The sequence below is a fragment of the Mirounga angustirostris genome, unplaced genomic scaffold (genome assembly GCF_029215605.1).
Source record: "Mirounga angustirostris isolate CCGP_5_RB_7025 unplaced genomic scaffold, mMirAng1.0.hap1 SCAF_5, whole genome shotgun sequence".
Classification (NCBI taxonomy): domain Eukaryota; kingdom Metazoa; phylum Chordata; class Mammalia; order Carnivora; family Phocidae; genus Mirounga; species Mirounga angustirostris.
In genome coordinates, this window is record NW_026991713.1 from 9487709 (window position 1) to 9557060 (window position 69352).

The 69352-nt window shown below is 51.8% G+C and overlaps 3 protein-coding genes across 4 annotated transcripts; 1 reads left to right on the top strand and 2 right to left on the bottom strand.

The window, feature by feature from the left end:
* Positions 1-834: 834 nt before the first annotated feature.
* Positions 835-13000, bottom strand: LOC123843244 (DNA dC->dU-editing enzyme APOBEC-3H-like). 2 transcript variants are annotated; one of them, XM_045872506.3, is made up of 8 exons: positions 12845-13000; positions 11379-11532; positions 9627-9906; positions 9290-9401; positions 2964-3120; positions 2055-2322; positions 1713-1828; positions 835-1373 (listed from the first exon to the last, which is right to left on the bottom strand). In XM_045872506.3, exons 1-8 carry the CDS (start codon positions 12868-12870, stop codon positions 1326-1328), a joined length of 1161 nt encoding a protein of 386 aa, XP_045728462.1. In that variant the 5' UTR covers positions 12871-13000; the 3' UTR covers positions 835-1325. The 2 variants fall into 2 exon arrangements, with proteins under 2 accessions (XP_045728462.1, XP_045728461.1); XM_045872505.3 differs by having other exon boundaries at positions 836-1376.
* Positions 13001-24270: 11270 nt separating this feature from the next.
* On the bottom strand, positions 24271-28143 carry LOC123840659 (DNA dC->dU-editing enzyme APOBEC-3G-like). The gene is made up of 5 exons (XM_045870387.3): positions 28115-28143; positions 26985-27129; positions 25331-25610; positions 24735-24850; positions 24271-24452 (listed from the first exon to the last, which is right to left on the bottom strand). The coding sequence occupies exons 1-5, from the start codon at positions 28141-28143 to the stop codon at positions 24444-24446; spliced, it is 579 nt and encodes a 192-aa protein (XP_045726343.1). The 3' UTR covers positions 24271-24443.
* A 9141-nt stretch (positions 28144-37284) lies between these two features.
* Positions 37285-41161, top strand: LOC123840660 (DNA dC->dU-editing enzyme APOBEC-3G-like). The gene is made up of 5 exons (XM_045870389.3): positions 37285-37313; positions 38299-38443; positions 39818-40097; positions 40582-40697; positions 40980-41161. Exons 1-5 carry the CDS (start codon positions 37285-37287, stop codon positions 40986-40988), a joined length of 579 nt encoding a protein of 192 aa, XP_045726345.1. The 3' UTR covers positions 40989-41161.
* The last annotated feature ends 28191 nt before the right edge of the window (positions 41162-69352 follow it).

Consider the following 69352-nt stretch of genomic DNA (forward strand, 5'->3'; position numbering starts at 1 on the left):
GCACATACAAGTTTATGATTATTTTATTCTTTCATTGTTCCTTTGTGCCATTATGCTAAGTCCCTCTTTAACCTGTTTGATTCATTAAAGTGTACCTTGTGTGATAGTTTCACTGTCGCTTTCTCCTTAAATTTTGATTTGCCTGGTATCTTTGTTTAACCCTTTTATTTTCAATCTGTTTCCTTTGTTTTTTTTTTTAAGAGTGCTTCTTGGAAATAGCATGGAAGAATTTGTTCTGTTCATATTTAGTGTAATACCCTTGATTTTACTCTTTTCATCTTATACCATGTTCATTTTTTTTTTGAGAGAGAGTGTGTGCATGCGTGAGTGGGGTGGGGGGTGGCGGGGAGGGGCAGAGGGAGAGGGAGAGAGAGAGAATTTTAATCAGGCTCCACGCCCAGCGCAGAGCCTGTCTCGGGGCTTGATCTCATGGCCCTGAGATCATGACCTGAGTGGAAATCAAGAGTCTGACGCTCAACAGACTGAGCCATCCGTGCCCCTGCTGTGTTCATTATTTATTGTCACTCCTTTCTTATTCTCTTTTCTCCATTCTGGGTGGGGGTGTTGGCAATAGAGGCAGCCAAGGCAGGGGCTCCAGGTCAGCGTCCAGCTTCCAAGTGTGGCTGATATGCGGGGTGCACGCTGCCATGGGCAGCGCCACCTTCATCAGACCAGCTCTGCAGCATAGTTTGGGGGCTCCTTCCTGGCTTGGAAGCCTCCAAATCTAGCTCTCCCTCTTTCCTAGAGCTTCAAGGAGCCACCCAACATCTTTTTAACAAATTTTTTTTCTTGTTTTAATTGGCTGGAGTTGGTGCTTATTGCTTCAATGAAGAACACCGAATAACACTGTCCAACTGGTTTTATTTATCCCCCCAAGCAATTCAGTGAGCAACTGCATGCACTCAACAGTTTTATCTTATTTATTTGGACACACAGTAGATACTCAGAAGGAACAGAGAATATTGGGATGATAAAATGATCCAACTATTCTAGACTTTAGAGGGAATTCTCAAATACATTTTTTTCTTGGTGCAGTAGGATAAAAAGTCCTTTATACTCATTTTTTATGAGGGAAAGTCCTGATCTCCCTTTTAGAAAATAACCCAAGTTTTACAGACTTAAAAATTATTTTTATCTTTTCAGTTATAAAAATATATACCTACTTATTTAAGAAAAAAAAAGAAACAAAAGAATGAAGGAGGCAAGGAAGGTTTTCTGGACTCGGGGGAGGCTCAGGTATGCCTGTGGAACTCACAAGTTGCTCCTAAAAGTCAGCAGTTTATGAAGCATCAAGATGCTCCAGGAACGGGGTAGGGGGTTGATGGTCATTGAAGTTGCAAATTTCTGAATTCATTCTCTAAATCATTCTGTGGCTGCTGAGAGAGAAAGAGAATAATTAGAAGTGTTATTGGCAGCCAACGGTGCGGGGAACAAGCAAAGGAGAGGGGACATGAAGAGCCGGGTCAAAGAAGGCCAGGGAGGTCTTGAGGGAACCAGAAAACAGACAAGATCCTAAGAAAAGGGAGACAAGGAAGGAACTGGGAGCCCCTGTTGGGGTGACGGGAAGGGTGTTGGGAGAAAAGAGAAAGGTGTAGGGGGACAGTGGGGACAGAGAGCAAGGAGAGGAGGGACAGAGACAAGGGGGCGCTGGAGCTGGGATGAGGGGGCACAGGGGAGGGGGGGCAGCCGCCTGCGTCAGGACAGCTTCTCACCTCAAGGATCTTCCGGAGCCGACGGGTTATGCTTTCACTGTACTGTTCCAGCTTGTTCCAGGGCTGGAAAGGCTTGCCCTGGTTGTCCACAAACTCCTTCCAGCAGTCCTCAAACTCTGAGATGAAGAGGGAAGGCAGTCAGGCCCCAGTGGCAGCAAAGCCACAAGCGTGCACCCTGCAATTCCAAGGACCCCTCCTTCCTTTGCCCTTCCTGGTGGTGTCACAGCTTGGGCCTCAGCTGGGCCACCACCTTTTGGTCCAGGAACCCCCCCTCCCCCAGTGGCTTTTCTCTCTTGGAGCTGCAAACCCTCCCATCCCCTGACAGCTCTGCCCTCTCCCTACCCAGGGAGCTCATGACAGCCACTGGGATCCTGGATGCGTGCAGATGCTTCAGCCCCTTCTTATTCTCCCTGCGCCAGTGGAAATACAGGCGGGAGGCAAAGAGCCGCAGGCTGATGTGGCGGTGGTCTCTGACAAACGCAACCAGTTCCTTCGCACAGGTGGGGCAGGGGCTCCACGTGACATAGCAGGTGATTTCGAATCTCTGGGATGTGTCCAGTCGTAGTGCCTTGATATTGTCAATAAAGCGAATTTCTGCATGGCGCTTCTTCTAGGGAGGGTCCCAGACAGAAGAAAGGTCACATACTGAGGGCACCACTGGGGATAAGGGGCTCTGCCCTGTGAACTTGCGTAAGATGGGGAAAGAACCTTCCTTCCTTCTCCCACTCATCCATTGATTCAGCACCCCAAATCATCTGCAGCTTGATCTGAATCAGACCCAACCCCCTGGGAGGAGACGGGTTGGCAGACAGACACCCCCATGGCACCATTCCCAGATGTTCGACAGACCTTGCCTTTTGGACATCAGGAGATGTTAGAACGTGGGGTTCCCAAGGAGCAGGTCAGAATGGGAGGGAGGCAGGATGGGGCAGGTGGGAAGGGGGGGCAGAAAAGCAGAGGGTAGGTGTATGAGGGAGTTCTTGGAGGTGGGGTTGAGCGCTCAGTCCTTGGAAGACCACTTGGCTTCTCAGAAGCAGCGACTGAAGTGACATCCGGAGGACAAATAAATATTATATTCTCAAAGAGGGGCCGGAAGAGCGTTCTGCTGGAGGGAAGAGCTTCTGCAGAGGCCCAGGGACGAGAAAACCATGGAAAACCATGGAGAGTTCCCAGGAAGCAGGGCTAACAGACCCAGTTAAGCCTTGGTACTTCCCCCCCCCCGGCCCTATCTCCAGACAGCCCGCCTGGCACCTTGTTTTGAAGGCAGACTCTGGCAATTATGGGGCCTTCATGTGGCTTCAGCTGGTAGCACAAGTAGGTCGTCCTCCGGTGGTAGGGCTTTGGGGCCCGGGGTTGGTTGCCGAACTGATAGAAGAATATTTCTCGTTGTAGTGGATTCATTGTGGTTCTGCGCAAGGGGAAGAAAACCAAAGATGCAGAGAGCATCTTCTGGTGTTACCCCAGGCTCTGTCACCTTCTGAACCCAACTCCTTGGTCCACTTGGGCCCCTGGGGTGGGGGGGGAAGGGACATTCTCCTCTTTCCTTGTTGTCCAGGAGGGCTGGGAAGGGGGAAGGAAGAGGGTGAGCTCTCCCACCTGTACACAGCCCCACCTCCGGTCTGGTGGAGCACCCACCATACCCACACTGGAGGTCATTGCAGGAGGGGTTCCTTGGGCTGGCTGGGGGGCCCCACCCTGAGAACTTGACATCAGAACTTTTTGGCTCACCCATCTTTGTCCTGTGCCCCAGACCCCTCTGTTCAGGTCCCACGGACATCTCAACCCTGATGTCCCATGCCACAACCCTTCTCTTTGGGGATGGAGGGGCTGCACTAGTAATTCTTCTAACTCTCTGCTCTTTGCTTAGGCGTGGGCATCACAATCTTAACTGTCTGTACAAAGCACAGAGAGGCTGGTGAACAGGAAAAACTGTTGTCACCAAGGGAGCGTTGTGACAGAGACCTTGGCTAAAGGTCAAATAGCTTTTCCTCCCCCCAGTTGTGATTATACTCTAGAGAGTATTCCATCTTGTATCTTACTTGTTTTCCAGTTACAGAGTGACCTGGCTCATGTGGGCATGCGTGCATGGGATTCTTTTTGATAAACGCTGCCAGCTCTGCAAAGATACAAGTAGGTGGACAGAACTAGGAGCCCTCCTGCCTGCCCCAGAGAGGTGCATGAGAGCTCTAACCAGCAGAGCCCCACTGCGTGTGGACATTATTGACCAAGCAGATGCCAAACAGCCTGAACGAGCTGAGAAAGCTTGATGGGGCCCCAGCCCACTCTCCTTCTTTTTTTTTAAAGATTTTTTTTTTTATTTGACAGAGACAGAGATAGCGAGAGCAGGAACACAAGCAGCGGGAGTGGGAGAGGGAGAAGCAGCCTTCCCCCTGAGGAGGGAGCCCGATGTGGGACTCGATCCCAGGACCCTGGGATCATGACCTGAGCTGAAGGCAGACGCTTAACGACTGAGCCACCCAGGCGCCCCAGCCCACTCTCCTTCTGGACACTCCACCCAAAGCTAACGTGACCTGGCCGACCACTGAGTCTGGCTCAGGTGACCACAGACGCTTGGAACCGGACACGGGAATCAAGCCAAGGGTGTCATTCCTCAGGGCACAGACTACGGGATACCGTGTTCCTGCAAGGCCAGAAATACTTTCCCCATATTTCCAGCCAACTTGTTGAAACACCACGGATTCTATCAACAAAAGACCATTCCTGTCATCTGTTATGCTAATTAACAAAGCCACTAATTTCATCAATGGAAACCCATCTCTGATACCCCTTATGCTAATTAGTAAAGCTTCAGGTGCATTTTGATGACTGTCATTGAAAAAGCCATCTCTGGATGGTGGCCTTGGATTACCCGCCAGTGACCTCACCCGAAGCTGCTGGGCCCCTGGTTGCCCTCAGCATGAAGATTAGAACAGAAACATCCATTCACAGCACACTTAGGACAACCAACTGCCCCGTGGCTTCCCAATTTTAGCACTGAAGTTCCCACGTCCTGGGAAACTCCCCAGTCCCTGGTAAACCAGACACTCAAGGCTGAACTATTTCAAATCTTAGACAAGTGCACGGTCTTAGTAGCACAAATGTTAAAGCTTGACCTCGAATAGCTAAAATTGAGGGATGATAGAAACAACTCGTAAGGAGCATTTAAAGACTAATTTAATTTTTCACACTTGGTAGTGTCTTTGTGGGAAACAATGTATCTTTTTTTTTTTTTAAGATTTCATTTATTTATTTGACAGAGAGATAGACAGAAGAGCACAAGCAGAGGGAGAGGGAGAAGCAGGCTCTGCACTGAGCAGGGAGCCCGATGCGGGACTCGATCCCAGGACCCTGAGATCATGACCTGAGCCGAAGGCAGACGCTTAACCATCTGAGCCACCCAGGCGCCCCAGCAATGTATCTTCTTGTCTTGGAGAGGATTTTTCCCTCCACAGAACAGAAATGAAACCATCCACAGAACTAAGTCTGCAGAAAGCCGCCCGCAGTTAAAGATTGCTAGGAAAACGCCGGAGGGAACTTAGAGGATGCTTTGCTTAAGATGATGAACATTACCCAGGGAACACTGTCTATGTGGTCATCATAGCCACGAGGTGCTTGGCTTCTGCAAACAAAGCAGCATCACTGATGTGCACTGCTGAGCTGGTCTTCAGACCTGGACCAGGGAAGCAGTAGGACCACTGACCACAGTCTGGATGAAACCAGACCGGCTGGTACCAGAAAGACAAGTTAATCAATCTTGAAGTTTACCTAATCCCCAATCAATCAGAAGAACCCATGAGCCTGGACCCCTAACCCTGAATTTTTGCCCTTAAACACCCTTACTTGCAAACCATCGGGGAGTTTAGGACCTTTGAGCATCAGCTCCCAGTTCTCCTGGGTGGCACCACACCAGTAACTAGCCTGTCTCTTCAGCACAGAAACCCAGTGTCAGTTCTTTATTGGCTTCCTGAGCATCAGGCAGATGAACTCTTGCTCAGATCGGTTACAGAAATTAGAGCATTCTTTGCAAAATTGTGCAAGTCTTTAAAATAAAATGTATAAATATGCTTTTATAGCTGACTCCAACAATTGTCTCAATCATCCTTGAATCTAAAGTCTATAACTAAAGTCTACAACTAAGCTTAAATAAAGTGCTTTAGGAAGACCCAGGGGCCACGCCTAGGGGATGGGCCTAGGGGATAGGGCCACGGGGCAGAGACAGGATGTGGAGGCAGCAGGGGTTGGGGTGGGGGGTTGGGGGGATGGGCACCTGCCCCGGCGGGCCTGCAGGTCAGAGGCAGGAACAGACCCTGCGGATGGGATGATTAGGTGTCAGAGAGGGAGAGAAGTGGGGCTGGGAGGAGGAAGGAGGCAGAGAGCCAAGCGAGCAGTGGTACTTGGTCCCTGCAGCCCCATCCCACGCTCCTTGGCAGGCTCGTCCCATCCTGGCCTGGGCCCTGGGTCTCTAGCTCCACTTCCCTCTCACAAGGCTGCTCTTGGCCTTGGGAAAGCCCTGTATCTGTGAGTGTCCTCCCACAGTAGTCTGAGTGGTGGACCCACCCTCTTCCTGCCAGACAAAAGCTGGGGTGGGAGGCCCTAGCTTGATTGTGCTTCTGTGGACTCCCACCCACCTTCTTTCCTCCAGACTTACCTGACCTTGGGAGTTCCTATGCAGCTGCCTCTCCTCAGCTGGCTTGTCCTAGCCCTGCCCTTTGTCTGGGGCACCAGGGCTCTATTCTTCTCGCTGGCCTTGCTTTGGGAAAGCCCCAATCTGGAGTGACCTCCCCGGGCTGCTGGCTGCCTCCCTGGATGCCCCACCTCCTTCCTGCTTTGGCTTTAGGGGTGGGAGGGCCCTCGGGTGGTTGCACTTCCTTGGGCTCAGACTCACCTTCTCTCCTTCTCTGAGATGCCCCGCCCTGGGCAGAGCTGCCCCTGGGTGGGGCAGCAGGACCAAGTTATTGCAAAGAGAAAGAGAAAGTAGGATATGCCCGAGGGGGTTGGGAGAGCTTGGCTGGAGAGAGCTGGATGGAGGCTGGCTTCTGGGGAGGGCCAGGCTCTCGAGGAGTGGAGTAAGCCCTTTCCTCATTACCCCTGTGTTGCCCTTAGGAGTCATTCATATCCTGTCAGGGCTCTGGGCATCAGGAAAGTGAGGTCTACAGGTCAGATCTTCATCTCCAACCCTGGAGAAGGCAGGTGTGTTGAGCAGATCCTGTACTCCATCCTCTACCAGAGCCCCCAGTAGCTTTGGAAGGGGCCTATCATTATCCTGACACCTTCGATGAGGTCCCAGCACAGAGAGGTTAAGCTACTCTCTGGAGCCACACAGCAAACCAATGGCAGAGCTGGAATGCCTTCCAGGGGTACCGACCTGGCTCCTCCCACTTCCTTAGTGTTCCATGAGTAGGAGGGATCTTGCTGCCCCCACAAGGCCTCCCAGATCAGGGATCAGGGACCTGGACTTGAAGTGTGCGTCCTGAAAGCTATCCGCTTGCCTTGTCACATGTCCACCAAGACCCCCGGATGGAAAAACAACGAGCAACTGGGGAAAGTTGAATTCTACAGAGGAGGTCTTAGAGCAGCCGCCTGCCATCCCCAGTCCAGACCGCATGCATATACGAGTCCCCGAACTTCTCGCAGCTGGTGGCCCCCGCCATACACACCTCATTTTGCCCTACAGGCCCTGGGATGGCCCCAAGGGGGTAACAAGAGCACGGGCAAGAGTTGGAGGATCTGAGGGAATGGCGTCCCCTCCACACCCATCTATTCTCATATCCAGAGGCCCCTGAAGAAGAAGTTTCCAGAATGAGAACCTGGGCTCAGGCCCTTCCAAGAGAGTGATCAGATCTGCGTACTCAGGTGTTGACCAAATTGACAGCTAAGACGCCTCTGGCCAGAGAAGCAGGAAGGCTGAATTCTTGCTAGCCATCAGAGATGGGCAGAGAACGGGGATGTGCGAGAGCAGGATGGCGACTGTTTTAGGAGAAATGTCCTGAAGGCCCCCACGGATCTCTAAGACTGGCCTTCTGCATGGTTCTTTTCTCCAGAAGGAGGGGATATTTCGAGCAGGCCACTTTGCCCCGTTTCGACGACGCAGGCAGTCGAGAGGTGTGCCGTCCACACGTGCCTCTCTGTGCCTCCATGCGTGAGGCTGCGAGGGCAGAGAGAGCAGCAGGGCAGACTGGGCGGGGGGCAGCCCGAGCCCTTCTGCGTTCTTCCCTTGGCCCCCAGGCAGCAGGACAGACAGGGAGCCGCGGGGAGGGCCAGGGGTCTGTGGCCACCAACAATTCACACCGAGCCAGCCAAGATCAGAGGGAGAAATAGCTGGTCTGAATGGGACCTGGCACGTTCTCCACAATGATTTTAGGGATGTCTTCCAAACCGAACACCCGCCCTCTTGCTTCTCCTGCCTCTGCCTTTGCCTCTGCCTGCCTAGAATCCCACCGTCTAGGGCTGACCTCTTGCTCCTTTTCACCGTGCCCTGGTCCAGGCCACCCCATGGACCACTGCCGCCGACCTCCCCCCAGTATGTTCATGGGGTCGTCGGCTCTGTGGTCAAAGAACCAGATGGTCCCTGTTTTACCTCTACGGCTCGCGCTTCCCTGTCTCCCCGACTTGATTCTTGGCCACCTGCCACTTTTGATTCTGCTTTTTTGGAAAAGTTCTGATGATCTCAGTGCTCCCATAACCAATCCTACATTAAAAAAAAAACCCAAAACATATTTAAATGTAAACTCACTCTCCGTTGCTATCTCCAGGCTGCAACCTGCCCAGAGCTTCCCCTCTGGCAGCAATGTGGGAAGGGGATAAGGGACATGGGAGTGAGGGCAGGTGTGATGGTGACCGGGGTGGGAGGCGGTGGCGGTGGGGGGGAGGGGTCCAGGGCAGCAAGGATTGGAAGGGAAGCAGGTTGGGCGGGGGGGTGGGGGTGGGGGTGGGGACAGCTCAGGCATAACCCAGGAGACAGATACGCAGAATAAGGATCCTGGTTTTGCCCCGCGCCTTCAGCTCAAGAAGGCCCTGGGTCATTGTCTGGGCTGAACCGTGTGCCCCCCAAATCCATCTGCTAAAGTCTCAACCCTAGTGCCTCAGAATGTGACTATATTTTAGGTACAGACTTTAAAAAGATGGCTGTTAAAATGAGGCCCTTTAGGAGGGGCCCGAATCCAATCTGCCTGATGTTATGAGAAGGGGAGACCGGGACACGCAGAGGGACACCAGGGGCTCCCCGCAGCGAGCCCAGAGGACAGACCGCTGCATCCTGGAGTAGCAGTACAAGGACCCTGGTTCTCTGAGAAGTCACATCCTCGGGAAGGATGTTTCTCACACTTCTGGTTTGCACACTTAGACATATTCGTGCCCATATACCTTCAGTTTATTAACGAGATTTGGTTAATGTGGTGAGATGGAAGGAACCAGGTGGGGGCCCCTTCATGGGGGAGAGGGAAGTCTTGAGGAAGGAGGGAGGATGCGCAGGAGGAAAGTGGGGGGGCCTGAGGGACTGGGGTGGGCGGTGAAGGTGGCTGGAGCCCAGGAGGGGGCGCAGCAGCAGGGAGAGGCCAGGAGGCTGAGGATGCCCTCACCTAAGAATATTCTCAAGCTCTGTGGCCAGCAAATCATTATCTTTTAATAGATTCCGACTCTGGAAGCGCATCCCCCTGTGGTCCACAAAGTTGTCCCAACAGTATTCATAATCTAAGATAAAGAGGGAAGAGGGCAGTCAGATGGGCCCTGGGACGCCTTCTTCTCCTGACCCTCCCGTACCCTCCCTGCCAGGCGCCACCAGTCCTGCCTCAGTTTCCCAGGATCTCTTCCCACTCACTCTCCCTAGGGATAGTCTAGATCCTTCACCAACCCCGCCCCCCCCACCCCAGTCCTATTCCCTCCCACAGTCCTGTCCCCAGCTCCTTCTGCTCTCACCTTCAAAGGACATGATGTCCAGGTGGACTCCTGCAGACCATAGCTTGTGAAGCCCATCCTGATAATCTGGGAGCCAGAAGTAGTAGAGGCGGGCGGTGGAGATGCTCAGCGTCACATTCCTGTATTCCCTCAGGAATCTGACCACCTCCTCTGCACAGGTGGGGCAGGGGCTCCAGGATAAGAACCAGGTGACATGGTAATGCTCGTCAGGGGACAGATTCTGGTCATAGAACCAAGAGAGGAAGCAGAGTTCTGTGTGGCAGGGAGCCTCGGGATAGACCTGGGAGAGGTGGAGAAGAGAAGGGGATACTCTTGGCTGGCAGAGCAGGCAGTTTGGCAGGGCTGGGTGCCGTGGGGGGAGGGGGGAGGGCGCAGGAGTCACAGAGGTATGTTGTTCATTGATTTATCCCTCCTTTCCATCTCTCCCCACACTGTCTCTTCTGACTGAGCCATTCCTTCCCACAGTCATCAACATCAACTCCAACATCAACTCCATCCATCCATCCATCCTTTTATCCATCCATCCATCCACCCACCCACCCACCTGTCCATCCATCCATCCATCCATCCATCCATCCATCCATCCATCCACCTATCCATCCATCCATCCATCCATCCATCCATCCATCCATCCATCCATCCGTCCACCCGTCCATCCGTCCATCCATCCACCTATCCATCCATCCATCCTGCAGGCATCCTACTGGACTCGGGCCAGGCTCTCTGGGGTCCAGGCTGGTTCCGTGGGTGCTGTCTGCTGGGGAAGGCCACACAGCCATGCTGCCCCACAGGACAGCCACTAGCCCCACCTGTCTCCAGAGCACTTGACATGTGGCTTGTCTGAATTAAGAAGTGGGGCAAGTGTAAAATACACATCTCATTCCAACGACATAGTAAAAAAGATGAATGTAAATGACCTCATGAAGAATTTTTACATTAATTATAATTTGAAATAATCTCTTAGATATATTACCCAATACATTATCAATACTAAGTTCATCAGTTTATCTTAACTCTTTAAACACTGGGTACTAGAAAACATTAAATGACATACGTGACTCCCATGACGTTTCTGTGGGTTAGTACTGGGGTACCCTTGACCCAGCCCGTAACGGCTCTCTCCTGCAAAGAAGCTTTGAAAAGCCTGCAGTGTCAGGAGAGAGGAGATGGCAGGGGTGTGGTGTGGTGGAACATCTTTCAGGAGTGGCAGGTGGTTAGGGGGCAGGGCTGCAGGAGGGTGGTCTGGCTCCAGCAACCGCTGAAGCTGGTCATGGGTGCCATGGCAGCCTTCCAGGGACACCTGGGCTGTGGCTGGGAGCAGGCCGGGGGCGGGCATTTGAGGGGTGCGGGCTCTCTCCTGAGGGATCACAGGTCCTGGGTCCGGACGAGTCAGTGGTGCGGCCACGGCCGAGGACTCGACTGGCAGAACCATTACTAGGGCAGAAAAGGCTCTGGTGTCCAATCAGCCCTGACTTTCTAGACGTGCTCTTTTATCAAAGCCTGCTAGAGGCCAAGCTCCATGACAAGACTCAGCGATGAATGCAGGTGGACTCTCTGAACAAGGCCCACAGGCTACGTCAAACGGCATCCTGTATCTGGTTCCAGGAGGGCCAAGCAGGGAGCTCTTGGGCCAAAGACTTAGGACAATGTTGGGGAAGGAGCGTGCACTACGGAGAGCCCCCACCTGGCATCTTATTCCATTCTTTTCTGCCTTCCCAACTGACTCAGCTCCTGCCTGTAAACAGGCCTTACCTGGTTTCGAAAGACCCCCCAGTCATACGAGGGGTGCCCCTCCCCCTCTCTTTCCACTTGGAAGCAGAGGTAGCACAAGTTCCGCCTGGAAGCGTAGAGCAGACTTTGGAAGTGGAAGGAGAAGGTTTTAGGACTTATCCGCTCCATTGGGTCTCTGGGGGCGAAAAGACAGAAAACCGAAAATGCGGAGAGTACTCTCTGGAGTTGTCCCTGGCCTGTGGCCTCCCCTGGGCACAGGGGCTCCCTGCCCTGCCCCCACTCCAGGGCCCTGAGCATTGTCTGCCGCTTTTCCAGGCTGGACGGTTGGGGGGTGGGGTGTGCTGCTAGGGACAGCAGGGACGGGGGACCTCTCCTGCAGGGGCCCCTGCGGGCCTGCTTCTTCCAGCCATGCTGGTTTTCCTGCCCATTCATCCCCCAACCCATTAGAAAAATTGCAAAGAGAAATAGGAAGCCTCCATCCCCAGAGAACGGCTTTTCTAATACTGCACTTCAATTCGTTCCTGATTTTTTTAACCTATGCGTTAAAAAAAAAAAAAAAGTATCAGGTTAATGCATACCTTCAGAGGTTCAGGTTACTATTCTAAGTGCTTTAAATATCTGAACTCACAGAGTCCTCCCCAGATCCCATGAGAGCCAACCCCACCGTTGAGGGAAGGAATCGGGGGCAGGAGGTAGAGCAGCCTGGGCAAGCCCAGGGCTAGTGAGTGATGGGGCCCCGGCTCCCCAGGCTGGCTATTTCCCGCAGGGACCTCCCATGACTGCAGTGGCAGCAGCCTGCAGTCCTGCCTGGGCCTTTTTCTCAACTTCATTGTAAATATGTGCATTTCTCCCAACCATGGCATCTTTCCCCCAGCTGCAGGTCAGTGGTACAAACATGAAGCCTGAAGCTCGGTCACCAAGGTTAGGGGTAAGGTTGAGAACAGGCTGCATTTACGTGTCTGCCCGAGATTGGGAGAGCCCTGCAATAGGTGACTTCTCTTCTTGCCTCCGAGAGCTAGCCTCACACCGTGTTTATAATGGTGTAAAAATTATAGAAAATCAATCAATGTGCTTTAAACTAAATCCACCCACTTCTTCGCTCATGCTTTAGTTAAATTCTAAGCGCTAAGAGAGCACAGAAACTTCCAGAAGCCTCAGAGAGTGGCATCACCCGGCACAGGCTGGGAGGGGCAGGCTCGACAGACTTTCAGACCCAGAGGTTGGCCTGGAGGACCCAGGGGCTGGGTGGAGGTGCGGGAAGGGCGTGTTCAGAAGCAATAGTGCGAGCATCCCCGGAATAGGGTGAGGACCCAGGCAGGAGTGGGTCCTGCAGAGAAGGAGCCCAGAGAGGAAGAGAAAGGAAGGAGGACCACAGGGAGGAGGAAGAGGCCAAGGACAGAGGCACACAAGGGCAGGGCCACCAGGAGAGAGGGGCCGCGGAAGGGGGCCCAGTTGGGGGGGTGGCGCGGACAGAGGAGCAGGGGTACCTTGGGCGGTGGCGCCAGGGCTCCATTCTTCTCACCGGCTTTGCTTTAGGAAAGCCCCCCCGCGGGATCTGAGACCTCCCAGGCCGCCTCCACCGAGGCCCCACCTCCTTCCTGCTTTGGCTTCAGGGGTGGGAGGGCCCTCGGGTGGTTGCACTTCCTTAGGCTCAGACCCACCTTCTCTCCTTCTCTGAGCACCCCCACCCCCAACCACGCGGGCAGAGCTGCCCTCGGTGCAGCAGGACCCGAGTTACTGCAGAGAAAGAGAAAGTAGGATGCCAGAGGGGGTTGGGACAGCCTGGCTAAAGAGAGCAGGACGGAGGCAGGCGGGAGGCTGGCTCCAGGGAGAGGCAGGCTCTGCGAGGAGCAGAGTGAGCCTCTTCCTCATCACCCCTGTGCCCCCAAGTCTGGACCCAGGTGTTGCTCTACACCTGTCTGCTGGATGAGTGGAAGAGAAAAGGAAGTGTGGATCTCGTGTCAGGACTCTGGTGTTTCCTCCTGATTCCACAGCAGTGAGGGCACAGATGTGCTTTGAGCTCCTAATTCTGTGGTGGGTCCTCTGCCTAAGGCCCCTCAGCCTTATCTGACAGCCAGGGGGAGAGGGACAGATGGAGAAGGAGGAGGATGGAGAAGGAGGGGACAGCTTTAGTTTCTCTTCCTCTTCTTAGGACGCTAATCCCCTCATGGGGTCCCACTCTCATGATACCGTCTAAACCTAATCACCCCAAAGAAGCCCCCCTTTCCAAACACCATCACACTGGGGTTTAGGGCTTCAACATATGAATTTGGGGAACACAAACATTCAGCTCATAACAGTTGTGGCTGACAGGATTCCTTTCATTGACTCAGGGACAAGATGGCTGACCCTGTCACACTGCTGCATGAGGGGTGAGTGTTGCCTTATACCCGGAGCTGAATCTCCAGGCTCTGTGGCTGCCTTTCTGGAGGTCGGAGGTCAGAGGCTGTGTTCCCTGCTACCTCACGGGAGGCCCAGAATGTTAGTGCTGGTAGCTGGGCCAGTGCTGCCCCTAGCGGGATGGGGATTTCCTGGTGGGAATAAAAGAAGCAAAAACATGTTGGCTGAGAAGTAGATTCATAGTGATGCAAATTAGAAGAGCTGTCCCTGAAGCTGGTGTCTCAGGTGGAGACTGTGGGAAGTCCTCACCCTCTGCCCTGGGTTAGTAATCTTGACAGAGGAGTGATGGACCCTGGGTCCTTCCTGTTGCCTCCCCAACTTGGGCTCTTTGGCTGTGCAAATTCCCTTGGCTGCTTCCTTACCCTTTATTATAAGGCCCAGCATTGACAGGGGCATTTCCATGCTGTCAAGGAGGTAGTTCCCCTTGGGCACTGTCTTGCCTTTGTTAGAGAGAAAGAAAAAGAGAGGGAGAGAAATTTTGGGAAGCATAGATATTTTGTGGCACTGAGGTCTCTATCTATTAACATGGTATATACCTCAGTTTATATAGGTCTTCTTTTTATGTTTTCAGTGAGTCTTGCACTTTTTCATAAAGGTCTCGCACATTTTGTCAGGTTCACTTCTAGTAAACTTTTTGGGAGATACTGTAGCCTTCATTTACCTTTGTACTTTTTGTTTGTTGCTAGTATCTGGGAACACTATTAATTTTCCTAAATTGAAGTTGGATCTACCCGCCTCACTGAGAACTTGCTTACTATTTCTAGTAGTTTCTGTTCTTTTGCAATCCCCACAGCTCTTGTCCTTTATTGTGGCTCCTGGGACACCGGCTTGGACAATAGCACAGTGTTGAACAGTAGCAGTCATAAAGTGGACTCTTCTGTCCTTCTATTTTAAGGGAAATTCTCCTAAGAAGGAAATAGAAAATTGTAAGTCCCAGGGCGCCTGGGTGGCTCAATTGGTTAAGCATCTGCCTTCAGCTCAGGTCATGATCCCAGGGTCCTCTGATCGAGTTCTGCATCAGGCTCCAGGAAGTCTTCTCTCTCTGCCCCTCCCCACAATAAAAATAAATAAAATCTTTAAAAAGAAAAGAAAATTATAGGGCGCCTGGGTGGCTCAGTCGTTAAGCGTCTGCCTTTGGCTCAGGTCATGATCCCGGGGTCCTGGGTTTGAGCCCCACATTGGGCTCCCTGCTCAGCAGGAAGCCTGCTTCTCCCTCTCCCACTCCCCCTGCTTGTGTTCCCTCTCTCTCTGTGTCTCTCTCTGTCAAATAAATAAATAAAATCTTTAAAAAAAAAAAAGAAAAAAAAAAGAAAATTGTAACCTCCATGTTCTTTATCTTTTTTTTAATAATTTTTTTTTAGTATAGTTGAAGTCCTATAGTCTCTAAATCTTTCTTGGCTTGAATATTTGTTTGCTAACAGTTTAATTATGATTTTTGTATCTATGTTTATAAATAAATATGGCTATAATTTTCCTTACTCATGTTCTTATTCAGTTTTTTTTTTTTAAGTAATCTCTACACCCAACATGGGGCTCGAACCCACAACCCTAAGACCAAGAGTCACATGCTCCACTGACTGAGCCAGCCAGGTGCCCTCTTCTTATTTAGTTTTAAATCAAGATTATTATACCGGCCCAAAATCAGTTGGGGAGTTTAACTTTTTTCCAGTTTCCAAGGAAAGTTCAATTATGATCCTTACACGGTTGATTGAACTTATCATAAAACCTCTGGAGCTGGTAATTTGATATGGTTGTTTATGTGGTCATTTTAAGTAAAAATTGCATTTCTTTAACGGCTTATAGTTAACCCATGGGTTGTATTTCTTTTGGTATCATTTTTATCATATTTTTTCTGGAAGGTTGTCCATTCCATCTCATTTTCAAAGTGATTGGTGTGTGTTCATAGTATTCTCTTCTGACTTTCTACACTTCTACAAAAGACAACCCCAGGGGCACCTGGCTGACTCAATCGGTGGAACATGTGACTCTTGATCTCAGGGTCATGAATTTGAGCTCCATATTGAGTATAGCGATTACTTCAAAATCTTTAAAAAAAAAAAATGACCCCATTTTTTACTCATAATTTAGTTTATTTTTGCTTTCTCTCTTGTTTTTTTCAAAGTACTAGGTTTTGATTTTAATGTTTTTGTTATTCCTTTTTCATATATATACATATATTTTTCATATATTTTTTTTTCATATATATATAATCTCCCACATCTTCTTTCTCTACTCATCAGTCAGTTGGACATGTAAGTTGTTTCCACATCCTGGCTATTGTGAATAATGCTGCAATGAACATAGAGTTGCAAATATCTCTTCAAAATACTGATTTCGTTTCCTTTGGATTTTGTCACAAGGACACTAGGCAGGTGCACACACGAGTCGTCTTCCCGCAACGCCAGCTTTAGTCAGCCATAAAGCAAGGTTAACGTAATTGTAAAGCAAGTTCAGGATTCCAAACTCAATGACATTTCATATGCATTTGACTTGGCTTTATACATGTCACACCAAGCAAAGCACAAGACAGGGTCACACAACAAACAAGATACAAGGGTTAAGAAGTTAATGAACCAAACTCGAAGTCAGTCTGGGGGCACACAGTTGAGACGAGGCCTCCATCCAGTCAAGGTCAGCTCTTGGCACTTGCTGCTTATTATGGTCAAACAGTGGAGGATCTGTGTTATGTTCAGAGATCAACTGGGCAGAACCTTCGGCCACATTTGCCTTTTTGATGAGGCCAGATATAAAAGGATCAGCATCTGGAGAGATGGACAGTTTGCTACAGTTCCTTTTAAAACTCCTTTGGAGTTTAATCAGCCTTTGCACTTTGATCTGCTGGTTATCAGTGCTGGGGGTTGTCAGCCTGTGCTGGTTTCGGGGATATTTGGTCTTACCTGCAACACCCTTGGCTACTTACATCACCACTTGACATGAGTCACTGCTTGACATGAGTGACTCTATCTTGCTCTCTACAGAGCTATCTTGCTCTATATACCCAGAGGGGGGATTGCTGGATCATATGGAACATACAAGGACTTCTTATGGGACTCTGACCCTATGCCATTGTAGGGGCAGGTTAAGCAGTGTCTATAAGGTGTTGTCTTTATGAAGTCCATGGGACAAACACTTTGTGATGGGACGGCGGATGTAGGGTGTGGGAGAGCAAGGACAAACTGGAGCCTAAAGGATGAGCTCTAGACCTTGTGAGGATGGGCAGAAACCCATGTCCTTGTTCTTGCCCCTGACTTTAGTGGTCTAGGTGTCTTGTGGGGCCCTGTTAAAAACAAACCTCAATTGAGTAAATTTGAAGATCTAATTGGATTCATTAAATGCTTCAAGAATTGGGCAGCATCCCACCTAGCAAGTAGAGATACTCTGAGGCATTGTACCAGTGGAGGTTTTCATAGGTAGAGGGTGGAGAAAGGAAGTTGTTAGCAAAACAAAAGAAAGGGTTGTTTCAGGCCAGGACATCCTCTTTTTGGGGAGAAGGGACCAGTAGGGTTTTTATCAAGCAGATGACCTCACTAGTGCTGATTACAAAATTTCAGATTGACTGTTAAAAGGTCACATTCTTAGGATAGATTGAGCTTGCAATTGAGTCTTGGCTTGATGTCACGGGGAGCAACCAACTCCATTTTGTGTTTGTTTTTTTCTTTCTTAACACTTCCTCTGCCACAGGGCTAGCAAACACACCCCCCTCCAGGGTGGGAGAAGCTCAAGGAGGATGTGAGGGAGGTTCTTACAGCTGTGGTTTCACACTAAGGAGGTGAGTCAAGTCAGCACCTCAACATGGGCTCCTGTTAGAAAAGGTTGCTTCTTCACAGCGTCCCACTCAATTGGCCAAACTGAACTCTCTTGTGGTCCACCTCTATCTAAGACTACTGTTAAGGGGAATTCGGGCAAATACAGTTCAGCCTGGCCAAGTCCATGCATCAGAGCTGCCGCAAGGGGGCAGAACCCTGAAAATGCCTTTGGGATTACATGGAATCTACAGAATTGACATTTTAACAATATGGAGCCTTCTGATCCACGAACATGGTATATCTCTCCTTTTTTTTTTTTTTTTTTAACATCTTCTTTGCTTTTTCTTAGTAATGTTTTGTAGTTTTCAGTGTATGGATCTGACACTTTTGCAAGATGATGTTTAGTGCTGCTTTCAGAGACAGATTTTTAGTAATAGGTAACAGCAAACCCTCCTATCAAGTTTACTATAGGTCAGGCACTCTTCATAATATATGTAGATATAAATATCAACAAATTCATTTAAGCCTCACAAACATCTAGGTAAAAGTTGTATTATTACCTCCAATTTATATGCCTATAATTTGGCTAGAGAACTTGCCAGATGTCATAATCCAGCAAGCGGTAAGGGCAGGATTGGAACTCAGGCAGCTGGCTTCCAGAGTCCCTCCTCCAGCCACTACTCTATACTGCTGGGTAATAGCTGCTGGTGTTTATACAATAACACAGAAAATCAAGACTGATGTTCTGTGAGTGTAAGATTTTAATCTTACATTCAGATTCTTTGAACTAGTTTTATGACACAGCAAGATCTCTCTCCCTCAATTGTTGTGGTGGCAGGGAGGGACAATTTCATCCCTATCTTACATTATTCTGTATTTATGAAGATTTGCAGATTTTTTAGAATGAGGCTGTGAAACATCATTAGTTAGCAGGAAAGCCAATAGAAGTCTGGTAGGGCCAAATCTTAGAAAAATAAAGGGAGAGGGGGAAGGTGGATAGGATTTCCCTTGAAAAGAGTCTAAAACGAAGACCTTACCCCATCTCCTCCCTGGTAATCAGGGAATACACACTAGGACCAACACCAGAGCCCATATCCGATTGGAAAACACTGAAGAGACTAACTGAATGAGTCGATGAGGGATGTTCTGGGGAAAGAACATCGCCCTGGTGAAGCTGGGCTCGGATGACCTCAGTTCCTCTTATGCCCTTTATGGCCTCCTGAGCTCTGCCACAGTCACCTGCCTGCAGCCAGTGCCCATGTCAGCAGAGCTGATAAAGGAAGTGCTGTGTGCTCACTGGATGGAATATCCTGCAGCCAGGAGAACTGATGATCTACAACCACAAGAAACAGGACACTCCTGAAGGCCTGAATAGGATGGCCAGGAGGCATGGGAGAAGAGATTTTCTTTCTCACTCTACCGATTACAAATTGCTTAGGTGTTTTAGTAGATGCCAACACTATTAAAATTTTTTTTTTAAGAATATACAAGAATGGGCTCCCAATAGCTTTTGTTATTGTGGTAACTAATATACCCCATGACTATTTTAAGGGGTCCTCCTTTGATGGGGCCCAGTTGAAAGGCAAGGGCACAGCCTGTGACCAGAGTTGCTGAGCCAAGAACTGAGCGAGCAGTGGGGTGGAACAGAGCCTCCATCCATTGTCTTGACAGATACATGCTCTTTCCCAAGACGTACTGAGCTGGGCATCAGAGGGCAAGTGGGCCGTGGCAGCTACTCCAATAGCAGCTGGACATCAACGTGAAGGAGCAAAGGATGCCGTTTCCTGCTGTAAAAGAGCAAGGATGAAAAGACAGACTCCAAATTCTACTGAGGAGCCCAGAAAGACACCCAGACACAGGGACATAGTGGGGCGTCAGCAGTCTGTGGGGATCCAGGGACATGGCTCAGGGTCCAAGGTGGCATCTCAAAGAAGTGCTTTTTCAGGCCGTGGTCATGCGAGGTGACTCATGCCAGGGCATCTTGGAGAGGAAAGTCCCAGAGAGAAACTAAATGTCTTAATTCATGCTGGATCTAACAGAGACAAAGAAAAATGAAATCTAGTAGTCAGAGGTGAAGCTCCAAGGGAAGGAGAGAGGCAACCATGAGGGAGAAGAGGAGAAAAGTGGAGTGGGAGAAAAGAATCAGGATCAGAGAGGAAGATAAGCACTCTGGGCAGATGGAGAGAAGCAAAGGATCCAAGAAAAGAAAAATGGAAGAAGACAGGGAGAGAGGGAGGGAGACACAGAAGGAGGAAGGGAGGGACAGAAGGACAGGGGACTGACCAGGGACAACAGAGCTAAGTTGAAGTGAGCACAGGGACTGGAAAGAGGCAGCAGGAACCTGGGGGAGAAAGGAGGATCTCCCCCAAGGGGAGGAAGGGCCAGTGAGGGGGGACATGGGAAAGAGAGGGGCCAAGGGCGTCCCACCGCAGGACCCTTCCAGCACCTGGGTGCAGGCCACACCAGGGCTCACAGGCCGCACCAGGCCTCCCTGGGGTCCCTGAGTCCTCCCAGCATCCTGTGAACTCTGTGGTGGGAGAGGAGACAGGCAGCTTCCCTGCAGGAAGCAGAGGCCGCCCACCCGCACATGCCCCCTGTCTGCTTCCTCGCCCTCCCAGGGCGCTGAAATTGTCCCCCGTCTCATCTACCCCGGACTCTGCCCCCACACTCACCACAGGCCAGAATCCTCCCTCTGGGGGCTGGCTGGGCACTCCCACCACCCCTGCCTGGCCGCTGATCCCCGGAAGCCCCCCCACCCCGTGCCGGCTCCCAGCTCCTGCCCATCTGTGGGGATGACCTGTGGTGGGGTCCGAGCTACAAAGTCCTCAGGCAGGGGTCTCTGTGCTCAGGTCAGGAACCTAGACCTTCTGGGCACATTCAGAACCAGGGCTCCGGGAAATGTACCATGGGACCCGGCAGCCCCTGTGTGCTTCCAGTTTCCCCCCAGAATGTTCTCCAAGCATGTGGGCCACATTTCCACATGGCGAGATTCCCGCCCACGGGGAAGGCAAGGCTAGGTCAGTCCTTCACTGTGTCCCCCAGCCATTCAACAGCACCCAGGAGCCCGGACTCGGGGTCCCACCCCGGCGGGAACCTGGGATGCAAGGATGGGCCAGGCACCGTCCTGCCCTCGAGGAGACCGCAGTCTGGAGCAGACAGGGGAGGACCCGGTGACCTCACCTCTCCATCCCACAGACCCCGCTCTATCCGCCCGCATACCCCGCAGTCTGGACTTGGCCCCGCCAGCCGAGGGGACGACTCAGGATGGGGTGTCCATCTTTGTCGTCCCCGCCCACCGCCACGCCACCAGCCCCTCTGCGCTACACATGCTGGGAGGACAGGTGTGTGGTTGAGAAGAGCCCTCCGACAGCTGCACTTCTCTCCCTGCACGTCCCTGCCCGGGGCCTGCCTGTGAAGAACATGGTTGTGAAGCCAGACGGGCATCACTGGCCAGTTGCACCAGATGGTAACATAGGTAAGCCTTGGGCCACCCGCCCCGTGTCCGAGAAAGACAAAGTCTTCCGGGGGCATCTGGCTACTGGAGGCAGGAAAAATAGGGACAGAGGGCTTTCTGGGGTCCAGGCAGGTGCTTTTTTGTCTCTGTGTCTCCAACCACTGGGACCAGCCCGGGAAGCTTTTGTGGCCTTTGCTGGTGGGCCCTGGGCAGCCCAGCCCTGAATTCAGCTGGTGCTTGTGGGCACATCTCACGCTTTTGTCTGTGGGAGTTGGGGACATGGTCACCCTGAGACCCAGAGGCTGCCTGCTCCCTCCCTCAGGCCCCCTATGTGTGATGACTGTCCCCAGGGCCCCCGCCCCAGGTCGCTGATCCTCTGTCCCCCTGGCCACTGGGCTTCTCCCCTGCCCGTGGCCTCTGACCCACGGGTCCCAACCTGAACCCCTTCTCCTTTGGGGAGCAGCTTTAGGTGGCCAACATGGGACCCTCTAACTGGGTGACTCTGCTGAGCCCAGCTGTGGCAGGTGGGGCCTTGCTCCAGAGTGATGCGAGCTCAGGAACACAGGGATTTTGTTCCAGAAGAGTGGCCAGGCTTGGTTTGGGGCTGATCTGCTCCCAGGCCGCCGGCTGGTCCCGTTCCTCCCCTGCCAGGACACCCCAGACGCAGGAGGGCCTGGGGCGGGGGTGTCCCCAGGCGCCTCTCACAGCCTCCGCTGGGAGAGGAGCTCCAAGCAGGTTGTCACAGGGAAGTCTGTCCAAGCGCACCGAAGCTTCAGCATCCAGTCTTTGGGCATTTCCTCCAACCACCTGTCCAAAATGCCAGAGCATCTATAAAACTCAGCACCGCAGCTTTCTTGAGAATACCGAACATTTGGAAAGAACCTCAATGTGCTCCATTAGAGGATTGTTCGGATCAAGCGAATCAAGGCTTCTCCCCACATAGAATATTGGATATTACTTGTCCTTGTGAATATGGAGGCCGTCCTCCCAGGATTTGAAGAGTAGGCATTCCTTTTATGACATGTTTCAGACTTGGGGGAACGAGTATGACATGCTGCGGGGGGGGCATTGGGAAGCAGGCCTGCAGGTGTGGGCACAGTCTGGTTCCAGGTGCGGGGCAGCGGACCCCCTGCGGGCCAGAGGCCAGCCCTGCTCCCAGGGCTGTGTCTGTCTTCCTCCCTTGACTCCCTTGCCCCGCCGGAGTCTGAGCTGGAAGTCAGGGGTGACAGGTTTTCCCGAACCTTATGGCCAGCAGGAAACGGGGGCCACTGGGGCCAGGTCGGCTGTCTTGTGTCTATTTCTTAAGTCGGGTGTGGGCACTCGGTGCCCGCATGGCGTCCTATTTAAAGCTTTATTGAAATAAACGATTGAGAAAGCCTGTTAATGGTGGGCTTATAACGTGACAGGGGAGTGATTTAGATTGTCGGGAAAGTACCGTCTGTGAAAATAAAGGGCAAGTGGGTTTCCTTTCCCAAAAGTAATGTTTCCTGTAGGAGCCTGTATAACTTCATCTTCCCCTAAAAAGGAGCCCCTTGCTTTTTGCTTTTGAAATCACATCTGAGATTAGGATGTTGCTTGTAAAATTGCATAAACCTCTATACTTACCACTGAACCACTCTGGCTGCCCGCCCAGCACGGCCTCCCAGCCCCTGGCTGCTCAAGCTAGGGGGCCAGAACGGGCAGGACAGGGGCGGATTTGTGGACTGAGGGATCCCCGGAAGCAGAGACATCCCCTCTGTTCTGCACCAGCATCATCGTGTGTGGACGAACAACCATGTCCAACCTTGTCCTAAGCCCTGGACACTGACCGGTCACACAGCCCCCGGTCAGTCCCTATTACTCTCAGTACGGTCCAGGTCCCCAGTGGGAACCGTGCTTCTGGGGTCTCCCGTCTGCCCCCGTCCGGGGAAGGCCACGGCTCTTGTCCACTGAAGGACGCACAGGCTCCGAAGCTGTGGGGTCTGTCCCCCTTCTCTCTTCCCCCAGGAGTGAGCCATGCAGGCCGCAGGAGGTGCTGTGTGGGGGCAGGCTGCCACTGGGGCCCCGGGAGCCCAGCAGGAGAAGACAGGCGCCTGGAGGGGAGCTGGGGAGCAGGGGCCAGGATGGGGGGGCAGGTGCAGACGGCAGCGCTGAGCTCCCTCCCCTCCTGTCTCCTGGGATACAGCCCCGAAGTCCACCCCCTGGAGGCAGCTCTCCGTGGCTGGCAGCCCTGCTCCCCCAGCACCCCGACCTTAGGCTCCTTCTGCCCCGCCCTCCACGGCAGCTCTGGGCACCCCCCACCCCCTGCGGTGCCCCTGTCTTCTCCTTTCTACCGGCTCTCTGGGTCACTTCGCCCCTCCCAGCTCCTCCCCTTTGGGGTGCTGCCCTCCCCTGACGGAGCCCCTTCCTGCCCGCTGGACCACGGTGCTCTAGCCCTTCTTCTCCGTCCCTCCCTTGTCTCAACCCCAATGATGCCTCTCCCCAGCCCCTTACACTCACTGTGTGAGGCTGGGACACCCCATAGGCCCTGACAGGGGAGCAGAAGTCTGTGAGGAGGGACCGGGGACTTGCGCTGGGCCTCAGGAAGGCTTGTGCAGACCCACCGGCTGCCAGGGCCCCACTCAGGGGGTGTGGACTCCACAGAGAAGAGCGCGAGGGCGGGCCAGGCCTGTGGGGCGTCCGGCCCTGCGGCCTGTCCTATGTGGGCCCTGACCCCGGGGGCTCTGTCCCCGGCGGCCTGGGTCATGAAGGGGCAGAGCTCAGCTTCTGAGCAGGGAAGCCCCTCCCTCTGGCTTCCTCTCTAGGGCAGGGCAGGTAGCAGGGGTGAGGACTGGAGAACCTGCCGCCCACCCCCAGCCTCAAATGCAAGGGTCCTCCCCAGTATTTGGACTCATTCTTTCTATTCTCTGACAGCATAGCTGTCATTTCCAATCAGCGCCACTGACAACAGGATAGGTTGGCAAGGGGGAGGTTTCTGAGTTCTAGATCCCTCCCGCCCCCGCCCCTCCCCCAGGTAAGGCTTAGCTGATTCTTGCTCCCACCAGAGGGAATTTGGGTGACCGCTACCCCCTTAGGGGCCCACCGCAAAGGGAGAGGTATTTGCAGGCCTGCGAATGTTTGCAAGCCTTTATGTAGCTCTCTGGACTTCATGACACATTGCCAGAGAGAACCTTTGGTAGAAGAACCTTAAGATTCCCTTTCCTGGCTCTGCATTTGAAATCGAGTAAAGTAATTACTTCTCTAAAAATTGAAAACTCTTCTGACAGCGATGAGTGCGATCTTAATCATGTATCTTTGGAACCCAAGATAGAGTTTCCATGACAAATAAATCTACTCAGATTTTGTTTTTAAAGACAACTTCTTCTGGACTCATTGCCTTCTGCTGGTTTCTTTGCATCAGTCTGGAGATGGTGGCGGAGGGCAAGTTTGCATTTCTTGGGAGGAAGTGTTTTATTCTGCGGTTCACAGAGGTGTCTTGTGGTCTTTAGCCAGACTGAGGTCCATCCTTCAGGCTCCCTGCTCCAGGAGGAGAAGGTGCAGTTGCATGGGGCGGGCCGTGAGACCGGTGGGCAGAGGGAACAGAGAAGGGGTCTGGCTGCCACAGAGATGGGGAAGGGAGGGGACACAGGGAGGTGAGGGAGCAGAGGAGTGTGGCAGGAGGGGCGGGAGGGGTGGAGCCGGCTCCCAGGAGGGAGCAGGGAACCCAGTGGAGGCTCTGAGAGGGGCAGCAAGAAGCCAGGGAGGGGACAGGAGGGAGGAGGGCAGGGGAGGTGGCAGGGACGGAGGGAGGAACCTCACCCGGAGAATGCCCTGCAGTTTCTCAGAGAATTTCTGACTCTCCATGTCCAGACCTGGCCAGGGCTGGAAGCGGTTTCCCTTGTGGTGCACGAAGGCGTTCCAGCAATGCTCAAACTCTGCAGCGGGGCGGGGGAGGGCCGTGAGCTGGGCTCTGGGGAGGGCCGGGGGGCGGCGGGGGGTGGGGGGCCACAGGGTGTCTGACTCTCAGGCACAGACCCTGCTCCCCCCAACCACATCCCCGCGCTCTCTCCTCCCCCAGCACTCCCCTGACCCCCGGGACTCTTCCTTCAGCCTGGAACCTCAGCCAGCCTGACTTCCCTTCTTCCTGGAAGGCCCAAGTCTCTCTGCCATGTCCGCCCACCATTCTCCCTCCCCTTGCGGAGACACCTGTCCTGCCCCGAAGGCTCTCTTCCCACCGACCCTGCTGTCCTGTGCTGTCCAGGCTCTAGCCTCCCCTCTGCAGGCGGCCAACAGGGGCTACCGCCAGGGACGCTACTCCTGCCCACCCCCCTGTAGCAGCCCCCCGCCCCCCGTCGGGCCTCTCCCTGCCCTCTGCCCCCCCCCACTGCCCCCCCCCCCGGGAGGCCCACACTGACCCCTGGAGGTCATGATGGCTATGCTGGCCCCAGCCCTCTTCAGGGTGCGCAAGCCCTCGTCATAGTGTCCGAGGGTATAGAGGCGGGAGGCGAAGAGGCTCAGGCTCACGTGGCTGTTCTCCTTCAGGAACTGAGCCATGTCCTGCGCACAGTTAGTGCAGGGGCTCCAGGAGAGAAAGCAGGTAACCCCATAGCGGAGCTTCGGGTCCAGGTCCCAGGACTGGATCTGCTCCAGCAAGCGGGACTCCGCGTGGCAGGGGGGCTCAGGTCTCTGGGCCCTCTGAGCACAGAAGAGCAGGAAGGGCTTCTGTCATTGGCGGTGAACATGGGGGAGGTGGGACCAGGGTGAGGCAGGGGGGTGCTGGCCTCAGGCACAAAATACAGGGGGAGCCCTTCTCAGCAGGGAGATGACTGGGGTTCCAGGGCAGTATCCCCAGGATCCGGGGTCCCCACCCCTGGCAGACAAGCTAGGCGGACAGTTTCCCAGGGGCCCGATGAGCGGTGCTGAGCTCGTTGCCTCGGCCTCTGCTCACTAGGGCTCTGCACCGCGCTGGACCTGACGGGTCTTCATTTAAATGGTTGCGATTTCATTTCTCCTGGGATTTGCAGGAAGTTGGACTTTTAAACGACTGCTTTAAACTATGATTCAACTTGACCACTGAGTTTCTGGAGCTCTCTAAACTTGTGCCCAAGGGAAGGGCCTTCGGGACCCTCACCTAGCGGGGGCCCTGCAGACAGCAGCGGAAGAGCCCCAGGACGGGAGAGAGGAGGCCAGGAGAGCTCCAAGGTCACCGGCCTGATGCCCTGGAAGCGGGTGCTTCCTCCAGGCAGGCGTCCACCCCTGTCTCCATCCGCCCCCACCGAACCCCACTCCCATCTGTGCACCAGCACTTCCACAAGCTTCTGCTCTGGGCCTCGCCCTGCGCTGAGCCCGCGGGTGAGCCAACGGGCTCACCGTGCGGAGAGGAATGGGGTAGGGGCGCCCAGCGGAGAGGTGCGCCTGGGTCACGGGATGAATGTCATTGTCCGGACTCCTGGGACTGTGGAGATGGGACCGACCTGTCCAGGGAAGGATCGGCAAGCAGGGCCTGGGAGCAAGTCAGGTCACCGCGGCAAGCGCAGACACGCGGACGGAGTGCGATGGGGACTCGGGGACCGAGGGGGCGTCCCCGGGTGATGCCGGAGTGGGGAGCAGTGCCCTTGGCAGGATCTCCAGGCAGCGGGCAGGGGTCCTGCCAGGGCCCCCGCTGGTGACCAGGGGGAGAGTCGCGAGCCAACGGAATTCGGGTTCTGTGGCCAGCAGCTGCCCCAAGCAGGGGCCAGGGAAGAAGCTGAGCCCTTGTCCAGAAGCCTTTCCTCTGTCCTAACCCTTCCTCAGAGGCACAGCGGGTGGGAGAGGCTGAGCCCGGGCCTCGGGGTGACAGGGGCTGACGGTGCCAGGCCCTGGGACACCGTGACTGCTTTCTGACGTGTGGCTCCACGCCAGCAACCACAGCAGAAACAGTCCCCACCTGACTCCAGGCCAAGGTGTGGCAGCTGTGGGGACCGAAGGGGAGACACGGGTGAGACCCTCCCGGGTCCACCCAGAAGCTTCCACCCTGAACGCCCCAGGATCGGGAGGCCGTGTGAGCTGCGGTCAGGCTGGGCCGGTCACCTTATTGCGCAGGATGCCCTTGTCCTGGCCCAGAGGGACCCCGGAGCCCTGATCGGGACGCTCCACCTTGTAGCAGAGGTAGGTCCTGGGCGGCCAATTATCATTGCGGAAGTTCTCGGTGAAGGTGTCCTCATCCAGTAGGTGTCTGTGGACAAAGGGGTGGGGGAGAGGCTGAAAGACACGGCCTCCCCCTGGAGTACCGAGAGTCCTCTTGCTGATGGATGTTTGGAATAGAAGAGAGATTTTACATAAAAACTGAAGAGACTTCGATCTTTGAAAATCTAAATTATTTCTCCTGGGCTCATTGCCTTTTGCTGGTTTCTTTGGATCCTCTGCCCCATGCCCCTTCCCCCTGCACCCCACATACCGGCCAGACCCACAGAGGACGGGCTTCCGCTGGCTTTGCTGGAGCCCCCCAGCCTCCCTCTGTGACCCCTTCTGGGAGCTCCCGGGGAGGTCAGCCCAATGCTCTGTCAGATGACCCCCAGGAGTCGCCCAGGGCGCTCAGACCCTCTGCTGGGGCCTCTCCCTGTGCCCAGGGTAGGCTCTCATCCCCTCTCCTGGCCTCACCATCCCATCCCATCCCATCCCATCCCCGCTGACCTACTCCCCTACGTGGAGGGACACCCTGGGGCTTTCCCCCCTTGACTTCACGGTTATCCCGTGCCACGGGGTACGTCGGGGCCAACGCATGCCCGTGTGGGACAATTGCCGAAAAGAGAACACCAGAGCCTATTCTTCTTCAATAATCATGGGATCTTCTGTAATCATGAAAATACCACAAACCCTTTACAAAACTGAAATCTTAAAGCTAAAAGGGACCTCCTGGCCCACAGCTCAGAAGGGATTCCCCAGGCGGAAAGAGTAGATTCCTGAGGGGATTGCAGGAAGCCAAGGGTGGGGACCGTCAGGGATGAGTCCCCGGGAGCCTGGGGGAGGCTGGCTGGACAAGCAGACTGGGCATCAGCTGATGGGGCTCGGTGGGCCTGGGACGGGCCAGCAGGAAGGAGGCAACGAAGAGCAGGAGCCCCCAGGGGTCCAGGAGGAGACCTTGAGGGAGTGGCGAGTCACCATCAGACAGCCCCGAGGAGGGGCTCAGGAGCCGGGGTGATGCAGGGGGCTGGGGTTACCTGTCCCAGGCCTCTGCACCCGCATCCATGTCTCGGTCCCTTCACCACCTCTGGCTCTGTGTCCGTGGTTTCTCGGCCTCGTCACGCCTATGCTGTTTTCTTGGGGTGCTCTTCAAGGACCCAGGGGCCTTATAAGCCATCGGAGCTCCTGGAAGCGGCTGAGCTGGCATTACTGGGACACACCCTTCCTAGACTCAGGCTACGCATGCCACCCTCCTGGGTGTTGACGTAGGAGGAACTTCTCTGTCAGCTGTCACATCCCTAGGTCCTGGGGGGTCAACTTAGGTTTTGGTTTCTCTGCTCCGCCAAAGGCCCTACCTGAAAGCCTCAAGGAGTGACCAAGGGCAGAGGAGGTCGGGGGAGGGTGCGACCTCTCTGGGCAGCAGGGACCAGCAAGGCGGGAGGCGAGAGGACAGGCGTCCGGCCCTGGAGGAAGGCCCCGGCCCAGGACCCAGAGCCCCCGGAGGGCAGGCTCCTGGGCAGCCCCACCCTGAGCCCCCCTCAGCAGCCAGCAGGGGCGGGGCCTGGCCCGGGCTGCCTGGGGCCAGCTGGCTGAGACCCCTGCGCACCTGCACCCACCGGGGGCCGCGGGGGACGGGGGCATCTGGTCTGAGAAGCCGCAGCAGGGCCTTCATCCCTGGACCTGCCAAGGGAGGAGGACAGACACGTGCTGAGCTACCCTTAGGAGCCCACCACCCAGTGGATGACTGCAAACTGGACGTGGAGCGTTTCGCCCCCATTGCCTGCAGGGGAAAAGAAAGGCTCCCAGAGGGAGTGGGACTTGGCCAGGACCCCACAGGCATGGATGGATGTGCCGGGTTGGGGGGATGCAGGCCTCCCACCGGGGCGGCCACCAGGGTTCTTTCTGTTCACCTGAGCCCTGGCTGGCCGTTTGTCCTCTCGGGGCTGCCCCTCTGCCCAAATGACTCCCCCATTCCGGCTTCTCTTCGACCCACCCCCCACCCGCCCCCGCCATCCTGGCCCAGTGCCCCCTCCCTGAGGGATGTGTCTGTCCCGGGGCTAGCTGGGCCAACCGGGGCCTGAGTCACACCCTGGCTGCCTGCACCGAGAGCCACCGGGTTGATCACCCTCCCAGGCTGTCTGGTCTCATCCTGACAGTGGAAACCTCAGCACCGTGTCCCCTCCTTCTCGGGTGGGCATCCCTGGTCCCGGAGAGACGGGAAGGTGTCCTCCCCGTACCTGCACTGAGGCCCCGCCCATGTCCTCCATCCTCTAGCCCCAGTGCCCTCTAGCCCTGACACCGTCCCCCGGGGCCCAGGCGGTCTCTGGGTGGTCCTGTTGCTGCCCATACTTCCCAGCTCCCAGCCTCCGCGCACAGCAGACCACACACACCCAGCAGTCTCCAGCCCTCCTGATCCCTACCTGGACCGGGCCGCCGAGGATTTCCCCAACACGGTCCTCCGCTCTCGCCTTCCAGGGGGGAGGATGTGGCCCTGATGCAGGCCCAGCTCTCCTCCAGGACCCCCGAAGTCTCTCCAGTCACTCACCCTGCTCGAGTGAGTGCTGCCGGTGCCCCCCACATCGTAGGGTTCCGTGGAGGGAGCCCTGTGCGCCAAGCCCCGTGCTGGGTGCAGAGGCTGACTCCAGGAGTGTGGGGTCCTGCTGCACAAGCCCCTGGCCCTGGGAGGCCCTCGGAGGGCAGAGCCCCCCATCTGCCCCCTGCCTTCCCAGGGGGCTCCCGCAGCCAGCGCGCCAGCATCTCTCTGGGCTCAGCCTGCGTCGCTGGCTCTCCTGAGCAAAGGTGCCCCTCAACCGTGCTGCAGCGTTTTGTGGGGAGACCAACAGGGGCGCCGTGGCAGGGAGGGCACTTTGCTCCCGCCTCCCCGAGAGCAGTCCCCCTACCAGGCCAGCTCCTCTGCAGAAGCTCTGAGGTCTCCGGTTCTGGAATGTTCCCCGGCGCCCCCTCCTTCGCGGCTCCCCTGACCCCGGCCTGGCCTGATCCCCCCGCCCTGTGTGCCGCCTGCCTACGGCCTGGCTGTCCCCTCTAGTGCAGGCAACACTGGCCCAGCGTGTCTCCACGTCCGGGAGCCAGTTTTGCAGTGAGCGACCAGAACACAGGCGTAAGAGGATCCTTGTCCGGGCAAGACCAGAGGGCACGTCCTGGGTCACGAGGTTTTGCCCTTCTCCTGAGGCTTCCGTCTTGAGTCACCGGTCTGAGTCTCGGCCATGAGCGGCAGGAGCACGAGGAGACCACCTGGGACGTGGGTGGGCCTCCCCTCTCTGTTCTCGCGCCCCTCGTCCTTCCCGAAGGACCCCCGCCCGACATCCTCCCACACACACTCCCGGAGCCTGACCCCCTGGCGCAGGCAGAGGCCCAGGGCCTAGTGCGTCCCTGGCTGGGTCTCCCCGAGGCCAGGGGAGGACATGCTTTGGTCGAGGCCACAGTAGAGCCTGGTGGTGAACTCTGGGTCCAGGAGTAGCCCTTGACACTCCTGACGTGGCCATGACCTAAAAACACGCAGGCAGCTTCCCTCAGGCCCCGAGGCCAGAAGCAAGAGGGGGGCCATCCTGTCCTCCATGGGGAATGACAGCCCCTCTCCCCCAAGTCTGCCTCTGGAACACTGAGTGAACATGTGAAGAGATCCCTACGGGAGTCCCGCCAGAATTCTCCCTCAAAGCGTGCGACGCTCCCAGAAGGGAAGGGAGGGTCTGGGTCCCTCGTGAGCGCGGATCTGTGTCCCACCCCCTACCCCCCGCCCCCAAACCCCGGGCAGGTGCAGGCCATGCCAGGACTTATCCTGTTCCCCTGTCAGGAAACCTGGGAACAGGGCGGTCTGCCCCGGGGAAGCCCAGACTGGGGGCAGAGACACAGACTGAAGCCAGGGGACCCCGGGGAGGGTGCACACAAGCCGGCTCAGCCTGGGTTTCTCTGGGACTCTGGGAATGGAAGGTCCCGTTAGTGTCTGGACTCCAGGCCACGCTGCTCTGGATGAGGTCCCAGCCCTGCCCCTCTGAGGGTGGCCTCCCCTCCGTAGAGCCAGGGGCGAGGACAGACTGCCTGTGCCCAGCCCAGGATGGAGTAGTGTTCCCAGGCTGTGTCATGTCCCCTTCCCAGCAGCTCCTGGTGGTCCCTGGGTCATGGGCAAAGCTCCGGGACCGGGGTCCTGGGGAGTCAGGGCCCTGGGGAGACCAGGCCCTGGGGAGTCGGGGATTGGGTCTTCCTGGATCCTACCCTCTGTAAACACCGGGTGTGGGGATCCTTCTCCCCGTGTGAGACAATCTGTCCTCTAGTGACTGCATTGTGGATTTTTTGGTGACTAGCTTTTAGCAACAGACGTGGGGATGCTGTCAGAGTCCAGAAAACAAAAACAAAACAAAAAAGGAGTGATTTGATGATGAGTTTTCTTCCAACAACTACCCCTTGAGAAGTTTCAACACTCTGACTTTGGTCTGAACCCAGATATGCCCTTGGGTGTGTCTGGTAGCCCTAGGGTGGTTCCTTTTTGTCACGTCCGTGCTTGCAGGAGTATCTGTGCTGTGTCATGGGGTGGTTGGGCCAGTTTGCTTGGGCACAGTGTATGGGACGCCAGGCTTTTGTCATAATTGTGTGTCTTGAGGTCCCAGGGATATCCGGAGGAGGGAAACACCTAATGTGATGCACCTGCAAGGCTCACAGCCCGGCAACAGAGGCACGATGCCCAGCTCAGCTCAGCCTGGGAGTAAGACGTAGGTTGGTATGAGCCACACGCTGGCGTCCCTTTCCCTTTCTCCTTCAGCGCATTCTCCCTGCTCAGAATCCTCCTGTTTCTGCCCTTGGCTACCAGTGCTTGTTCCGGGCCTCCTCCTGGGCTGGAGTCCTGACTCTGCTCTGCACTGGGGACCCTCAGCACAGACGAACGGTGGCTGATTGACGCATATTATTGATATTATTCACTTTACCAATGTACACCTGCTTCAGAGAGACGCAGATACGGAGGCAGGAAAAGGCTGTGGATGCGTCCAACATACCCAGTTTCTCCCACTCCCAAGACAAACTGAACCTTGCAGGGCCCTTCCATGCCCACCTCTGAGTTCTCTGAGGAAAGCGTCTGGAGGCTCTTTCTGTTTCAGGCTCTGACAACCTGAGGTTATTCTAGAAAGCTGTAGCTGTCACCAGCTCTGGGCCAGTGAGGGTGTGGCTCTGTTCTCTCACAGCCTCTCCTCCAGGGATAGAGACCTAGGCCTCGTGGATCCATTCCTGGATCTATCCCCCCTCCCTTTCCTGTGCCTACAGTTGTGGTCCGTGTGTGTGCAGACTTCGGGGGTGATAGGAGGGTCCATGTTGGGAACTAGGGATGTGGCCTTCATCCTGGGCTCTCAGAAGGGGAGGGAAATCACCAAAATGTACAGATGAAGTGTCTGGGGATTCACTTGCTGCGGAGGGAGGGTTCTCTCATGGGTTCCTGGGTGTTCTTTCCTGCCACACAGAAATTTCCATTTTATTAAGTCAGGGATGCTGTCAGAATTTGGACCCCCAACTCCCCCATCTCAGCTCTTCGTGTTTGTCCTCTGGTATTCTCCTTGGCGACTGGAGGGCTGCCTGCCTCCAGGCACCGGGTCTCATCCCAGGGCCAAAGAGAGCAGGGCCAACCTAACACCCTGGTGTCTGCCGGGGAACTGTGGTTACCTAGTGTGAGAGTGGTCTAGGAGAGACCGCCTCGTTTACGGTTCCTAGTGGTGTTTCATTTGAAGACCCCATTTGTCCTCCCCCTCTCTGAGCCCTCCTGATCACCTACCCCTTCTTCTGGGTGTCCCCCACCCAAGCCCCTTCCCCACCTCTCTCTCCAGACCCTTCTTTCTGGCTCTGGTCCTGCTCTGGCCACACCGCTCACCTCTCTGCTGATGCTCCTTACCTGCAGCCCCGTCCCGACGCCTTCCTCCAGTCTCCTGGGTGGATCCTCCCTCCTGTGGTCCCCCATGTGCACCTCCTGCATCCCCAGTGTCTGAGCAGCTCCCCTGTGGAGTCTCTACCGGGATGCTTTACTGTTAGAAGACCCTGGACTTCACTCTGAGCTCCAGCTTCTCCATGCTCAGGGGCCTTGGGCTTCTCCCCTGAAACACAGAGACAATGGCAATGAAGGAATGTGGGGGCTGATGTGGCAGTTAAATGGCAAAGCAAATGTCAAGTGCTTTAGATTATGTCTGAGATCATTATTCCTCAACAAATGGTAATGTTATTAATTAAAAAAAAAGAGAGGGGCTTTCCTTGTTTAATAAATCAGTCAATTCCCAGTGCACCCCCAGCCCCCAGGACATTCTGGCTGAGACCCTAGCAGCCCCGCCTGGCCAAGGCAGGGTGAGCAGCTGCCCCAACAGAGTAGACATCCCTGAGATTCAGGATGGGGCCAGTCACTGGGGAAGGAGTAGGGGAAAGGATGGGGTGTCCAAGGCTGTGCCCAGAGAGGGGGCAGGGGAGAGGAGCAACCCCCAAGAGACAGAGTCACAGAGAAGGGGAGTGCTCAGAACTGAGAAAGATCTAGGGCAGGGGCCACCGGGGGGCCAAGGCTGTGGCTTAATTTCTGGGTCTGTCCCCAAGGCCAGTGGCACTGCTTCCTGGTTCTGTGACCAGAGGCTTATGGTTGATTTAGCTCGTGGTTTCACCAAGCTGTTTTGGGAATTCAGGCCTCCCGTATACACAAACAAATGTGGGACCTGGCACACAGCTGTGCCCAGGCAGCTGCCCCCAATCAAAAGATAAACACACACAAACAAACACACAGAGTGACATTAAAAAAAAAGGAACTTCCTTGGGCTTCCCTGACACACCCAGAGCATTCTCACCAAGGCAGGCAAGCAGGGGATGTCCACATTTCCCAACCAGTAGTTGTTGGAAGAAAACTCATCATCAAATCACTCCTTTTTTGTTTTGTTTTTGTTTTCTGGACTCTGACAGCATCCCCACGTCTGTTGCTAAAAGCTAGTCACCAAAAAATCCACAATGCAGTCACTAGAGGACAGATTGTCTCACACGGGGAGAAGGATCCCCACACCCGGTGTTTACAGAGGGTAGGATCCAGGAAGACCCAATCCCCGACTCCCCAGGGCCTGGTCTCCCCAGGGCCCTGACTCCCCAGGACCCCGGTCCCGGAGCTTTGCCCATGACCCAGGGACCACCAGGAGCTGCTGGGAAGGGGACATGACACAGCCTGGGAACACTACTCCATCCTGGGCTGGGCACAGGCAGTCTGTCCTCGCCCCTGGCTCTACGGAGGGGAGGCCACCCTCAGAGGGGCAGGGCTGGGACCTCATCCAGAGCAGCGTGGCCTGGAGTCCAGACACTAACGGGACCTTCCATTCCCAGAGTCCCAGAGAAACCCAGGCTGAGCCGGCTTGTGTGCACCCTCCCCGGGGTCCCCTGGCTTCAGTCTGTGTCTCTGCCCCCAGTCTGGGCTTCCCCGGGGCAGACCGCCCTGTTCCCAGGTTTCCTGACAGGGGAACAGGATAAGTCCTGGCATGGCCTGCACCTGCCCGGGGTTTGGGGGCGGGGGGTAGGGGGTGGGACACAGATCCGCGCTCACGAGGGACCCAGACCCTCCCTTCCCTTCTGGGAGCGTCGCACGCTTTGAGGGAGAATTCTGGCGGGACTCCCGTAGGGATCTCTTCACATGTTCACTCAGTGTTCCAGAGGCAGACTTGGGGGAGAGGGGCTGTCATTCCCCATGGAGGACAGGATGGCCCCCCTCTTGCTTCTGGCCTCGGGGCCTGAGGGAAGCTGCCTGCGTGTTTTTAGGTCATGGCCACGTCAGGAGTGTCAAGGGCTACTCCTGGACCCAGAGTTCACCACCAGGCTCTACTGTGGCCTCGACCAAAGCATGTCCTCCCCTGGCCTCGGGGAGACCCAGCCAGGGACGCACTAGGCCCTGGGCCTCTGCCTGCGCCAGGGGGTCAGGCTCCGGGAGTGTGTGTGGGAGGATGTCGGGCGGGGGTCCTTCGGGAAGGACGAGGGGCGCGAGAACAGAGAGGGGAGGCCCACCCACGTCCCAGGTGGTCTCCTCGTGCTCCTGCCGCTCATGGCCGAGACTCAGACCGGTGACTCAAGACGGAAGCCTCAGGAGAAGGGCAAAACCTCGTGACCCAGGACGTGCCCTCTGGTCTTGCCCGGACAAGGATCCTCTTACGCCTGTGTTCTGGTCGCTCACTGCAAAACTGGCTCCCGGACGTGGAGACACGCTGGGCCAGTGTTGCCTGCACTAGAGGGGACAGCCAGGCCGTAGGCAGGCGGCACACAGGGCGGGGGGATCAGGCCAGGCCGGGGTCAGGGGAGCCGCGAAGGAGGGGGCGCCGGGGAACATTCCAGAACCGGAGACCTCAGAGCTTCTGCAGAGGAGCTGGCCTGGTAGGGGGACTGCTCTCGGGGAGGCGGGAGCAAAGTGCCCTCCCTGCCACGGCGCCCCTGTTGGTCTCCCCACAAAACGCTGCAGCACGGTTGAGGGGCACCTTTGCTCAGGAGAGCCAGCGACGCAGGCTGAGCCCAGAGAGATGCTGGCGCGCTGGCTGCGGGAGCCCCCTGGGAAGGCAGGGGGCAGATGGGGGGCTCTGCCCTCCGAGGGCCTCCCAGGGCCAGGGGCTTGTGCAGCAGGACCCCACACTCCTGGAGTCAGCCTCTGCACCCAGCACGGGGCTTGGCGCACAGGGCTCCCTCCACGGAACCCTACGATGTGGGGGGCACCGGCAGCACTCACTCGAGCAGGGTGAGTGACTGGAGAGACTTCGGGGGTCCTGGAGGAGAGCTGGGCCTGCATCAGGGCCACATCCTCCCCCCTGGAAGGCGAGAGCGGAGGACCGTGTTGGGGAAATCCTCGGCGGCCCGGTCCAGGTAGGGATCAGGAGGGCTGGAGACTGCTGGGTGTGTGTGGTCTGCTGTGCGCGGAGGCTGGGAGCTGGGAAGTATGGGCAGCAACAGGACCACCCAGAGACCGCCTGGGCCCCGGGGGACGGTGTCAGGGCTAGAGGGCACTGGGGCTAGAGGATGGAGGACATGGGCGGGGCCTCAGTGCAGGTACGGGGAGGACACCTTCCCGTCTCTCCGGGACCAGGGATGCCCACCCGAGAAGGAGGGGACACGGTGCTGAGGTTTCCACTGTCAGGATGAGACCAGACAGCCTGGGAGGGTGATCAACCCGGTGGCTCTCGGTGCAGGCAGCCAGGGTGTGACTCAGGCCCCGGTTGGCCCAGCTAGCCCCGGGACAGACACATCCCTCAGGGAGGGGGCACTGGGCCAGGATGGCGGGGGCGGGTGGGGGGTGGGTCGAAGAGAAGCCGGAATGGGGGAGTCATTTGGGCAGAGGGGCAGCCCCGAGAGGACAAACGGCCAGCCAGGGCTCAGGTGAACAGAAAGAACCCTGGTGGCCGCCCCGGTGGGAGGCCTGCATCCCCCCAACCCGGCACATCCATCCATGCCTGTGGGGTCCTGGCCAAGTCCCACTCCCTCTGGGAGCCTTTCTTTTCCCCTGCAGGCAATGGGGGCGAAACGCTCCACGTCCAGTTTGCAGTCATCCACTGGGTGGTGGGCTCCTAAGGGTAGCTCAGCACGTGTCTGTCCTCCTCCCTTGGCAGGTCCAGGGATGAAGGCCCTGCTGCGGCTTCTCAGACCAGATGCCCCCGTCCCCCGCGGCCCCCGGTGGGTGCAGGTGCGCAGGGGTCTCAGCCAGCTGGCCCCAGGCAGCCCGGGCCAGGCCCCGCCCCTGCTGGCTGCTGAGGGGGGCTCAGGGTGGGGCTGCCCAGGAGCCTGCCCTCCGGGGGCTCTGGGTCCTGGGCCGGGGCCTTCCTCCAGGGCCGGACGCCTGTCCTCTCGCCTCCCGCCTTGCTGGTCCCTGCTGCCCAGAGAGGTCGCACCCTCCCCCGACCTCCTCTGCCCTTGGTCACTCCTTGAGGCTTTCAGGTAGGGCCTTTGGCGGAGCAGAGAAACCAAAACCTAAGTTGACCCCCCAGGACCTAGGGATGTGACAGCTGACAGAGAAGTTCCTCCTACGTCAACACCCAGGAGGGTGGCATGCGTAGCCTGAGTCTAGGAAGGGTGTGTCCCAGTAATGCCAGCTCAGCCGCTTCCAGGAGCTCCGATGGCTTATAAGGCCCCTGGGTCCTTGAAGAGCACCCCAAGAAAACAGCATAGGCGTGACGAGGCCGAGAAACCACGGACACAGAGCCAGAGGTGGTGAAGGGACCGAGACATGGATGCGGGTGCAGAGGCCTGGGACAGGTAACCCCAGCCCCCTGCATCACCCCGGCTCCTGAGCCCCTCCTCGGGGCTGTCTGATGGTGACTCGCCACTCCCTCAAGGTCTCCTCCTGGACCCCTGGGGGCTCCTGCTCTTCGTTGCCTCCTTCCTGCTGGCCCGTCCCAGGCCCACCGAGCCCCATCAGCTGATGCCCAGTCTGCTTGTCCAGCCAGCCTCCCCCAGGCTCCCGGGGACTCATCCCTGACGGTCCCCACCCTTGGCTTCCTGCAATCCCCTCAGGAATCTACTCTTTCCGCCTGGGGAATCCCTTCTGAGCTGTGGGCCAGGAGGTCCCTTTTAGCTTTAAGATTTCAGTTTTGTAAAGGGTTTGTGGTATTTTCATGATTACAGAAGATCCCATGATTATTGAAGAAGAATAGGCTCTGGTGTTCTCTTTTCGGCAATTGTCCCACACGGGCATGCGTTGGCCCCGACGTACCCCGTGGCACGGGATAACCGTGAAGTCAAGGGGGGAAAGCCCCAGGGTGTCCCTCCACGTAGGGGAGTAGGTCAGCGGGGATGGGATGGGATGGGATGGGATGGTGAGGCCAGGAGAGGGGATGAGAGCCTACCCTGGGCACAGGGAGAGGCCCCAGCAGAGGGTCTGAGCGCCCTGGGCGACTCCTGGGGGTCATCTGACAGAGCATTGGGCTGACCTCCCCGGGAGCTCCCAGAAGGGGTCACAGAGGGAGGCTGGGGGGCTCCAGCAAAGCCAGCGGAAGCCCGTCCTCTGTGGGTCTGGCCGGTATGTGGGGTGCAGGGGGAAGGGGCATGGGGCAGAGGATCCAAAGAAACCAGCAAAAGGCAATGAGCCCAGGAGAAATAATTTAGATTTTCAAAGATCGAAGTCTCTTCAGTTTTTATGTAAAATCTCTCTTCTATTCCAAACATCCATCAGCAAGAGGACTCTCGGTACTCCAGGGGGAGGCCGTGTCTTTCAGCCTCTCCCCCACCCCTTTGTCCACAGACACCTACTGGATGAGGACACCTTCACCGAGAACTTCCGCAATGATAATTGGCCGCCCAGGACCTACCTCTGCTACAAGGTGGAGCGTCCCGATCAGGGCTCCGGGGTCCCTCTGGGCCAGGACAAGGGCATCCTGCGCAATAAGGTGACCGGCCCAGCCTGACCGCAGCTCACACGGCCTCCCGATCCTGGGGCGTTCAGGGTGGAAGCTTCTGGGTGGACCCGGGAGGGTCTCACCCGTGTCTCCCCTTCGGTCCCCACAGCTGCCACACCTTGGCCTGGAGTCAGGTGGGGACTGTTTCTGCTGTGGTTGCTGGCGTGGAGCCACACGTCAGAAAGCAGTCACGGTGTCCCAGGGCCTGGCACCGTCAGCCCCTGTCACCCCGAGGCCCGGGCTCAGCCTCTCCCACCCGCTGTGCCTCTGAGGAAGGGTTAGGACAGAGGAAAGGCTTCTGGACAAGGGCTCAGCTTCTTCCCTGGCCCCTGCTTGGGGCAGCTGCTGGCCACAGAACCCGAATTCCGTTGGCTCGCGACTCTCCCCCTGGTCACCAGCGGGGGCCCTGGCAGGACCCCTGCCCGCTGCCTGGAGATCCTGCCAAGGGCACTGCTCCCCACTCCGGCATCACCCGGGGACGCCCCCTCGGTCCCCGAGTCCCCATCGCACTCCGTCCGCGTGTCTGCGCTTGCCGCGGTGACCTGACTTGCTCCCAGGCCCTGCTTGCCGATCCTTCCCTGGACAGGTCGGTCCCATCTCCACAGTCCCAGGAGTCCGGACAATGACATTCATCCCGTGACCCAGGCGCACCTCTCCGCTGGGCGCCCCTACCCCATTCCTCTCCGCACGGTGAGCCCGTTGGCTCACCCGCGGGCTCAGCGCAGGGCGAGGCCCAGAGCAGAAGCTTGTGGAAGTGCTGGTGCACAGATGGGAGTGGGGTTCGGTGGGGGCGGATGGAGACAGGGGTGGACGCCTGCCTGGAGGAAGCACCCGCTTCCAGGGCATCAGGCCGGTGACCTTGGAGCTCTCCTGGCCTCCTCTCTCCCGTCCTGGGGCTCTTCCGCTGCTGTCTGCAGGGCCCCCGCTAGGTGAGGGTCCCGAAGGCCCTTCCCTTGGGCACAAGTTTAGAGAGCTCCAGAAACTCAGTGGTCAAGTTGAATCATAGTTTAAAGCAGTCGTTTAAAAGTCCAACTTCCTGCAAATCCCAGGAGAAATGAAATCGCAACCATTTAAATGAAGACCCGTCAGGTCCAGCGCGGTGCAGAGCCCTAGTGAGCAGAGGCCGAGGCAACGAGCTCAGCACCGCTCATCGGGCCCCTGGGAAACTGTCCGCCTAGCTTGTCTGCCAGGGGTGGGGACCCCGGATCCTGGGGATACTGCCCTGGAACCCCAGTCATCTCCCTGCTGAGAAGGGCTCCCCCTGTATTTTGTGCCTGAGGCCAGCACCCCCCTGCCTCACCCTGGTCCCACCTCCCCCATGTTCACCGCCAATGACAGAAGCCCTTCCTGCTCTTCTGTGCTCAGAGGGCCCAGAGACCTGAGCCCCCCTGCCACGCGGAGTCCCGCTTGCTGGAGCAGATCCAGTCCTGGGACCTGGACCCGAAGCTCCGCTATGGGGTTACCTGCTTTCTCTCCTGGAGCCCCTGCACTAACTGTGCGCAGGACATGGCTCAGTTCCTGAAGGAGAACAGCCACGTGAGCCTGAGCCTCTTCGCCTCCCGCCTCTATACCCTCGGACACTATGACGAGGGCTTGCGCACCCTGAAGAGGGCTGGGGCCAGCATAGCCATCATGACCTCCAGGGGTCAGTGTGGGCCTCCCCGGGGGGGGGGGGGGCAGTGGGGGGGGGCAGAGGGCAGGGAGAGGCCCGACGGGGGGCGGGGGGCTGCTACAGGGGGGTGGGCAGGAGTAGCGTCCCTGGCGGTAGCCCCTGTTGGCCGCCTGCAGAGGGGAGGCTAGAGCCTGGACAGCACAGGACAGCAGGGTCGGTGGGAAGAGAGCCGTCGGGGCAGGACAGGTGTCTCCGCAAGGGGAGGGAGAATGGTGGGCGGACATGGCAGAGAGACTTGGGCCTTCCAGGAAGAAGGGAAGTCAGGCTGGCTGAGGTTCCAGGCTGAAGGAAGAGTCCCGGGGGTCAGGGGAGTGCTGGGGGAGGAGAGAGCGCGGGGATGTGGTTGGGGGGAGCAGGGTCTGTGCCTGAGAGTCAGACACCCTGTGGCCCCCCACCCCCCGCCGCCCCCCGGCCCTCCCCAGAGCCCAGCTCACGGCCCTCCCCCGCCCCGCTGCAGAGTTTGAGCATTGCTGGAACGCCTTCGTGCACCACAAGGGAAACCGCTTCCAGCCCTGGCCAGGTCTGGACATGGAGAGTCAGAAATTCTCTGAGAAACTGCAGGGCATTCTCCGGGTGAGGTTCCTCCCTCCGTCCCTGCCACCTCCCCTGCCCTCCTCCCTCCTGTCCCCTCCCTGGCTTCTTGCTGCCCCTCTCAGAGCCTCCACTGGGTTCCCTGCTCCCTCCTGGGAGCCGGCTCCACCCCTCCCGCCCCTCCTGCCACACTCCTCTGCTCCCTCACCTCCCTGTGTCCCCTCCCTTCCCCATCTCTGTGGCAGCCAGACCCCTTCTCTGTTCCCTCTGCCCACCGGTCTCACGGCCCGCCCCATGCAACTGCACCTTCTCCTCCTGGAGCAGGGAGCCTGAAGGATGGACCTCAGTCTGGCTAAAGACCACAAGACACCTCTGTGAACCGCAGAATAAAACACTTCCTCCCAAGAAATGCAAACTTGCCCTCCGCCACCATCTCCAGACTGATGCAAAGAAACCAGCAGAAGGCAATGAGTCCAGAAGAAGTTGTCTTTAAAAACAAAATCTGAGTAGATTTATTTGTCATGGAAACTCTATCTTGGGTTCCAAAGATACATGATTAAGATCGCACTCATCGCTGTCAGAAGAGTTTTCAATTTTTAGAGAAGTAATTACTTTACTCGATTTCAAATGCAGAGCCAGGAAAGGGAATCTTAAGGTTCTTCTACCAAAGGTTCTCTCTGGCAATGTGTCATGAAGTCCAGAGAGCTACATAAAGGCTTGCAAACATTCGCAGGCCTGCAAATACCTCTCCCTTTGCGGTGGGCCCCTAAGGGGGTAGCGGTCACCCAAATTCCCTCTGGTGGGAGCAAGAATCAGCTAAGCCTTACCTGGGGGAGGGGCGGGGGCGGGAGGGATCTAGAACTCAGAAACCTCCCCCCTGCCAACCTTTCCTGTTGTCAGCGGCGCTGATTGGAAATGATAGCCATGCTGTCAGAGAATAGAAAGAATGAGTCCAAATACTGGGGAGGACCCTTGCATTTGAGGCTGGGGGTGGGCGGCAGGTTCTCCAGTCCTCACCCCTGCTACCTGCCCTGCCCTAGAGAGGAAGCCAGAGGGAGGGGCTTCCCTGCTCAGAAGCTGAGCTCTGCCCCTTCATGACCCAGGCCGCTGGGGACAGAGCCCCCGGGTCAGGGCCCACATAGGACAGGCCGCAGGGCCGGACGTCCCACAGGCCTGGCCCGCCCTCGCGCTCTTCTCTGTGGAGTCCACACCCCCTGAGTGGGGCCCTGGCAGCCGGTGGGTCTGCACAAGCCTTCCTGAGGCCCAGCGCAAGTCCCCGGTCCCTCCTCACAGACTTCTGCTCCCCTGTCAGGGCCTATGGGGTGTCCCAGCCTCACACAGTGAGTGTAAGGGGCTGGGGAGAGGCATCATTGGGGTTGAGACAAGGGAGGGACGGAGAAGAAGGGCTAGAGCACCATGGTCCAGCGGGCAGGAAGGGGCTCCGTCAGGGGAGGGCAGCACCCCAAAGGGGAGGAGCTGGGAGGGGCGAAGTGACCCAGAGAGACGGTAGAAAGGAGAGGACAGGGGCACCGCAGGGGGTGGGGGGTGCCCAGAGCTGCCGTGGAGGGCGGGGCAGAAGGAGCCTAAGGACAGGGTGCTGGGGGAGCAGGGCTGCCAGCCACGGAGAGCTGCCTCCAGGGGGTGGACTTCGGGGCTGTATCCCAGGAGACAGGAGGGGAGGGAGCTCAGCGCTGCCGTCTGTACCTGCCCCCCCATCCTGGCCCCTGCTCCCCAGCTCCCCTCCAGGCGCCTGTCTTCTCCTGCTGGGCTCCCGGGGCCCCAGTGGCAGCCTGCCCCCACACAGCACCTCCTGCGGCCTGCATGGCTCACTCCTGGGGGAAGAGAGAAGGGGGACAGACCCCACAGCTTCGGAGCCTGTGCGTCCTTCAGTGAACAAGAGCCGTGGCCTTCCCCGGACGGGGGCAGACGGGAGACCCCAGAAGCACGGTTCCCACTGGGGACCTGGACCGTACTGAGAGTAATAGGGACTGACCGGGGGCTGTGTGACCGGTCAGTGTCCAGGGCTTAGGACAAGGTTGGACATGGTTGTTCGTCCACACACGATGATGCTGGTGCAGAACAGAGGGGATGTCTCTGCTTCCGGGGATCCCTCAGTCCACAAATCCGCCCCTGTCCTGCCCGTTCTGGCCCCCAGCTTGAGCAGCCAGGGGCTGGGAGGCCGTGCTGGGCGGGCAGCCAGAGTGGTTCAGTGGTAAGTATAGAGGTTTATGCAATTTTACAAGCAACATCCTAATCTCAGATGTGATTTCAAAAGCAAAAAGCAAGGGGCTCCTTTTTAGGGGAAGATGAAGTTATACAGGCTCCTACAGGAAACATTACTTTTGGGAAAGGAAACCCACTTGCCCTTTATTTTCACAGACGGTACTTTCCCGACAATCTAAATCACTCCCCTGTCACGTTATAAGCCCACCATTAACAGGCTTTCTCAATCGTTTATTTCAATAAAGCTTTAAATAGGACGCCATGTGGGCACCGAGTGCCCACACCCGACTTAAGAAATAGACACAAGACAGCCGACCTGGCCCCAGTGGCCCCCGTTTCCTGCTGGCCATAAGGTTCGGGAAAACCTGTCACCCCTGACTTCCAGCTCAGACTCAGGAGGGGCAAGGGAGTCAAGGGAGGAAGACAGGCACAGCCCTGGGAGCAGGGCTGGCCTCTGGCCCGCAGGGGGTCCGCTGCCCCGCACCTGAATTCAGACTGTGCCCATACCTGCAGGCCTGCTTCCCAATGCCCCCCCCGCAGCATGTCATACTCGTTCCCCCAAGTCTGAAACATGTCATAAAAGGAATGCCTACTCTTCAAATCCTGGGAGGACGGCCTCCATATTCACAAGGACAAGTAATATCCAATATTCTATGTGGGGAGAAGCCTTGATTCGCTTGATCCGAACAATCCTCTAATGGAGCACATTGAGGTTCTTTCCAAATGTTCGGTATTCTCAAGAAAGCTGCGGCGCTGAGTTTTATAGATGCTCTGGCATTTTGGACAGGTGGTTGGAGGAAATGCCCAAAGACTGGATGCTGAAGCTTCGGTGCGCTTGGACAGACTTCCCTGTGACAACCTGCTTGGAGCTCCTCTCCCAGCGGAGGCTGTGAGAGGCGCCTGGGGACACCCCCGCCCCAGGCCCTCCTGCGTCTGGGGTGTCCTGGCAGGGGAGGAACGGGACCAGCCGGCGGCCTGGGAGCAGATCAGCCCCAAACCAAGCCTGGCCACTCTTCTGGAACAAAATCCCTGTGTTCCTGAGCTCGCATCACTCTGGAGCAAGGCCCCACCTGCCACAGCTGGGCTCAGCAGAGTCACCCAGTTAGAGGGTCCCATGTTGGCCACCTAAAGCTGCTCCCCAAAGGAGAAGGGGTTCAGGTTGGGACCCGTGGGTCAGAGGCCACGGGCAGGGGAGAAGCCCAGTGGCCAGGGGGACAGAGGATCAGCGACCTGGGGCGGGGGCCCTGGGGACAGTCATCACACATAGGGGGCCTGAGGGAGGGAGCAGGCAGCCTCTGGGTCTCAGGGTGACCATGTCCCCAACTCCCACAGACAAAAGCGTGAGATGTGCCCACAAGCACCAGCTGAATTCAGGGCTGGGCTGCCCAGGGCCCACCAGCAAAGGCCACAAAAGCTTCCCGGGCTGGTCCCAGTGGTTGGAGACACAGAGACAAAAAAGCACCTGCCTGGACCCCAGAAAGCCCTCTGTCCCTATTTTTCCTGCCTCCAGTAGCCAGATGCCCCCGGAAGACTTTGTCTTTCTCGGACACGGGGCGGGTGGCCCAAGGCTTACCTATGTTACCATCTGGTGCAACTGGCCAGTGATGCCCGTCTGGCTTCACAACCATGTTCTTCACAGGCAGGCCCCGGGCAGGGACGTGCAGGGAGAGAAGTGCAGCTGTCGGAGGGCTCTTCTCAACCACACACCTGTCCTCCCAGCATGTGTAGCGCAGAGGGGCTGGTGGCGTGGCGGTGGGCGGGGACGACAAAGATGGACACCCCATCCTGAGTCGTCCCCTCGGCTGGCGGGGCCAAGTCCAGACTGCGGGGTATGCGGGCGGATAGAGCGGGGTCTGTGGGATGGAGAGGTGAGGTCACCGGGTCCTCCCCTGTCTGCTCCAGACTGCGGTCTCCTCGAGGGCAGGACGGTGCCTGGCCCATCCTTGCATCCCAGGTTCCCGCCGGGGTGGGACCCCGAGTCCGGGCTCCTGGGTGCTGTTGAATGGCTGGGGGACACAGTGAAGGACTGACCTAGCCTTGCCTTCCCCGTGGGCGGGAATCTCGCCATGTGGAAATGTGGCCCACACGCTTGGAGAACATTCTGGGGGGAAGCTGGAAGCACACAGGGGCTGCCGGGTCCCATGGTACATTTCCCGGAGCCCTGGTTCTGAATGTGCCCAGAAGGTCTAGGTTCCTGACCTGAGCACAGAGACCCCTGCCTGAGGACTTTGTAGCTCGGACCCCACCACAGGTCATCCCCGCAGATGGGCAGGATCTGGGACCCGGCACGGGGTGGGGGGGGCCTTCTGGGGATCAGCGGCCAGGCAGGGGTGGTGGGAGTGCCCAGCCAGCCCCCAGAGGGAGGATTCTGGCCTGTGGTGAGTGTGGGGGCAGAGTCCGTGGTAGATGAGACGGGGGACAATTTCAGCACCCTGGGAGGGCGAGGAAGCAGACAGGGGGCATGTGCGGGTGGGCGGCCTCTGCTTCCTGCAGGGAAGCTGCCTGTCTCCTCTCCCACCACAGAGTTCACAGGATGCTGGGAGGACTCAGGGACCCCAGGGAGGCCTGGTGCGGCCTGTGAGCCCTGGTGTGGCCTGCGCCCAGGTGCTGGAAGGGTCCTGAGGTGGGACGCCCTTGGCCCCTCTCTTTCCCATGTCCCCCCTCACTGGCCCTTCCTCCCCTTGGGGGAGACCCTCCTTTCTCCCCCAGGTTCCTGCTGCCTCTTTCTGGTCCCTGGGCTCACTTCAGCTTAGCTCTGCTGTCCCCGGTCCCCTGTTCCTGCCTGCCCACAGAATCCCTTCCTTGGGTCTCTGACTCCCTCAGGCCAGGCCAGGGGCTCAGGGAGAAGGGAGTGAGGAGGAGCCTCTGGGGAGACCAGAGTTGGGCTTTTTCTCCTGCCGCATTCTCCCCAGGGTTATTTAAACCACATTTCCTTCATGTCCCCTATGTTTCCTATCACTGCTATCTGCATGTGCATAGCAAATGCACTTCTTTGGGTAGCCTGCTCAGCTCCCACACAACCACGCTGAGCCAGCCGGGTAGCCGAGCCTTACTTGGCAGCGGGATGGTCCCCGGAGCACGATGATCACTGTCCCAGGATGAATTCGGCTCATGTTCTGTTCTGGGGCCTGGGCAACCGCAGTGGCCATGCACCTTCCCTCACAGAGAGAGATTCTGACAACGAATATTGTGCAAAGGTGTGGGGGGCCACCTGAATACAGCAACCTGTCGATTCTTTCATCTACATGAGAAATAAATGACAGAGAGGTGGACAGATGATAGATCGATGGATAGATAAGGAGATCCAGGGACGGTAGCAAACAGATAAGGAGAGAGCACATAAACGCCAAAGCAAACAGGGAAACTGTTTCCACTGTGCAAATTTGGGTGAGGAGCATATGGATGCTCTTTATATACAACTTTCTGTAAGTTCGAAATAAAATAAAATGTTTAAACAAATAAAAAATAAAATTAAAATGTTCACTCTCTGTAGGAGGTAATATGGATCCTTTTCTGTCACAACTTATGTCTGCTCTTCAAATTGCCCACAACGAGTGAGTGTTTTTTTTACAGTCGCAGAAGTTAGTCAGAAAGAAAAGTCTCCTAAAGCCCTCCTCAGAGCCTGGTGGTCCCAGCCGTGGAGCCAGAAGTGGATGAACAGAAGCCATGTTCCCCCAGAGAGCGTGCGTTACCATTTCTCGGTCTCCTTGGATCTTTTGGATCAAGAAGAGTTTTGCTTCTACGTTAAACCCTTCAAGGTCCATGAACAGAGCATCACCCACCTGTGCTTCTGGCCGCAGTGACCAAGGGTTGATGACAGTCCAGCCTTGCTGGATGCTCGACCCTTCAAAGCCAGCTATCACCCAGAATTCAGTTTTGCAGGAATCCAGGAGAAAGATGAGCCTGGCTTAGCATGGAATCCATGCTTCATGACTGTAAATTCTTTCAATTCCATTATGCTAAGATTGCATTTTTTTCCCTTGTCTTCGTCAGTGTGGACTGCTATAGCAAACCTCCACAGACTGGGGGGGCTTGCAAACAACAGAAATTTATTTCTCATGGTTCTGGAGGTTAGAAGGCTGAGATCGGGGTGCCGGCGTGGTTGGGTTCTGGCAAGGACCCTCTTCCTTGCCCTCACCTGGCAGTGAGCAGAGAGAGGAAGCTTATGAATCCAGTGACTCTTAGGAGGGCACTGAACCTACTTATGAGGACTCTACCCTCATGGCCTCATCTAATCTTAAAGCATTCCAGAGCCTCCCCTTCCTGATACCATCACATGGGGGCAGGGATAAGGTTTCAACATATGAATTTTAGGGGGACACAAAGATTCAGTTGGTGACATTCCCCCAAGATCCCCAAGACTTCCCAGGACGTTGATGCCCAGACAGATTTGAGCCTTGCCCCCTCTCCTCTGGAAGTGGGGGTGGCATGGCAGGCACGGGGGCGGGGAGAGCTTCTGAACAAGGAGGAAGTTTGCATCACAGCTGCTGCCCCTCATCCTCAGGCAAGACTCCCAGGGCCCCCAGAACCTGCCCAGGCATCTACTGAGATAAAAAGAGCAGAGGGGAAGGACTCAGATCCCAGAGGGACTCCCATAGCTGATTTTCAAAAGGCATGTGAGCCCCAACCGTCCATTTCCTAATTCAGAAAGGTGAGGGACTAGCCAGGGGACGAGGACAAAGAGGGCATTGCCGACAAGGAGCAGAGTAGAGCAAAGACGGGGAAGCGAGTAGAAGTAGGGTGTGGGAGGCGATGGTCAGTGGTTCCCAATGCTGCTGGTAGGTGACCTTGGAGCTAAGAGGGATGGATATGGGGCTGAGCTGGAATCGGAACCAGGACCCAGAAGGCCTTTTTTTTTTCTGTCGTTAAAAAAAAAATGCAACACAAAATATCCTGTTCTTAACTGGACATTCAATGGCATTAAGCACATTCACATGGTTGTGCAACCATCCCCACTGTCTCCAGACCTTTTTCATTATCCCAAACTGAAACTCTATCCCATTACATGCTGACTCTCCCTACCTACTCCCCTCAGTCCCTGGCAAAATGTTACCTGTTAAGGAAACCTACAGGACAGTTTCTACTTCATGTCTGCAAGTCTAAATTTACAATAATGAATTCTGTTCTGTTTTTGTTTTTTTATTTAGAAAGCATGTAGGATTGTAAAATTAGCTACCCAATTTTATTCAGCTACAATGCAAAAATCACAAAAGACAGTCCCAGCATTGCAAATTTTGGAGGATTGGGGAAGTAGACACTGTTATCTACAGTAGTTTCAACTCTTTTAGGCTGAAATTTCTGACTTATTCTCCTAAGAAAAAGAAATCCCTTTCAGGTGTTTCTTCTACTTTTGCTAGACTGGGCTCCAGAATCATTGGGAACTAGAACCACAAATTCAGAGTGTGACAGCTGTAAAGCATTCTGTTGCATACACAAATAGACTTGGAAATTTTGCAAGTTGCATTGATTAAAGACAGGCTGTCTGTTAAATGGAATTGAAAAAGTAATCCTGTCCCATTTGGTCCTATTCAGTCCAAATGACCAAAGAATATTTAGAAACACATTTTTACTTTTGGGAGACAGCAAACATCAATCCTATGCACATTATATATGTCAGATTAATAGTTCAAGAGTATATAAAATAGGATCATACATTCCTACTTCTAAGAATATCATGTACAAGATAAATCCCCAAGATCAACCTTGTGAAGGTTTTTCAGGTAGAGGCAGTCTTACAGACAAAAATATGGTTTCTCCACTGCTTAGGTATATATCTTAAAGAAACCCAAGGGATTAGTGGAAGAAAAATCTTAGTCCACTAGAGATTGATAGCAAAGATCATGTGGGATCTAAAATGTCTGCTTTTTAAAAAACATCCCAGGGCAGAACACTCCACCTCTTATGGGGCACTGTACTCCCCCAATCTGTGGATTAGTTTCCCTTGAATGAAGGGCATCAAACTCATTTTAAAAAAAAATTCAGACTACATACTTTCTGTGCAAAGAAAAACAGCAGATTTCTGGATGACCGTATTTGATCATACTACATGATTTAGAATGAAATCACGTCTTTGGTAAAAAGTTTATATTTAGTTCGGTTGCATTTATGGCACAAGATCTCATTTCCAAAACAGTGGCACCAATTTTCCTTAAGTGTAAACAACACTCAATTTTTAGCAGCCATTATATATATATATATATTTTTTTTTAATTATGTTATGTTAGTCACCATACAGTACCTCATTAGTTTTTGATGTAGTGTTCCATGATTCATTGTTTGCATATAATACCCAGTGCTCCATGCCCTTAATACCCATCACTGGGCTAACCCAGCCATTATATTTTTAAAAGGTTAACAACTTGTAGAACAAAATGTTTTAACTATATTTACTTCCTACTCCTTATCTACAGCTATAATACTGAAAGGAAGGGGCTCAGTAGGTGAAGCGTCTGCCCTCGGCTCAGGTCCTGATCCCAGGGTCCTGGGATCGAGTTCCACATCGGGCTCCCTGCTCAGCGGGGAGCCTGCTTCTCCCTCTCCCTCTGCCCTCTTCCCCCCCAGCTCGTGCTCTCTCTCATGCTCTCTCTCTATTGTGCTCACTCTCTCTCTCAAATAAATAAATAATAAATAAATAAATAAATACAATCTTTAAAAAACATATTGAAAGGAAGAATTATCCACCTCCAGGGTGATCTTTCTCGCTCTCCCATCCCACCTCTTATTCAAAGGATTTTCCACCCATCTCATTTCTAACCTGGTTGGAGGAAATGGAGGAGTTTCAGAAAAGGCACCTGTGTATTTTGGATGGGATTCTGGATTTCAAGTGAGTATAAAGGCAAAACTAAGACAAAGAAATCCTGACTTCACAGTACGCTACAGTGCCCCGAAGTTAGGCATGGGAGAAATAGTACCTATCAAGAACCTATAGAAGATGAGGCATTCTGAGGTTCCTATATGTGCAATATTAGATTCTGTAACAATGGAACAGCGGGAACTTAATCTTAAAAAAAGTCACTTAGTGGGGCACCTGGGCGGCTCAGTCGGTTAGGCGGCTGCCTTCAGCTCAGGTCATGATCCTGGGGTCCTGGGCTCGAGCCCCGCGTCCGGCTCCCTGCTCAGCGGGAAGCCTGCTTCTCCCTCTCCCTCTGCCTGCCACTCTGCCTACTTGTGCTCGCTATCTGTCAAATAAATAAATAAAATCTTTAAAAAAAAAGTCATTTGGTCAACTAGTTAAGCAATCAATACTGACGACAGGTGGTAATTACCTCTTAGGATGAAAACCACATTTTATTAACAATGTCTCCTTAAATGTCCCCAGCTCTGTCGAGCGATACTTTGTGTTAAATTACTCTTGAGTTAGTAGAGGACATAATCACAGCGGGATGCTAGTGACAAACTACTACTAGTTGTGAAAATTGGGGCGAAGGAGTTGGCAAATTCCTGAAAAGAGCAAATTAAATCATTTGTTCAAAAGAAACACTGGACAAGATAAAACTGGCTCAAATCTGAAATTTGAATTAAATTTAATTTAAATTGTGCCCTTATGAAACAAGTTTTGGAGTAGATGTGGAATTTCCTTAGGCCCCCAAAATGATCATTTTCACCAATTCCCACCCCAGAAGGAGCTGTGAAATACGTTAATGCTGTGAAAGAGGAAACAAGGAAGAGATGTACCCACAAGTTTAAGTGGATCTGACTTTTAGAAGCCACCACTAGAAAATAAGCTGCAGACTGATGTCAAATGGACAAAAACATCTGAACGCTTAAAAAAAAATCACAACCGAAAAACACAAGGTGGAGGGAGCACAAGGGATGGTAAAAAAATTTTAAATCCATATGACTATGGCCTATGAAAATATTTTACATTATTTGAAAGGGGGGGTGGGTCAGAGCATCTGGAAAACGTGCAAGTTGTTTGAAAACCCTGCATGGCAAATTCAGCCTGCAAGCCCCATTCAGATGATTGCCAAGGACCATAAAGCCGCTTCTCTCGGCAGATCATTCTTGGTGTCAGGTCCTTCTCCTTCTGTGACACCCAGAGGTCTGTGCTCAGTCCCAAACAAGTGGTCTGGAAGGAAGGGGCTTTGCACAGCTCTGCGGGTTCAGGTTGACACTGGAGAACTGTGATCGCTTCTTCTCCGGGGACTCATTCTCGGCCTTGCCATATTCACAGACTCTCCCCAACCTTCTAATAACCCAGTGACGCTAAGGATGTATGTCCCGCGAGGCATCGCGTTTTCAAAAGAGACACCAATTTTCTTCAAGTGCGACAGCCCTCAATTTTTAACAGCAATCATATCCGTTAAAGGTTAGCAACGCGTCGTCTTAGTTCGGCTCGGATCGGCCCGGGCGGCTCCCGAACCGGCCTTTGCCGCCCTGCCCCGCACAGCCCGCTCCTGCCGCTCGCTCGGTCCGCGCCCACCGTCCGCTGCCGTTCCGGCCGCCGCCCGCGCGGGGGCGATGGCGAGGCGGGGGCGCGGGGCCGCGCGCCGGTGGGCGTGCCCGCTCTCCAGCAGGCCCCTCCCGCCGCCGCCCTCCCCGCGCCCGCGACCCCGCCGTCTGCGCAGAGCCCGGGCCCTCGCGGCGGGCGCGGCGGGGTCGCGGACTGGGCGAGCGCGCAGCGGCGCCGCGCACCGGAAATCTCTGAGTGTTAAATAGATCTTTGTCTTTTAATTGCCACCGGGGGCGGGAGGCCACCGTTACGTTCAGTTCTGTTTTTTGGTTTGTTTGTTTTTTTAATGCTGTTGGGCTTATTTTTGTTTGTTGAAAATCCGTACCAATAAAGCGGTCTACTGAGAATATTCCTGATTCTTGGTGTGTGATTGGCAAACAGAAAGTGCAAGAATGGCGACTAGAATGATGAACGCTTGAACGTATACGGGTGTCCTACTCTAAAAAATGAGGGCTTTGGGGAGTGGGGGACAGGCACGCTGATGAGATGCTGCTGGCTGCCCATCAAGGTCATTTTTCTGGAAGAGAATCTGGCAAAGGGATCCATGTTCTTCATTTATATTTGCACTCCACCCCACCCCCCACGCCCGTTTCGGTCTACACTGCAGGAACAACCAATCCTCAAGATCTCAGTGGCTTGAAACAACGAATTCTTTTTCTTGCTCATGGTAACCGCCCACTGTGGGCGGGGGGGGGGGGGAGGACACTGTCCCGTGGTCCTCATCAAAATAGGGGGGCTGACCCGGAGCCTCCACCCTCAACACTGCTCAACAACTTGGCAGGATGCAACACATTACTCCCTGGCTCTTAAAGCCTCCACCTGGAAGTGATGTTCACTTCTGCTCACATTTCATTGGCCAAAGCAAATCACCCGCTCACACCTAAACTCAAAGGTGTGGGGGAAGTGGGACTCCACCAAGCGACAGAAGAAAAACGGGACTGTTCACAAGCAGGGCTGATGGCCATCACATCTATCACCACCGGGCTCAGCCAACTTCCTGGTGAAGGTCTGAGCCAATACATCAGCGAAGGAAAGGGAAAGAAGTGTGATAATTGGAAAGAGGAAACATTTGTCATTATTTCTAGGTTATTTTTCTCTCCTATCTCTACTTAAGAGGACAGAGGGTCACAACCTGGCGGAAGTTGGCATCCGTGTCCCACAGGTATGAGTTAGCTCAGGCAGAAAGCATGCATTTGCCTAGAGTGTTCCTTCCACACCTTACCTCCTTCTGGCCATGAAAAAGCAAAAGCTTCTACAGAAAGACCAGAACAGAGAGAAAGAGCTGAAGACAAAGTATTAATGGTGAGAGAGAGAGAGAGAGAGGTATGTTGCCTCTCCTAACTGAACACAGATCAGACTGACATAAGGCTTCTGTCTGGCAAGTTGTTATGTTTGCTCTTTTTGAATTTCTGTGGTTACTATTATGTTGCATTATCTCTCCAGTTCACAAAAACGAATCAATGGCTCAAACAGGTTCTTCAAATTGTAAACTAATGATGAAAATGGCAACATAAGTCCTCAGAAGAACACGGCACACATCATGAATAAGCAGTTCTCCAGTGTGGCGAAGAAATAGGGAACCACGTATTCCAGGACAAGCAAATTCTTGGGTAACGGTTGTATACATGCAGCCGTACATGAAAACTGGGAGAAGTCCAATGGGAAATTCTGGAAATTTTCATTGATTGCACCAGCAGCGTGTTTGCCCCTAGTCCTCAATATGTTACCAGTAACATTAAAACTGGGATAAATAGTAGTCTGAAGCCATAAAAAATATTTTCCATTATCTTCCCCAAAAGCAACCAATCCAGTTTTCCCAGAACAGAACAAACCCCAAATAATGCTTTCTAATGTAAGATCGATTGTTCTTGTTACTAAAGGTACAGAGGAGGCCAGAGCTAAGGGGCATCATTCTAAATTGCTGCCCTATGAACAAATGTACAGAAAAGTTGTACAATCACCAAGAAGCCTATAAACCAGCTGCAAAAATAATGATAAAGACTGCGTGGAGAGAAAGCCAAAAAGACTCTTGACAAAACTCCTTTATCAGATAAAACGGTTGGAGGTTACACAACATCAAGAACACACAAAGTAGAAAAGCAATCGGTGCATACACATGCTAGTGAATACTTGGCTTTTGAGCAAGCCAAAACTCTCACGTGAGGCGTATGAAGCAAGCCCTTGGCACAGACGGGGTTCAAACGTGAAGGAAAAATGCTGCCTGGCTTGTCATTTTGTTTGTCGTGCCAAAGTATGATAAGAGGCTTTTCATTTATAGATTATTTACTTTGTGAGTCATGTGCTAGCAATGGTACTTTGGGATCAGTGCCAGAGTTGAAGGAGCCGTGGCTGCCATAGGGAAGGGCTCGGCTCTGCGAATAAAAGAGGTTGCTCCACGCACTGCTTTCTTTGTTCACGGAAAAGAGTTGATGGTCAACAAAAATGCATCGGGACCTTGATTCGGGGTTAAAGGAAGTAATTAAAAAAAACAAACAAACCACGAGTATCTTTGAATCCTGGCAGAGTTAAATGCACATCTTTTCGGCATGCTGTGAGAAAAAGCAGGTAGTGTGCAGGTCAGTATGCTTTCAGTCAGGGATGATAGAAACCCAGTTCCAAGTGGATTAAGCACTAAATGGAACTAATTAGATCATTTGTGATGTCAGGGCTTCTGGCTCCATTTCGCTGCAAGTGCCTTGGCTCTGTTCTCCTCCTTGTTTTGGCTTCTTTTCAGACCAGCTTCCCTTGTGGTAGAAAAACGGTACAGCAGGACCAAACCCCACACGTTCACCCCACATCTTCCAGACCAATCCCAAATTCCCTGAAAAAAGACCTGAGGTTCACACTGATTGGATCGGCTTAGGTCACATGTCCACCTTCGAACCAATCACGGTGTGGCTAGGGGGTGGGACCCACTGACTGCTCCACCCCTGACCTGACTGAGGGCCAAAGGCCAGCAAAGCCGGAGCAAGAAGGGCGGGAGAGTGGGAGAGAGACCTTCTCAGGGATATGAAACTGTTCTTAAGGTTCAAAATACTGTTTTATCTTGTAATTTAAAATCGTTGATGAAACTCTACTTTTTTGCTACAAACTGGTGATCTGTGGTGTGAAAACTTTGAGGAACTGTGCCTTACGAGGGTGCTTCAGGTATCTGATACCTGACGCCCATCCCTTGCAAAAAAACCTCTCCTTCATCCGTTCCCCGCATAGTGAATGGAGTCAGTAAATGGCAGGGAGAGAGCTGGAAGCATCAGGCGAGACTTTCTATTACGCTATGGTTCTGAACTCTGTGCTGACCAGGCCCCAGCGCCACAATGTCAGTGTTCCCAGCAGGCTGTCCTCGCCATGACCGCTCCTCTGTCTGCCTCTTCCTGTTTGTTTCTGCTTCTCCTTCTTCAGTTCCTTCACTCCGTCTCCTCATCACTCTGGTTTCTCTGTTTGCACGAGGACTGTCATGGCTGTCTGTCCCAAAATGGCTCTCTCAGCCCCAGGTCTCCCTGACCTTCCAGGTCTAGCAGCCAAAGCTAACCTAGAAGAACCACTGCCTGGCGCGTCTCACTCTCCAGAAAAGAGAGTCTGATTGGTGTGGCTTGCATCAGGTGTCCACACCTGATCCAATTAGCAATGGAAGACTTGGGAGGGGGGGACCAGTGTGGGGGAGGAGGGGAGATGGCAGCAAAGGGGACCGTGGCTCAGTGAGTACTTCAAAGTGTTTACAGATCCTTTAGAAGACATCTTGACACCCTCCTGAAGTATACCTTTCATGAGAAGACGGTTCTTAAGGGTGACGGGGACAATGTTGCCCAATTAGTGAAGAGTAGCACTCAAGCAGACCATGTGGAATCAGGATAAGCCCCCAGCTCACTGGAAAAACCCCCCTGTTCCCAGTGCTATGAGGAGAGGGCTGGCTGCATCTCTGGATCTGATTGAAGTCTGGGCAACTGCCAAGCTGATTCTTCCAGGAGCTGAAGAAAACCACCTGGCTGCAACTCAGACCAAGTCTTACACTTCGTCACCTGAGCTGTATCTTGTTCCCGTACCAGATCCATTGTGTCTTTATGGGCTCTCCTAATGACTTCTTCTGTCTTTGGAAATTACTCCTTACTTTTGCTGACCAAAGTTGGAACATGCATGAGGCACTGAGACAGGGAAAAACTCTGGGCCCTGCCAAGGTTTGAACCCATCTCTTTCCCCTCCTTAACCTTAGACCTAAGTTCCTGGGTCCAAAACCTGATCAGCAATAGTTGCCATCACAAAATCAGCTTTCTAATCTTTGACACAATCTCCAGGCATTAAACAAGATGCTTGTACAGACCTCAAGCCCATTTTCCCTTGTGACATTTGTGTCTCTGCTTGCATAAGAAGAAAGTAGACAGTGGTGGTGGGAAAAATATGGCCTTTGGGGTCAGCAAGACCTAAGTTCGAGCCCTAGACTCACCACAAGAGCAATGGGATCTCACTCAAGAGGCTTTTCTCTATGAGCCTGGTTCTTGACTGAAAAACTTATGATAAATCTCCCATGAGGATTAAATTAAAGAACCTAATTTCAAATGCTGACACAGGTGAATCTCAAATGTTAGCCCCTTTGGGCGCCTGGGTGGCTCAGTCGTTAAGCGTCTGCCTTCGGCTCAGGTCATGATCCCAGGGTCCTGGGATCGAGTCCCACATCGGGCTCCCTGCTCGGCAGGAAGCCTGCTTCTCGCTCTCCCACTTCCCCTGCTTGTGTTCCTGCTCTCGCTATCTCTCTCTCTGTCAAATAAATAAAATCCTAAAAAAAAAATGCTAGCCCCTTTGCCCTCCTTCAGAGCAGGGATGAGAGCAAAACTTGAGTACCTAGTCTAGGCTCTATCTCTTACACACAATATCTTATCAATTCAACCAACACTTACTGAACAATCACTTCAAGGTGATAAGGGAATCCAGCATGAACCCTGAGCTCCAGGAATTCACAGTCCTGTGTCTCCATCCTCATCTATAAACTTATCATCAGAGAGAAATGGTGGAGTCATGTGTTTCCCAACAGAGATCTTGGAGAATATAAAACTTTGTAAATGATGATTGCAAGGAAAAAAAAAATCCTATTTTCCTCTCTCTAGAAATGTCTCAGCAACAGGATTCTCCAGAGGACTTGGTCTGCTTTTTTCTCTTCTCTCTCTCACACCCTTGCTCACCTGATTCCCAATTCCTGGGAGGGGTTGAACAGGAGTCACCACTGCCCCAGGGGAAAGTGGAATAACAGCGCAATAGAGACCGGCAGCTGTAGTTCAGGACCATGAACAGCACCAGGTGAGCACCAGTTCTCCTGGTGGAAACAGGTGAGTCCTACTTGCCCATGGCCTTATTGGCCCTGTTTAAGAGCCATTCTGATGGCAGAATCTCCTGCCTCTTGTAGGATTGGCTCCTACTGCAGGAGAAAGTGGATCTACACCAGAGCTTGTGTTGTGAACTATTACAACACTCTCCTGGGGGAGAGTGAGTCTCAAATGAGTCTGAAAACCCAAAATACCCAGGAATGCTTTCCATTTGGACCAATGCATGGAGAAAGGGAAAACCCAGCTGTCAGCTTCTGGAGTAAGCAGATATAAAGGGACGTGGCATTTGTGGATTTGCCCAAGAGCAATTTCTAAGCCAGGTTACAGTGCTTTTCTGCTTTGAGCCTCCTCTTCAAGCCAGTCAATGACTTTCAAGCACAAGAGTTCACAGAGGAATGCCCCAGTAAGAGAAGCCCAGAGCTGAGTCCAACATATGACTGATCCTTTTCTCTTGGCCCATATGTGGCACTTGAAAGGGTTGATCTTCCCCTCCTTGAGACTGTTTTTAGAGCGATGCCTCTCATAGTAAAACTGCTCAATTGACATTCCTTCTTCCTCCTACCCCATCACTGAATGCCTTGAACGACACCACGTCTGGACTACTACTCTGTTTGCTCTCTCTCTGTCCTCCTTTTCTTCCGTCTGAAGCCTCTGGTCTCACTTCCCTGTCTTTGCCTCTAAAATGTGCTTCACCATCCTGGATTCTTAAACCCCAGTCCTTTAGGTTAGCAATGTAGAATCACCTGTGATTCTTCCTGTCCCTCCCTCCCTTGTTAAATCTGCTAATGAAACCGTTCATCCTTTCATTAGAAAATGAATGATGAATAAATCAACCAGTCCTCCAATATTTTCTGAACCGAAATATATGTAGACTGAAGAATAGGGGTATTTTGTGTTTTTTTTTAATAAAAAATTTGTTTGTTTATAGAGAGAGAGCACAAGCGGGGGAAAGGGCAGAGGGAGAAGGAGGGAATCCACAAGCAGGCATCCCATGGAACAGACATGGGACTCGATTCCACGACCCTGAGATCATGACCTGAGCTGAAATCAAGAGTTGGATGCTTAACTGACTGAGCCACCCAGGCGCCCCTGAAGAATAGAGTTTTAAATGATAGTTCGGACATCCAGTTGAAGTTGATGAGGTGACCACATGCATCCAGCCCATTCATCTCTGGAGACTCTTCCAAGATGATAGTAAAGAATAAAAAATGAATGAGCCCATAATTAGGAAGAGAAAGGAAGGGAAGTCATTGAAAAGAAAGTAATCTGAAAGACTGAAAATAGATGGAGAAGAGAAAACCAGTGATGCTTAGATACACAGAGGGAAATCCAACCAAGAAACAAGCTGATTTGCCCCCAGGGACTGCTCACAAAATGGAGGGCAGGGCCCAGGCTCACTGTTTGAGGTCTTGGATCTTGGATGGATTGCCCTCTGCCTGTGAGAAGATCAGAAGCCTGGGGGGTAGGGGAATATGAAAGATCGGGGGCTGCTGTTCTGTAACTGGATCAGTCATAGCCCAATATAACAGCAGAACAGTAACACCCAGAACTACTGTGAAATGGGATCAAGATTGGGGGCCTGAAGACCCAGCAAGTGAAAAATGCTGAGCAAGGAGCGCAGTCGGGGCAGGGGGGCAGGAGAGGAAAAATAAAGAGATACAAAAACAAAACAGTTTCCTTTGAAAATAACTCTGCAAACCAGAATTCCCAAAACCTATAAGGAAATGTAGTGCTAAGAAAGGAAGCCAGCAAAGTCAATGCATGAAGTCACTATAGATTAAGCAATCCTATAGGCAATACGACAACGGCTTTAAAGAAGTATATTGAGAATATTCAATGATCTGAATGCCTGCTCTGACTCAAGGCTGGGAGACACTTGTAAAGAGGCTTCCTCCTGGAATTTCTGGGAGGTGGGCTTAGTGTCAGACCCCACCCTTGAACCATTGACACACATGGCGTACAACTCCTCTGCTTTTCACTACTTGCTGGACTCCTGCCTTTAAGAATATTCCAACAGTCAGACCTCAGTCCCAGTAGGCTGAAGGAGGAAGATAACGAGGCATCCCTGCAGCCAGAGGGGAGAACATCAAGTTGAACAGTTAGAACACATGCCTAATGCAGAAGGCTGAATAATGGCCCACCCCTCCAAAGACATTCACATCTCAGCCTCAGAACCTTTGAATATGTTTCCTGGTATAGCCAAAGAGACTTTGCAGATGTGATTATGTTAAGGATTATAAAATGTGGAGATTATCTTGAATTATCCAGAAGGACCCAGCGTAATCACAAGGGTTTGTATAAGAGGGAGGCAAGAGGGTCAGAGTCAGAAGAAAGAGATATGACAGTAGCACCAGAGGTTAGAGTGATATGCTTTGAAGATAGAGGAAGGGGCCATGAACCAAGGAATGTATGTGGCCTTCAGAAGCTAGTAAAGGCGAGGAAGTGGATTCTCCCCTTGCAGCCTCCAGAAGGAACCTGACACCTTGGTTTTAACCCAGTGAAATGTATTTTGGTCTTCTGACCTCCAGAAGTGTAAGATAATACATTCATGTTGTGTGATGGTCACTTTGTGCTTATTTGTTACACGAGCAATTGAGAACTAATATGCCTAGTGAAATGGAACTGCTTATTTTAAAAATGAGATCTAAAACCTAAGTGCTGGGTGCACACGCACACACACAACTTCTTGGAGCATAAAATATGATTTTCAACTAAAAACCTCCACAGGTAAATGAAAGATTACTGAGACCCAATTAGTGACCCTGAAGATGACATGCAGGAAATACCTCAAAAACATGGAGAAGAAGCATTTTTTAAATGTAATTTTTGAGGGAAAAGAGACACAGTGAACAAAACCAGGAGATCTAATGGACAAATAATAGCTGCTCCAGATGGAGACAAGCATGAACAGATGGGGAAGAAGTCTTAATTGAATACTAGAAGAAAATCTTCCTGAGCTGAGGAAAATACATCCATCAGCTGATTGAAAGGCTCGCTGAGTTCTATCTGCATTGATGAGAAAGTCACACATGAGGGCGCATCCTGGTAAAATGCATGATCTCAGAGAATAAAGAGAAAATCTTCCAGGCTTCCAAGCAGAAGAGCTTAAAAGGATGGAGTTGTATCTTACAGGGTGCAGTTTATGCTTTGGGTTAGAAACCTATATATGGTATTTTCTCTCTTATCACTGGAATATAGGAGTCCAGGAATTAAGGGATAGAAATAGAAGTGAGTCCTCTCACCATTATGCCTAGTAACCTGCTTGCAGAATTTTTACTTCCTTCCACACAACTCTGAGCTCTGTAGATTTGGAGGTCTTGCTTCCTAAGAGAGGAATGCTTCTACCAGAAGACACAGTATAGTTCCATTAAATCGGAAGTTGGAATTGCTACCAGCCATTTTGAGTCTTCCTTCCACTAAATCAAGACGAGAAGAATGGGGTTACTCTACTGCCCTAGGTAATTGATCTTGATTACAAGATGAAATTTATTTGTTGCTACACAGTGGAGCTGGAGGGAACCATATCTGAAACCCAGAAGATATTCTGGGATGTCCCCTAGTACTTCCATGTCCCACTGTGAAAATGAATGGAAAGCTGCAGGATTTCAAAAGGCAGAACCACTAAGGATTCAGAGACTTCAGAAATGAAGATTTAGGACACCTTATCAAGTAAAGAATCCTAACCAGTTGAGAAGAAAGGCTATGTAGAATGAAAAGTGGAAGAAGGAATTATAAATGTCAACCGCAGCCTCATGACCAGTCACAGAAACGAAGACTGAATCAACTGTGAATATTTTCTTCCTTGCTTGCTCTTTAATGTGTGTGTTTGTGTATATTAACCATTTTTTCCTTCTCCCTCCCCCTTCCTGTTATTATTTTATGTAACTTTTGTTGGAGGTTAACTTTCCAATTTCATATTTAATTAACAGAATATTCAGGCAGGACTGTAATTAGATTTGGGAAGTTGTTAGTTGACTAGAGATGAATACAGCCCTTTGGGACTTCATGTCTTCTCATTTTGGGGAAAGACTGAGAATGTCTTTTTTGCATGAAATATAGTTGCATCATGTTAAATGGAAACATAGAATTATTTTCTTGCTGCATGAAGAATGTATGTGTAACGGTGACTGTGAATGCTAAGAATGCTAAGAAGCCAAAGAGAAGGACTATGCCACGGAAAGTAATGTCTCCCAGCTCTAAACCCACTCTTCTATACTCAGCTTTGTGATGGGGACCTGAGACTCCAAACCATATTGCAGCTGGGTCAGCTGGTGCCATGTTAGACTCTGCCAGTAGGGGACACTGGGGGAACAAGAGGAGACCAAGGGAGGAAAAAAAGGGCTGGCTACTTTTCATCTGCTGCTTATTTGATTCCCATCAGCTTGCTTTTCCTGTGCGAGTCACCTAGCAGGTCTTCTTACAACAGCACCTGAGCCCAGTCTGAAGTCTGTCCAACACCTGCAGAACCACCCTCTTCATGCTCTTCACGCACAATCCAAGGACACAAGCACCAGCCAGCCTGGGCTCCCTCCTAGGAAGTCTGGTTTCCAACTCTGTGGGGCTCCTCCTCCAAACTGAGCAACACCTGCTCTAGCCTGACAGGACCTCCTCATTAGATGTCTGAGTTTCTCCTCTATGAGGCCCCTCCTCCCAATCACTAAATTTTAAGAATTCCAACATCTTCCCTTTGTTTCCCCAACCCTAGGAGTGGTAGCTGCATCATGAAGTTACTTCCTCCATATCTTAAAAGGATCTCTTTACCCTTTCAGTTACCAAGTTAATGCCTTTATACCTAGTTCACGATTCTTTCTTTTCAATTCTCTCGGCTCAAATAACATGTAGTTTTTATTCCTTGAGTAGATCCAACTAACGTACTATTCATTCATTGTCTTTAATGATTATAGGACTATTCATGTTTTCTACATCTTCTTGAGTTTTTACTGGTAAGACATATTTTTCTAGGAATTTGTCCAGTATAAAATTTCAGATTATTGGTATAAATTTGTTCATAATATCCCATTATTATCTTATGGATGTCTGCAGCCTCTGGAGTTGTATTCTCCTCTTCCATTCTTGTTATTATATTATGTGCACCTTCCCTCTTTCTCTTATCAGTCTCAGCAGAAGTTTATCAAGTTCATTAGTATTGTATTTTAGTTTTATTTTAAGTTTTTATTTTAATTCCAGTTAACGTACAGTGTTATATTAGTTTCAGGTGTACAATATAGTGATTCAACATTTCTATACCTCATCAGGTGCTCATCACAAGTGCACTCCTTAATTCCCATTACCTGTTTCCCCCATGTCCAACCCCTCCTCTCTGTAACCATCAGTTTTTTTCTCTATAATTAAGAGTTAATTCGATTTTTATTTTTATTTTTTTAAGACTCTATTTATTTATCTGACAGAGAGAGAGACAGCAAGAGAGGGAACAGAAACAGGGGGAGTAGGAGAGGGAGAAGCAGGCTTCCCAATGAGCAGGTAGCAAGACCCTGGGATCATGACCTGAGCCGAAGGCAGACGCCTAACTATCTGAGCCACCCAGGTGACCCTTAACTAGTATTTTTAAAGACTTAATTATTATCATTGTAGATCTCTTCTACTGTATGTTTGTTCTCCCTTTCATTAATTTCTACCCTTTATTATTTCCTTCCTTCTCTTTCTTTGGGTTTGTTTTGCTGCATTTTTTTTTTACTAACTTCTTGAAATGAGCAAATCATTAATTTCAGTTTCTTATTTTCCAATGTATGAAATAAAGGCTATAAATTTTCTTCTATATACTATTTTAACTGCACATCACAAATTTTAATATGTGATATTTTTATATTATCTTTCAGTTCAATGTTATAATTTCATCTCTGACTTTCAGATTATGTGAAAGTAAGCATCTTAAGTTCCAAATATGTTAATAATTTATTATCTTTTTGTTGTCTGTTTATAACTTAAGCAATATAACCACAAAAGGTGATCTGTATACTTTTAATCGCTGATATTTGTTGAGACTTGCTTGGTGACATATGGTTCATTTTCACAAATGTTCCACAGAAGCTTGAAATGAATGTGTATTCTCAAATTCCTGTTCAAAAAATTATATAAATTAACACTCAATCATACTTGCTAACTACATTTCATAGCTTTTACATCTTTACAGGGTTTTTTCTGCTTGATCTGTCAAAGATAGCGAGAAGTGTGCTAGTATCTTCCACAATGGTGATGGATTTGTCAAGTTCTTGTTCTGTCAATTTCTGCTTTACTCATTTTTAAGGCTATCTTATAAGATGCATGTAAATTTTGAATTGACTTGACTTCCTGGTAAATTGAATATTTTATCACTACTCTCTATTCTCAATAATGGCTCTTCTTTAATGAATATTTTATCTGATGTTAATATAATTAAAATAGTTTATTTTGACACTTTTTTTCAGCTTTTTGTTTTTAAGCTTTCTACACCCTTTTAGATTGAAGACATCTCTTAGACAGCTGGAAGGGGGTAGGTGGTTAATCCATTTTGCAAATTTCTGTCTTGCCTTACATTGGGCTCCCTGCTCAGCGGGGAGCATGCTTCTCCCTCTTCTCCATGCTCATGCTCTCTCTCGCTATTTCTCTCTCTCAAATAGATAAATAAAATCTTTTTAAAAAAGGAAAGAAAAATTCTGTCTCTACCTGGTGAGTTTAGTCCACCTACTTCTGTGATTATTAGTAAATTTGGACTTATTTCTATAATCTTATTCTTTTTCCTCTTTGCATTTTCTTTTTGATGCTTCTTTGTTTTCTTTCCTGGCCTTTTTTTCCTTTTCTTTTCTTTTTTTAATGACTGAGCTTTTCTTTATTTTATTTTCTTATTCCTATTTTCTATTTCATGTATTCTCTGGAATTTATACACTCAATTTCCCTTTTAGGGATGATCTTTGAAATTATACCATGCATATATAACTTACAAAGTCTAAAATTAAGCAATATCTTATTCTACCCTCTCCTAAACAATTCAAGAAACATAGAACACTTTAACATCAATTTACCTCTCTAATTATAAGCTATTATTAGTCAGTATTATGAGTCCTAAACTTTATTATCCATTAAAGTGATGAAGTTTTAGAACATAAGTGAGGGTCAGTGGGGTGGAGTTCGGAGCTGACGACTAAGAAAGAATCCTTGAGACATCTTTGGTGCAAAATGGTGGTTTACTAAAGCGCAGGGACAGGACCCGTGGGCAGAAAGAGCTGCTGTACCAGGGTTGTAAGGGGTGGCTGATTATATACTATGAGGTTCGGAAAGGTAAGGAAAAGGGAGGTTTCAATGTTAACGAAGACTCAGGGTACTGGAGGCCTTGCCCTTGTCAAGTTAAGGTTGTTTACCCCTCTAGTAAGGCATTAACATTAAGATAGTTGGGAACTTCCTGGAAGAATGTCACACATGTCCCACCCAGGAGTGGAGGGTGGGGGGAGGTTGCAGGGTGTTGGCTTATGCTTTGTCTCCAGCCAGCCTTCTGTTCCCTCATCAAAAGAACCAACTTTCAGCTTTGTAGATTTTTTTTATCACCTGTTTCTTTTTCTTTTTTCTGTTATCTTTATTATTATCTTCCTTCTGCATACTTGGGTTTAATTTGCTCTTATTTGTTTAAATTGTTACAGTGAAAGCTTAGATTATTGATTTTAAACTGTCTTCTTATTCCTTTTCCAATATCAGCATTTAAGTTTTCTTTTATAAGCTATGTAGCTATAAGGTATAAGTTTTCCTCTAAGCAATGCTTTGGTTGCATCCCACAAATATTGATAAATATTGATAAAAACTAAAAGGAAAATAGAAAAACTATACAGTTAGAGACTTTAATATTTCATTCTCAGTAATTGATAGAAACAGTAGACAGAAAAAATCAGTAAAGATACAGAAGATTTGAACAACACTATCAACCAATGCAATCTAATTGACACTTATAAAACACTACATCCACAAACTACAATATACATTTTTTCAAGTGCACATGGAACATTAACCAGGTTAGCTGTATGCTGGGGCACAAATCATATCTCAATAAATGTAAAAGGATTGGAATCATATAGAGTATGTACTCTGACTAAAATGGAATTAAATTAGAAATCAATAACAAAACGAAACCTAGAAAATCTCCAAATTTGGAAATTAAGCAACACACTTCTAAATAATTCTTAGGTCAAAGAGGAGGTCACAAAAAAATTAGAAAATATTTTGAACTGGAAGTCATCCAAAGCCCAGGGAATTTCTCCTGATCAGTGGAAAACCCACCCATATCTTGACCGAGTGCCCACCTCTGGGAAAGAAGCTGCCATAGGTACCCATTCACTGTGAAGGAACCATTATTTTCTTTCTTTTTAAAAAAATTTTTAAAAGATTAATTTTTTTTTTAATGAGAGAGAGAGAGAGGACAAACGGGGAGAGTCACAGAGGGAGAGACAATCTCCAGCAGACTCTGCACTAAGCTGGGAGCCCTACACGCGGCTTGATCCCATGACCCTGAGATCATGACCTGAACCAAAACCAAGAGTTGGATGCTTAACAGACTGCTCCACCTGGATGCCCCACCATTATTTTCTGTAATTTGGTTCATTGTGACTTCCTGACACACACTGCCCTTTGCTGGGCCAGCTTTTAAAATATGTTTTTAATTCTATTTAGGTTTTTATTGTTGTTACTAATGGAATGAAAGTCTTTTTTGTTTTTGTTCTTCATAAACAGATGTGAAATGCCCCATTGTATTTTTTTTTTAAGATTTATTTATTTATTTGAGAGCGAGAGAGAGCGAGAGGGAGCATGAGCAGGAAGGAGAGAGAGAAGCAGTTTCCCTGCAAGCAAGGATCCCGACACGGGGCTCAATCCCAGGACCCTGAGATCATGACCTGAGCCAAAGGCAGACACTTAACTGACTGAGCCACCAAGGCACCCCAACTTCCATTGTATTTCTTGAATCTGTGGATTCATCTCTTTTTCATCAGTTCTGAAAATTTTACCGCTATTATCGTCTCAAATTGTACCTCTCCTTTGAACTCTCTATTCCTTCCTTTGAGATTCTGAACAGACCTTTCTATTTTATTTCCATCTCTCAACTCCTCTTCCATGTTTTTTAAATTCTCTATGCTTTATTGTGGGAAATTTCTTCAGAGACACGTTTCAGTACACTAATTCTCTCTTCAGTTGTATCTAATATGCCACTTAATCCAGTCAGTGAATATTTGATTCCAATATATTTTTTATTTATTTTTTCCAATCAACTTGTCCATTACTTATAGTCTCTTGATGCTCATTCATTTGTGTGTATGTGTGTGTATCCTTTATTTCTTTAAATGTGTTACAATAGTTTTATATAGAATCCTAATCTGAGATTATATATCAATTCCAATATCTGCAGTCCTTAGTGGTCTACATGCTTTTATGTTTGCTATTTTCCTGACTCTAACTCATACTGCCTCAACTTCTTGTATGCTTAGAAATCTCTGATTGTGAGTTCTTTGATAACTGTAATCTGTGGAAATCCCATAGGTCCAAACTGAAGCTTTTACTCTGGGCAATTGAATTGTACTTTAAGTCCTATTTGTGGTTGCCAGAGGCTCCAAGCAGCAACAATGACAAGAGATAGCTTCAAAGCCAATGTAAAAAGAAACAGATGACCTACAGAGCAATAATGATGCCTGATTTCTTAACAGCAAACCAGAAGTGTGAGCTACTTATGAAATCATGAAAAAAAATTTGTATTTCCAGTGAAACAATCCTTCAATAATGGGAGCAAAACAAGGACACTTTCAGACAAAAACTGAGTTTACCACCAACACACTCTCATTATAGAACTTCTTAAAAATGCTTATTGCAATATCCGTAATTAGTCTAAAATATTTCATCATAGACAAATTGTCCAAGCCTAGAGGAGTGGTCATTTGGTATTGTATTAGGAGACACATTTCAGGGACAGGGACCCACTTCTGCTATCCATATCTAGATCAATATGCCAGGCTTGTTAATTAATAAATTGAATAGCAGGAATTAGTTTTCACTGACAAAATTAACAAATTGCTAAATAGCATGACGACTGTTAGTAAAAGGCTCTCATGGTTAAATTAAAGGTATTCAAGTTATGTTAACTTATTTGAGTGACACTCCTTATCCTTGTATAAATAAGATATAGAAATTTAGCAAGTCCTGTAAGCTGCACACTTAGGGATGCTGCCTGAGAATTGAGCCCTAAAATGCCCTGTAGCCAGGCAATGATGAGGAGAATTACGATTTGCCTGATACCAACCATAAAAGTAGTACAACCCTGTCTCTGGGGTGGTGTCACATCTACCTTTAGTGCACATTCTATGCAAGATGATGGCTAGAGCACCTGAAAGGACAGATTTAGGGCTTCATTAGCATATAGAACTGCTTTGTACCTACTTGCTAATTACTGTTTGTTTATTAAACATCTATTTTTATATGTGGCAGAATTTGGATGGGAGAAGCAAGTAGCACATCCTCGTTCACCTCAAACTCTTAACAGTTACCAGTATCTACTAAAACAAAGCTAGAAGCTGGCTTGACCACATTGGCTTGGTCAGTTCACATTATCTGACACAAAAAGCCATGGCAAAGACCTTTTGTAGGATCCAAACATGCATGCTGGCAAGGCAGTGTGTTGTTGTGCTTCTATTGTATAAACCAAAAAGAAGGAAATGGTGGGGTGGGGGGGGGGATTATTTAGAAACAAATCCATGGCATTGAAACCAAACCATTGTGAAAAGTTGGGGAAACTGCGGGAAGCAGCAAGCCAGTCTCTGGATATTTTGGTTGAGTTTGGAGATTGTGTGAAGGAGAATAGAGAGTTTGGTGTAAAGGACAGTGAAAATGCGATAAAGAGACAATGAGGTGAAGGATGTTAAGGAGAGAGTATGAGGAGAAGGATGAAGTAGGAGCTAAAGAGTAAAATCTTAGAAGAAAACACAGGTATATATTTTCATGACTTAGGATTAAGCAATAGTTTTTTAAAATATGACACCAAAAGCACAAACAACCAAAAAAATAGACTAAATTGAGCTTCATCCAAATTTAAAACTTTTGTATTTCAAAGGACACTATCATGAAAGTGAAGAGACAGCCCACAGAATGGGAGAAATCTTGCAAATCATATATCTAAAGGTATTGTCTCTCAGCTCTAAACCCACCATTCTATACTTCACTTTGTATGGTATCCAAATATGTAAAGAGCTCTTACAACTCAACAACAAAAAGACAACACAATTTTTAAAATGAGCAAAGGACTTGAAAAGACATTTTTCCAAAGAGGATAAGATTTTACGATGAAGATAAGCTTAGAAGGTAAGTGTCGTCTTACACAAATGAAAAAAAAAGAAGATATACAAATGGTCAATAAGCCCATGAAAAGATGTCCAACATAATTAGTTATTAGGAAAGTGCAAACCAAATAACAATAAGATACCACTTTAAACCCACTGAGAAGTCAATAATCAAAGACAGACAATAGCAAGTGTTGGTGAGGATGTGGAGAAATTGAAATTATTGTACATTGCTGGTGGGAATGTAAAGTGGTTCAGCTGCTGCAGAAAATAGTTTTTCAGTTCCTCAAAAAGTTAAACATAGAATTACCCTATGACCTAGCAATTCCATGCCAAGGTATATACCCAAAAGAATTGGAAATAGGTATGCAAATAAATACATGTGCACTCATTTCCAGCAGCACTGTTCAAATAGCCAAAAGGTGGAAACAACCCAAATGCTGCTCAATGGATGAAAGGATAGACAAATTGTAGTATACGATGGAATATTATTTAGCCTTAAAAAGGAATGAAATACTGACGCATGCTACAACATGGATAAACCTGGGGACGTTATCCTAAGAGAAAGAAGCCAGACACAAAAAGTCACAAATTGTCTGATTACGTTTATATGAAATATCAAGAACAGGTAAGCCCATAGAGACAGAAAGCAGATCAGCGGTTGTAGGGGTTGGGATGAGGGGAATGAGGAGTAACTTCTTGGGCGCCTGGGTGGCTCAGTTGGTTGAGCGACTGCCTTCGGCTCGGGTCATGATCCTGGAGTCCAGGGATCGAGTCCCGCATCGGGCTCCCTGCTCAGCAGGGAGTCTGCTTCTCCCTCTGACCTTCCTCCTTCTCATGCTCTCTGTCTCTCATTCTCTCTCTCTCAAATAAATAAATAAAATCTTTACAAAAAAAAAAGGAGTAACTTCTTAATGGGTGTGGGGTCTCCTTTTGGGGTGATAAAATGTTTTGGAACCAGATAGAGGTGGGGGTTGCCCAACATTGTGAAAGCACTAAATTGCCACTGAATTGTTCACTTTAAATGGTTAATTTTACGTTGTGTGCATTTCACAACAATAAAAAATAAGGTGAGTATTTTTGTCATGTTTGATAGAAACAAAATCTAAGTTTGAAAATAAAAGAACGAGGGGTGCCTGGGTGGCTCAGTTGATTAAGCGACTGCCTTCGGCTCAGGTCGTGATCCTGGAGTCCCGGGATCGAGTCCCGCATCGGGCTCCCTGCTCGGCGGGGAGTCTGCTTCTCCCTCTGACCCTCCCCACTCTCGTGCTCTCTCTATCTCATTCTCTCTCTCAAATGAATAAATAAGATCTTAAAAAAAAAAAAAGAAAAGAATGAAAAATACATAATGGGAAAATACTAAACCAAAGAAAGCAGGTGTACAAATATGTAGATTTTTTTAATCCTTTA

Bases quoted from the DNA above. Each gene is read 5' to 3' on its own strand.
- LOC123840659 (XM_045870387.3), bottom strand. From the start codon at position 28,143: ATGGATGCGGGTGCAGAGGCCTGGGACAG. The intron at 27,130-28,114 runs GTAACCCCAGCC...CTTTGTCCACAG, and splicing joins GGTGCAGAGGCCTGGGACAG to ACACCTACTGGATGAGGACA. The intron at 25,611-26,984 runs GTGACCGGCCCA...TTCTGTGCTCAG, and splicing joins AGGGCATCCTGCGCAATAAG to AGGGCCCAGAGACCTGAGCC.
- LOC123840660 (XM_045870389.3), top strand. From the start codon at position 37,285: ATGGATGCGGGTGCAGAGGCCTGGGACAG. The intron at 37,314-38,298 runs GTAACCCCAGCC...CTTTGTCCACAG, and splicing joins GGTGCAGAGGCCTGGGACAG to ACACCTACTGGATGAGGACA. The intron at 38,444-39,817 runs GTGACCGGCCCA...TTCTGTGCTCAG, and splicing joins AGGGCATCCTGCGCAATAAG to AGGGCCCAGAGACCTGAGCC.
- LOC123843244 (XM_045872505.3), bottom strand. From the start codon at position 12,870: ATGGAGCCCTGGCGCCACCGCCCAAG. The intron at 11,533-12,844 runs GTACCCCTGCTC...TTTCGCCCCCAG, and splicing joins CCCTGGCGCCACCGCCCAAG to AGACCCAATGGAGCGGATAA. The intron at 9,402-9,626 runs GTGAGAGCAGAA...TCTTTATCTTAG, and splicing joins GGACATCATGTCCTTTGAAG to ATTATGAATACTGTTGGGAC.